This window comes from Lepidochelys kempii, chromosome 2 (assembly GCF_965140265.1).
Source record: "Lepidochelys kempii isolate rLepKem1 chromosome 2, rLepKem1.hap2, whole genome shotgun sequence".
Lineage (NCBI taxonomy): Eukaryota > Metazoa > Chordata > Testudines > Cheloniidae > Lepidochelys > Lepidochelys kempii.
This window is the reverse complement of record NC_133257.1, coordinates 51,871,001-51,932,600: the sequence shown is the minus strand read 5'-3', so window position 1 is coordinate 51,932,600 and position 61,600 is coordinate 51,871,001. Positions and strand designations below refer to the sequence as shown.

Genomic DNA, 61,600 nt, shown 5'->3' with positions numbered 1-61,600 from the left:
GCTATATGGATGTATGTGATCTGAGGATCTGGCCCACAGTTTGTGCTCTGTGGCCTACTATCAAGGCTGATTCCCTACTCTGGCACTTTGAGTGCAGAAGGTGGGGGCCCACAAGGATTTTAAAAATTAATACTGTGCACTCCAGGCTGGTATTAAACTCCCACACTTACAGGTTTTCTCTGACCTTGGTTTGGTAAACACTGCCACCACCCAAATGCAAAAAAACCCCTTGAACCCAGGAAGAAGTACTTGGGAATTCCTCCCTGTGGAGTACCCTCAAGCTCTTTCACCCCGCTCTGGGGAAGAGCTGAAAAAGAAAACAAAGGAAATTAGCTGTTGCTACCAGCTCAGTAAACAACATATGCACAAACCTTTTAGGGACACAAAAATTCAGTCCTGTTCTTAAAAAAGGTAAAATTTATTAAAAACAAAAAGAGAGGAAATACATTTGCAACTTAGGCATTTTGCTAATCTTAAAAGAAACAATTACAAAAATTAAGCATCAAGATAGCTCTCTTGAGGTTCAGCTTAAAGGTTACAAGCAAAACAAAAGCATCTGGGGTTAGCTCAGGGGAGTCCATTAGCCATAAGAAATAAACCTAATCACGTCTTTCTAAACATTTCTGATATACTTACACATTTGGAGTTTCAGATAAGTAGTGTTGAGGTATGATTTGATGTTTTTTCATACCTGATTTTAAAGCTACTTACAGCATTGCTGCTCTGTCTCTCTGCTCTTTCTTGGAGAACCACAACACACAGACAGAGGAAAGTTTTTTTCCCATTTTGAAAAGTTCTAGCCTTCCCATTGGCTCTTTTGGTCAGGTGCCCACTCCCTTCCTTTACTCGGGGAATGTTGTTAACCCTTCAAGCAAACAGAGAACAGCCACCAAGAGGGATTTTTATGGCTAACTGGCTGGCTGGGTTTCAATAAAAGGGAGCTACCCTCCCCCTCAATTCATTTATCACACCTACCAAACAGCACTAGGGCTTAGATCCTCAAAGGTATTTAGGCTCCTAATTCCCATTGATTTCAATGCAAGTACTGAGCCTAAATACCTTTGAGAACCTGGGCCTAGAAACCTTGGTCTGGAGTCTTTCCTGTGCCAAGATCTGCTTCACCGGTCCCATTGGAGCAGTAGGTGCAGGAGCCACCAGCTGAGAACTCCACAGTTCAGGGAAAAGAATCTGTCCCCTTAACTTTTGAACTATCCTAACTCTTCTGTGATTGATTTCACTGCAACGGGAGCCGGGGATGCTCATTTGAAAATCAGGCCACCGATTATGTGCTTAACTTCAGACACCCGGGTTTCAAAACATCAGCCTCCACCAAGACTTTGCTAAATAAAGGATTTAAATATTTCTGGCCTCTATGCAGAGAATGTTTATGCCTGGCAGCATCTAGGGGAATTCTTTGCATGTACAGACTCTTTCAAGTGTAAAATGTGATGTTAATTAATACCCAAGGACAAGCTCAAGTTTTCACTGCTTATATTCCTTCGTTGCACACAAATTTGTGGATTGATTTGGTCAGCCTTAACTGAACCTCAAGAGCTGCTTTTTACCTGTTTATTTCTTATTAGAATTAGGATCAGGTAAGCCAGATCAGACTTGCAGGCCCCCATAGAAAATGGAGCAGCAGCAGCAAGTCCATTATTATGTCAACTTCTCAGTTAAAACAGCATTTTGACTCCTTCCAAAATTTCTCCAAAATGACCCAAATTTCTCACTTCTGGCTCTTTGCCGTAAAAGTTGTTATTTTTTTTTTCTCTTTTCAACTATATTTGAAGAGAATTGGACAAGGCCAGGTCTACACTGGGACAATGAAGTGTATCCAAAACCATGTTAATACTTTAGCTGTTTGTGGCTAATCCTAAAAGTAACCTAGGTCACTGAGATGCTGCTTGTCTGTCTGTATGCATGCCTCCCGCCCATCCCAATCACTGTAATATCTGAGCTCAGCACCATCTTTAATGTATTTATCCTCACACCATCTCTACGAGGTAGGGCACTGCTGTTATTCCATTTTACAGACGAGGAACGGAAGCACTTAGGGTTTGCCTATGGGGGTGTCATAAATATAAATGAAAGGGTAACCACCTTCCTGTATACAGTGCTGTAAAATCCCTCCTGGCCAGAGGAAAAACCCTTTCACCTGTAAAGGGTTAAGAAGCTAAGATAACCTCGCTGGCACCTGACCAAAATGACCAATGAAGAGATAAGATACTTTCAAACCGGGGGCGGAGAGGAAAACAAAGGGTCTGTCTGTCTGTGTGATGCTTTTGCCAGGAACAGATCAGGAATGCAGCTCAGAACTCCTGTAAAAAGTTAGTAAGTAATCTAGCTAGAAATGCGTTAGATTTCCTTTTGTTTAAATGGCTGATAAAATAAGTTGTGCTGAATGGAATGTATATTCCTGTTTTTGTGTCTTTTTGTAACTTAAGGTTTTGCCTAGAGGGATTCTCTATGTTTTGAATCTGATTACCCTGTAAGGTATTTACCATCCTGATTTTACAGAGGTGATTCTTTTACCTTTTCTTTAATTAAAATTCTTCTTTTAAGAACCTGATTGTTTTTACATTGTTCTTAAGATCCAAGGGTTTGGGTCTGTGTTCACCTGTACAAATTGGTGAGGATTTTTATCAAGCCTTCCCCAGGAAAGGGGGTGTAGGGCTTGGGGGGGGATATTTTGGGGGAAGACGTCTACAAGTGGGCTCTTTCCCTGTTCTTTGTTTAACACGCTTGGTGATGGCAGCATAGGGTCCAAGGACAAGGCAAAGTTTGTACCTTGAGGAAGTTTTTAACCTAAGCTGATAAGAATAAGCTTAGGGAGTCTTTCATGCAGGTCCCCATATCTGTACTCTAGAGTTGAGAGTGGGGAAGGAACCTTGACAGGGGGATAAAAACTCCATGGCTGGCCCCGTCAACTGACTCAGGCTCACGGGGCTCAGGCTTCAGGGCTGAAAAGTTGCTTTGTAGACATTTGGGCTGGGGCTGGAGCCCAAGCTCTGAGATGAGCAACAATTGAGGGTACCAGAACTTGGGCTCCAGTTCAAGCCAGAACATCTGTACAGCAATTTTTAGCCCACAGCCTGAGCCCCGTGAGCCTGAGTCAACTGACCCCAGCCAGGGCAGGGCAGGGAATCTTCCTCATTATGTGTATGTACAACACCTGACGTAATAGAGCACCAGTGTTGGTGGGGCCCTGTAAGTACTCTTGTTCTATAAAAAGTAAGTAAACAAGAAGGAAAAGAAGAGAGCCCTTAAAATCATGAGTTGACTACCACAAAACCTGGCTGGGAGCCTCACTGAGCCTGTTTAGGATTACCTAGACACAAAGGCAGGGAAGGAGCCCTAAGATGTTTGAGTCCTGAAGCCCTGGAGGGCATTTGCCATCGCTCACAACTGTTTCTTAAACCATTTTCTAAAAGTTTTACATACGACAACAGTAATGCGATGTTAAAACGTCAAAACACCACCTGTTCCAATTACACACAAGCCAGATGAACAATGCTTGACAGCCTGTATAATTATAAATGGAGACGGAAATAATTAAAGGGTATTTGATCTATAGAGTCATTCTTAACATCACAGAAAAAAATATCTGTGGCCTCTCTTGTTAGTCTGTAGAATCATCACCAGATGGAAAGGAGAAGGCAAGGGCATTTTAGGTTTAATCTTCTTCTATAAGGTAAGAGAGTAATAAAATCCAGAACAAACCAATAATTTATGAGCAAGAACATTTAGACATTTAAAATTCAGTCAAGCTTTCCCAGGACAATTTTCCTGTACACAGACTACTGTCTCCTCACATCAGTGTGTCATCTAATTTTAACTGCTGTTCAGCCTACAGATTCAGCAGTAGCAGAGTGATGTGCTGTGACATTGGGTGACTCTCTTAATCTCTCTCTTCCTCAATTACCCCTTCTTCCAAGTGGGGAATAATATATTAAAGCACTTTGAGGTGCGAGGGTGGAACGCACAATACAAGTGCAGGCTATTATTATTAATAATAAACATTTAGATTATGGTAGCGCCCAAAGCTCCTAGGCACAATGAGACCTCATTGTACTGGGTGCTGTACAAACATAGATAAATCCTTACTCTGGAGGGCTTAAAATGGAAACGTGACACAGGCACATTCGGCATGGTGGTTAGTGCACTAACTTCCCCTTGTGCAGACAAGGTCAAGTGTCAGCCAGGGATGAATGCACTCCCTGCTGCCCCCACAGACCTGTCTGCTGGAGCATAAGGGTACAATTTGGCCAGAAGTATTCCTCACCCAGAGGAAGGTGGTCTAGGCACAGCTAATAGTGATGGGACTGGAAAAGACCGATTCAAATTTCCCTCTTGAGCAGAGCTTCTCTCATCACAGCACCTCAGTCTGGCTGGGCCTGAATATCTCCCTCACTTCTCATAGCTCTCCTTGGGCTTGGCTTTTTGCCTGGCTCATTCTTCCCAGTCTGATTATTTCTACATAGCCTCAAAGTGCACTAGAATCTTTGCAGTACAAATAACAATGGGACTGTCTATTGTTCTGTTTGCACAGTGTCTAGCCCAACAAATGGTGGGGAGGGGTTGGGGTAAGGGATAAGAAGGGTTTAAAAAAGCAAGCATGCTATTACCTGGTCTGTCATGCAATACATACATGGAGTTGCGGGTTTGGTATGAGTGCACCCACCCACACAAACAAAAGAGGGATGGGAGAAATGAGTCAGAATATTTTGTGCTTGAAAGGGAGGTAGAAGAAGAAACAGACGCCTTGCTGTGGATGGGGATTTAACTACACACCTCCCATACACACTTTGCAGTGCATGAATTTTAATTTTAGGGCCAGCTGTTGTTCTTGAGGACAAGCTAATTTTAAGCTAACGCTGCCATTAGATCTCAGAGTGACAATGGGAGCAAAATTTCTTCCCCTTATGCCCTTTAATTTACACTCAATGGGCGCTATTTAGCAGAGCTACCATGCAGGCATACACTGTGATCAACTCGCTCCTCCTCCCCAGCTGCCTGAGCCTCCCCTACCACCTTTAAATGACACTTTAAAACACTTCCTTTCAAAAACCTTTTCTGCTTCAAACACAGGCAGCCTGCACAAAACCCCATCTTGTTCCTGATTAAAAGGTGCTCCTTTGTTTGGCTGAGGAATCAAAGTATATGTTGACAGCGTAGATATGACTGTGGTTGCAGTGTTTGTGCCAACCAATGGAAAAAGCACTGCTTTATAAATAATGTGTCTTGGGGTATCATTACGCATTTCTCTGTATTAACTGTCTCACTTGGCATTGGGACTCAGGCCTGGTCTACACTGGGGGCAGGGGTGGGGCAAAAGCCAGCTAAGTCAGTCTAAGTTACACAACTTCAGCTATGAAAATAGTGTAGGTGAAGTCGACTTACTTAGAGCTACTTACCGCGGCGTCTTCACTGCGGTAGGTCGACTGCTGCCGCTCCCCCATCGACTCCGCCTACGCTTCTTGCTCTGGTGGCGTACCAGAGTCGACAGGAGAGCGCTCGGTGGTCGATTGATCACTAGATATGATAAATCGACCCCCGCTGGATCGATCGCTCTGGAGATAAGTGCCCTAAGAGATGGTTGATTTTAGAAGTGTTTTGAATGTGTTTTAGGAACAGTAGACAAATTTTAAAGAGACAAATTTTCTTCTCTCTAATCTATAACAAAATTATCCAAGATTGTTACACCAGCCTTAAATCCAATTAGAAACTAGTTTATAATCCAACAGGAGGAATTTGCTGCTCGTGGGACACACTATTTCCCATAAGTGCGATGGTTTGATCAACTGCAGACTCAAATGAGAAACTTTAAAGGGGGGAGGGATAGCTCAGTGGTTTGAGCATTGGCCTGCTAAACCCAGGGTTGTGAGTTCACTCTTTGAGGGGGCCATTTAGGGATCTGGGGCAAAAATTGGGGATTGGTCCTGCTTTGAGCAGGGGGTTAGACTAGATGACCTCCTGAGGTCCCTTCCAACCCTGGTATTCTATGAATTGATTTTACATAATTTAGAGTTTCTTCAGGGTGAGGATTTTGGTTATTAAACTGGAGCTGTCCATAAGTACTGGCCTTTTTCAAAAATACCACACAGCATTGCAGGGAAGCTCATGAAACTATATCACACTCACATAGATAAAAAGGGTAGGTCAAATTTTGGATTACAAATTCTAAAATATATTAAAAACCCTGGCTTGGGTTATTTTCCCTGAAAAAGATACAGGGAAAACGGCAAACATAGAACTGTGCCCAGCAAAACAAGGCTGTGACAAAGAAGTACATGATAAAAATAAATGCCCAGAGAGTTAGGGTCTAGAGAGTTAGAGTTAAGGCTTTATAGACAAAGAAACTCCAGGATTTCAGGTATAGGTTTCTGAATGACAAACTCTGACATACAGCAGAACCTAATCCCATTGGAATGTAAAAGGCTATATTTAATGGATAAAGGAAATACCATGGGAAAAGTTTATCATGATTGGCAATCATTTGATCAATCCTCACAGTCTCAGAGGGAAATTGAAGTAGAGCTGCAGAGAGCAGGGGCAGACAAAAACACTTTCTCCTTTGCTAGAAAGAGCAAACATTTGAATCCTGCTAATTTAAAAGGAAAGAAGATAAAAATCAATCACGCAGAACAGTAATTGTTATAGGATGTTACAGAATTTAATTGAACTTACCTGTCTCCATCTACTCTAGATGGTCAGATTATTTGGTGTCCAAGACTAAGTAACAGAAATGTGTATGTAATGATACAGGCCAGGATAACTAAGAACTTCTTAAAGGCCAATCTCAAGCTTTATAGTAAAGTACGTAACTATGAACATTATGTTCTACAGCACTGTTCAGAAATCTCAAGGAAATAGCTCCAGGATGGTGGAGGTGAACTAATGATATACGGAGAAAAAGGATTAAGGGGAAGGGGAAATAATTCAAAGCAGGGCTGGCATTAAAACAAAGGAAAAGCAAACACATTACTCCAACTGGAGATTAATGACTACATGGGAGGGTTAGGTGTAGGGTGACCAGATAGCAAGTGTGAAAAATCGGGATGGGGTGAGGGGTAATAGATCTCTATATAAGAAAAAGCCCTGAATATCAGGACTGTCCTCATAAAATTGGGACATCTGGTCACTGATGATTAGGTGATTTGGACTTCACACTGGACAGAGCCTGACAATCCCTAACAAAAACTCTGGTCACAGTTGCAGAGATTTCAAGGCGCTGGACTTATGCAGGGATTCCCAGAACTCGCCATGCACTGGTAAAAGACAGTTACCTTTTCCTTAACTGGTGTTCTTCAAGATGTGTTGCTCATGTGTATTCCACAATAGGTGTGCGTGCTCGCCATGTGCCCCGGTGCCAGAAGTTTTCCCCCTGGCAGTACCCGTGGGGGTGGGAGTGCCCCCCGCAACCTCTGGAATGGCGCCTGCCTGGTGCAGTATAAGGGGAGCTGCACGTCCCCCCAACCCTCAGTTCCTTCTTGCCGGACAACTCCAACAGAGGGGAAGGAGGGTGGGAAGTGGAATAGACATGAGCAACACATCTTGAGGACCACCATTTACCGAAAAGGTAACTGTCTTTTCGTCTTCGAGTGATTGCTCATGTGTATTCCACAATAGGTGATTCCAAGCTATATCTGTTGGAGGTGGGTAGGAGTTCACAAGTTCCCAGGAGGGAGGACAGCCCTGCCGAACCCAGCGTCATTTCTGGTTAGGGAGATGATCGCATAGTGCGAGGTGAACGTGTGAACCGAAGACCACGTGGTGGCCCTACAGATGTCCTGAATGGGGATGTGGGCCACGAAGGCAACCAACGAGGCCTATGCCCAAGTCAAGTGTGCCATCACAATGGGTGGCGGGGGGACACCCACCAGCTCATAACAGGTACGGATGCACGAAGTGATCCAATTGGAAAGCCGCTGAGTGGAAATCGGCTGGCCTCTCGCGCACTCAGCTGAGGCAACGAATAGTTGCAAGGACTTTCTGAACGGCTTGGTCCACTCGAGGTAGAAAGCCAGAGCCTGTAGCACATTGAGCGTGTGGAGACGGTGCTCCTCACTGGACACGTGGGGCTTGGGGCAGAGGACCAGTAGAAAAATGTCCTGACCCATGTCGTAAGCAGAGACCACCTTCGGGAGGAATGCAGGGTGTGGGCAGAGCAGGACCTTATCTTTATGAAAAACCGTGTATGGTTCAGGTTCCTACTGCGGGACCAGGGGTCTAGAATATGGGAAAAGATGGTCCAATCCCTTGAGGAACCGGCCAGTCATAGCATGGGAAAATACCATGTGCCCCTGCACTGGCGGATGGAAGGCTGATATGGTTGCCAGGTGCACCTTGACTGACGAAGGCGCCAGGTCCTGGGCTCTCAGGTGGAGCAGGTAGTCAAGAATAAGCTGGATTGGGGCAGTCACGGGAGAGACACCGTGGTCTTCTGCCCATCTAGAAAAATGGGACCACTTTGCCAAATAAGCACGGTGAGTGGAGGGCCGTCTACTTTCAAGGAGGATGCGCTGAACCTTTTCTGAGCACATCCTCTCCTCTCCACCTAGCCACTGAGCAGCCACGCCGTGAAGTGAAGAGCTGCTAGGTTGGGCTGGAGGAGGCGGCCCTGGTCCTGAGAGAGCAGGTCCAGGTGGGGCAGCAACGGCCATGGCGGAGCTACCCCCAAACCCGTGAGGGTCCCGTACCAATGTTGCCTGGGCCATACCAGGGCAATCAGGATGACCCGGGCCTTGTCTGGCTTTACCTTCTCCAGAACCCTGCTGATTAGAGGGAATGGGGGAAAGGCGTAGAGAAGCCGGCCTGACCAGGACAGGAGAAAGGCATAGGAGATAGCACACCTCCTCAGGTCCCCCTGGAGCAGAACCAGGGGCATTGCCGGTTCTGCCAAGTTGCGAATAGGTTCACCTGGGGAGTTTCCCACCTTCAGAAGAGCCGATGGGCCACTTCCAGGTGGAGGAACCACTCGTGAGGAAAAGTCCCTGCTCAAGAGATCCGCTCTCTCGTTCTGGGCGCCTGGTAGGTGGAAGGCCTTCAGGTGGATGTCGTGGGCTATACAGAAGTCCCACAGACTGAGGGCTTTGTGGCAGAGGGCAGAGGATTGGGCCCCACCTTGCCTGTTGATATAGAACATTGAGTCCATGTTGTTCATGAGGACCATGACTACCTTGCCCTCCAGGTGCGAGCAGAAGGCCATACATGCCTGAGTTCCTTGATGTTTATATTCAGGGTCAGGTCTTGGGCCGACCACAGGCCTTGGGTCTGAAAGTTCCCCACATGGGCCCTCCAACCAAGGTCTGACGCGTCGGACACCAGTTCCAATGATGAGGCCCTGTCTCTGAAAGGGACCCCTTGGAGCATGTCGTTTGGGGTGGACCACCACCATAGGGAGGTGATCACAGAGGCCGACATGGTGAGGACCTTGTCCATCCTGTCCGTGGCCTGGGAGAACTTCGAGGCCAACCAGAGCTGGAGGGGCCTCATCCTAAGTCTGGTATGATGGAGCACATACATGCACGCCAACATGTGACCCCCAGAGCTGCAGACAAATCCTGGCTGTTGTCACCGGGAACTTTGAGACTGAGTCTATGAGACCTTTCAGGGTCTTGAATCTCTCTGGCGGGAGAGAGGCTCTGGCCGATGCTGTGTCCAGGAGCGCCCCAATAAACTCTATGTGTTGGACCAGGACTCATGTGGATTTGGTGCTGTTTACCAACAGGCCCAAGGCAGTGCACGTGGACAGAAGGAGCGCCACGTGATCCCTCATCTGCGACCGGGAGATGCCTTGACCAGCCAATCGTCCAGATAGGGAAAAAACTGGACTCCGCCTGTCTGAGGTAGGCCGCTACCACCGTCATGCATTTTGTAAACACGCTGGGGGCAGTGGACAGACCAAATGGGAGGACTGTGAATTGGTAGAGATTCTGTCTCACCACGAAATGGAAGAAGTGCCTGTGCCCCTCAAATATGTGGATGTGGAAGTACGTGTCCTGCAGATTGAGGGCAGCACACCAGTCCCTGGGATCCACGGAGGGGACGATGGAGGCCAGGGAAACCATACGGAACTTGAGTTTCACCATGTACTGGTTCAGACCTCGCAGGTCCAGGATGGGTCTGAGCCCCACTTTGGCCTTCGGAATAAGGAAGTATCGGGAGTAATACCTCTTGCCCATGAACTCCTCAGGCACTGCTTCTACCGCTCCTAGTCCTAGGAGCTGCCCCACCTCCTGCTCGAGCAGAACCTCATGCGAGGGGGCCCCCAGTAGGGATAGGGGTTAGGGGGGTGGTTGGGCAGGGAGGAAGTAAACTGGAGGGTGTAACCCCGGGAGATGGTGTTGAGGACCCATCGGTCCGAGGTTAGCCGCGACTATTCCGGGAGGAAAGAACACAACTGGTTGGAGAAAGGGAGCTTTATTGAGGGTGGATCCCTGATGAGGTGCCCCTGAGCATCCCGTCAAAAGCGCCTTTTCCCTGCCTGCTTGCCCTTAGAGGAGCCAGGCTAGGGGGCCGGCCGAGACTGCCTCTGAGGGCGTCTCTTATTGTCCCGCTGTTTCTTGTGGGCAGCCTCATACTTCTTGTGGGTGACCTCATACGCACACCTATTGTGGAATACACATGAGCAATCACTCAAAGAACTACTAGGGCTGTTTGAAAAATGTTCATGAAAGAGGCAAAAACCCAGGAAAACATTTATCAAGTTTTGAATTGAAATCTTCATTTACTACCGTTCTGCTAGATACACAGCCAACTGCTGGCCATACCACTACTAGGCTCTGGTTTGAAGCTATGGACTAACTCCAATAAAGAGAAAGTAGAAGAAGCCAAACTGGGAATGGAATTTATTGCTGCTCTAAGCAGTGCTCTCATGTATATTCTCAGAATATTGTTTCAGAGAGCCTACCACCTAACATGGCTACATCTTATTATCCCCCAGTCCTATTCTAGGACTTTGCCACTCAAATGCTGTGGCGTTCCAAACAGATGAGTCAGAGGGAAGGTAGCAGGAGCTTGTAAGGAGGATCATGCTGCATAGGCTCCACTCACCTGTAAATTTCAGGCCTGGTTTCATTGTGCATTTGCTCCCCCCCCCTTGAGTAGACCCCAACAGAGCATTTTTGCTCATAGTAATTAATGGTTCATTGTCAAAGTGGGATAGGCACAACATGAAGTTCCACAGGGATCCATTCTTGGTTCACTACTGTTCAGTGTTTTCATTCATTCATTTTACAGGGCACATTAGAGTACACTAATCAAATGAGAGAGATGCAAAACTGGGACAGATTGCAAATACTTTAGAGGATAGAAATAAAAATCCAATTTGTTATTGATAAAGGTGAGAAATAGTCTGAAATAAAAGCAAGACTCACTAAATAAGCATGAGGTAGTTGGGGCAGGAAAGAGTAGTCAGGCACTAATGCAGAAAGGAAGAATATTAGCTCTGGGAGCAATATGGGCTAGGCAATGTTAACAGAAAACAACCTCCAGGTTGGAGTAGATGATACAATGCATCAACTCTGGCAGAACAGAGGCAAGGACATTATTGGGTTGTAATCCATCTATATAGTTGACTCTGCTCTGATTTCAATTTGCATGCTACACCCATTGACGACAGCACAAACAAAAAAATCCACAATTCAGTGCTTATGAATGGAACCACTGCCAGCTGGTTTTTGTTGTATTAGAATCAGAATGTTTGAAATAACGGTATAGAAGGGTATTTGAGCTTGAAAAGAACCATACAAAAAAGTGAATTTTAGAGAAACAAAGAGGTAAAAAATTAGCTACTGGTGATGTTCAAGATGACTTTGTGTTGCTGAACTCCAAAAGGAATTACTTTTGTATTTCTATCAGTGGTGTAACTACATTGAAGTCCCATATTGTATGCTATGTGGATTTACATAAGGTGATACTAAGTATTTGCTCCACAAAATTGCATTTTTTGTTTAGCTGCATCTGACTATTACAGGGAAACCTTAGTCAGTACATTTCAAATGCCTTGTATGAATAATTGATTTAAAAACCTACTGTGTCAATCCACATAAGTATCTGAGAGGTACCAACTGGAAGTGTGCTTAAAGGGAATAGAGGCTACACACAAGATACGGCAATTAAAGCCCAGTTTATAAGAACAGAGGCATACAGCAGAACCTCAGAGTTACAAACACCTTGGGAATGGAGGTTGTTCATAACTCTGAACAAAACGTTATGGTTGTTCTTTTAAAAGTTACAACCAAACATTGGCTTAATACATGTTTGAAACTTTCCTAGGCAGAAGAAAAATGCTGCTTTTAACCATCTTGATTTAAATGAAACAAGCACAGACAGTTTCTTTGCCTTGTCAAATCTTTTTTATAAACTTTCCCTTAATTTTTTTTGTAGTTTATGTTTAACACAGTACTGTACTGTATTTTCCCTTTCTTTTTGGTCTCTGCTGCTGCCTGAGTATTTCTGATTCCAGATGAGGTGTGTGCGGCTGACTGGTCAGTTCGTAACTCTGGTATTCTACTTTACTACAATCTTTACGGAGGGCAGGGCAAAACAAAATCACCCACAAATCTGGACCCTCCCATTTAACTGCTTTGTAAAATTTTTGTATTTAGGCTTATATTCATTAAACGAGTAAAGGCAGACAGAAAATTAACATAGGTGGAGAATTTTAAAACAGAGTTGTCTTAAAAATATCTTGAATTTCGCTGATCATTTAAAACATTTGTAATCCTAAAACCAATACTATTTTAGTCCATTTAGTTCAGACCTGTTTTTTAAACATGTAAGTGATTGCTGGGATTTGATGACAAGTTATCAAAAAAGATAAGTAATTTTAAATGTACCAGAAGTCAGTAATTGTATTGAATTCTCTGGATGCCTTAAAGGCTATCCCAGTAGGATATTCAAACTCTTTAATCACTTTTTATTTTACCTTCAGTAGAAGTACAGTAAGTTTCCCGATATGTTGTGCAGCATTCCTACATTTTCATGCAGACATTAAATTTTGGTACAAAGATGACTGAGTTTAGACTAGAAGTTGAACAACTGTATGACATAAATAAGACACTGCCGATCTGTCTTTCAGATAGATTTTTATACTTTTCTCTCACAAGGCACTGAAAATCTTTCTACCAAACAGATAAAGAAAGTTGATGTGATGTCTGTAGTTTTATTTCCCCAGAAGGGTTCATACAGTTCTACATAAAGATTATATATACAGCCTGAAATACAAAGTTAGCTTTGAAAACTCCAGCACACAGACACTGCATATTAACAGCATTAAACAAAGGAGTGAGTGAAATGGGGTGGTTGGGGGTGGGGAGAAGGGGGAGCATTCTTCCCACTAGAAAAGCAGAAGAAAACAAGGCACTTTCAGTAAATAAGTACAGAACAGAAACAAGCTGTATGAAAGATTTCATAAAGCTTACCCAGAGTACTACAGCTAACTTCCGTAGCAATGAACAAGTAAAATACAAAAAGGCATAACATAATCCTCTCCCTCCCTGCAACTCCCCTTTCTCAAAAGAAATTAGCCAATTGAACTTGGCACAAACGAGTTAATTATTATAAAGTGCATCACCTGGCTTAATACATTTTGAAAAATAGGCTATAGAATGTTTTGTAGCAATATTCCCATGTGTACAATATATCGAAACAAAAATACATTGAAACTAGATTCAACCTAATTATGAATGTGAAGAAAAAATATGGCTTTTTATTTATTTATTTATTTATTTTTACAAATCATTCAGTCATCTCCATATAATCTAGATTATGTTTAAAAAAACCCAAAGTATGTATGCATTAGCAAGAAGGTAAGAGGTAGTGTTCTGGATAAAAGGCAACATTGCTGATTTTATCATTAAGTGGGAGTGTGACAAAGGTGTAGGATTATAAAGATGCATTACTGAACTAAATCAATTATTACAACATGCTACAACGGGATGAACATACACCATGTGTTGGGTTTCCATGGCTCACTTCTTTCAGCAACTACTACAAGTTTGTTTTATTAAAATGTCCATTGATAATCTCATTTCATAAATCCTTTTCTTTTGTCACTGCAAGTCTTATTTTATTGCATTAAAACTCCAGAGAAATTTTCATTTAGAACTTTAAAAACATAGTAGCTCCTATAGTCTTATTAAACCCAACTTGTGTTCATCTTTATTTCAATGAGCATTAATTTATGGCTATATAAGAATGTGAAAAAACAAACAAACAGATGAACACATTAAATGTATCACATCTGTAGCAACATGCAATACGTAACACGTCACATGTGACTGGTGACTACATATACGTAGCTTTAGCTAGCAAATCATCATGATCTTCTGTGTTCAGTACTTAAGAATCTAGGCATAGCTGAATTTAGCCCTAATTAGATTGTATAATATATTAAATATATAAAGGCTGGATAAAAACTGAATCAAAGCAGCAATGAGTATATTTCCTATGTGAATAATTTGTAAGGATTTGTTTATGTAAACAATCAATGTGTGCCTTCTTGGTCTTTGCTGTAAATTCTTTACAGCTATGCATGCTTTTACCTATGAATAGTCTGTCCCAAGCATTATGAAACTTTTGAAGGTAATGACAGCTGCTGTTAATTTATTCCTCTTCATCAGCAGTATATGCTACTTCAGCAACTTCAATTTCTGGTACAGAGTTTTCAGCCAATAAGCCACTCCAGCATGTCTGATTATTCTCTTTATCAGAGCTGCAACAACAGATCAATAAGTCAGTCATACAGAAACCAGTTTGTTGCTCTGTATTAATTTCATGCCTCTCATCTGCAAAACATTTGCAAAACTAGGTAACTACTACTCACTGCAAGTCTACAACCTCCTCTTCTCCAAGGTCCATATCAAATACATTGTACAGCTGCTAATATTGTGCAGTAAACAGTTTTGTGCTACACAGATGAGTAGTATGTCTATACAGTCAAGTACTTAATGTATTTTAAGTTAAAAAATAAAGTTGCATTTACCAGCTGTCATCTCCCAAGGCACCCTGATCTGCTTCTATTGCAGAAGACTCCACCTCACCACTGCACTCACTTTCTTCTCCTGACATTCTGCGTGTTTTCCCATTTCCTAAAGACAAATCCCTACAGCAAATTCAAGAGAGACATTTATGTAGAATATAACCAATATATTTGACAAAACATTCAGTAGTGAATCAGCACTTGAAGAGCCACTAATGCTTCATTTTAAATGAGACATTTTGTTTAGAAACAACTATCATTCCCCCTACTTACCCCTCTTGTTTCTTTTTTTATTAGAAAGTTCCATAGTTTACGCAGGATCTTTGTTTTGGAGCAGCTCATCAGCTCCAGCTGCTTATTCCTCACCTGAAGCTAATCCTCTGTCCTTCATATCACAAAATGATTCTGATGCCCCAAACAGAGGACTGTGATTTCAGGTAAGAGATCAGCAGCGAATGCAGATGAATGTTAAACAATATTTCTTAAGGCTCTACTTCATTGGTTCCAAGGCCAGAAGGGATCATTGTGATCATCTAGTCTGACCTCCTGTACAACATAGGTCATAGAAAATTGCCAATGATAGAGAATAAGTGGTATTGGTGGATATAACAAACACACATTTTTTTTCACAAGTTTGCCTAAGTAGGATAGTGTTTCATTAACAATGAAACATAGAAAGGTAACAGGGTCTTTCCTGAAGCATGGTGGGACAAAAATTACTAGGTCAGTGGCAAGTTCCTGTACTACAGATCCTGGCTAAAAATGGGTATTTTGCCATGAGAATATGGATTGTCCCCAGAGCATATTACGTCCGTGAAATATATCTGGCACTTAATTGTAACATTAATGAAGTACAAAGCTGTTTGTTTTTTCATACTATTCATTAATTCCTTCTCATTCCTGCCTCCATCTCTTCTCTCCACCTCAGTCAAATTTATTCTTTTCCTGTCCAAACATACATCTCTGCCAATCCCTACTCCTACTACTTTTTTTAAAAAAGGTAAAGCTGCTTTCAAAGTAGAGTGTTCTGAAAAGAAGAAACTGTAGTTGGACGGGAAACATTTAAAATTTGTTTGAAAACAATCTTACGACAGTAGATCTTCAGATTGGTTGAAATTTAAGCTATAGAAAGCATAATATTTATAACTTTATTTATTGTGACTGGTGGCTTGTTTGTGAGTTTTCCTAATCTTTTTTGCAATAGCTGCAGTAACAGTTCCTCAAACTATTTTCTTATTGTGTTAATGACTAAATTCAAGTCATGCATCCAACACCATATTCATTGTTTTAGTGAACTTGTATATGCCATAGCACACATCCCTAGAGCTTTTCAAGCACCTAACATGGCTTTGAGGACTCATTCCTTTCCAAATAAAATTCCAGAATGATAGATTCAGCAGGTCTTGCAGAACTCTCAATATTTCAACATCATCTCCCCTGGGTCTGCTGCATACTTTAGCAGATATGCACAATAAAATTTTATTATGAAGCCTTGCCACTACTTTTTCTTTGATTTAAAGAGCTTTGAAACAGGACTACAAATTGTTTATCTGCTGCAGCATGCCAAGCACCTCAGAGCAACAAAGTTAAAACTACAAACACACATGAAATACAAGAGATGAAACCACAAGAACAGATCAAGCAATCATTTTGCCATGTCAAAGGCTTTCAGATATAGGGGAACTTTAAAACTTCTAAAGCGAGCCAAATAAACCACCATTCTCACTTCCAGGAAGGCATTCCACACACCAAGGACTGCAGAGGCAAAGTTCGGACTGTACTTAACCTTCTTACCTGTTTTCACTGATCTTAGAGGAGGTGGAACAGTATGATTGGCAAAATGATTTAAAAAACAAACACAGAACATTTCCTTAGCTAGCCCCTCAACATATGAGAAAGCATTATTTAAAACGCTGCCTTCTGCACAGCCACTTGACTGATGTATCTGGATAGCTACTAACATCAGTCTGTGAAATTTTGAAAATACTGAAGCCACAACATACCTAATTCTCTTCTCTACAGTATCTATATGAAGTTGTTTTTCACTTAATAATTTCTTCAATGATTCCACTTCCCTTTGTTTTTCAATAAGTTCTTTTTGGAGACGGTAATTAGTTTCCTCCAGAGTTTCACAAAAAGCCTAAAAGAAAATTTCAAGGTTATTTGCCAGTAACCCTAGTGGACTGAGTTTACGGCTTTTCTTTTAAAAATGTACAATAGTTACAGGGTTATAGTTGCTTTTCTTTGTATTGATCCCCTGAAGAGCTGTCTAATGAATTTTAAAAGTTGTAGTTTTGTCTTTAATAAAAAGATGTAACTGGCTTTGAACCATTTATTACACCATACCACAACTGAAATACTTTTGCCATGTCACACCACTGACATTTACGTAACCAACTGCAAAATAAATACAGGATTGACAAAGTAGGCCCTCATCCTGAAAGTAATCCTTGCATGTATACCCTACTGAATTTCACAGTGAACTCTCTCCAGTTTTAATGTGTAAGGCTAAAGTATACTGCTATATAGCCATTTAATGCAGGATATGGTACAAGTCTTGGCATCTAGCCTACTGTTCTATTACTGTTAGCAGTAAGTCTGCCACCAGTAATGAGCACTTCTGATTTAATAATGTGTGTGTCCTCCTCACTAAATAATGAAACCATCCAACTCAGAGGTGAACTTTTTGGTTTATATTACATGCAGTTAACCATTGATTCACTGGACTTATTAAATGTGAACATTTTAGACAGGGCTATGCCCTATTAAAGTCAAAAGTAATATGGTTCATATTAGTGAAGTTACCTGTATGCTACAGTTAAGATAGTGTCAGCAATTCTATTGTTTTTCAGAGGTCTAAAAGTCACCTGTAAAAATATGTTTTGGGAAGATACTGTATTTTGCTTCAACATACAAGTCCATCGCTGAATAACAATTAATGAAATTGGTGGTAATATTTACAATTATATAGATTTGAAACAAAACACAATGTATCCCCAATTCAAAGATATTTCTATACATTAAAAGATATCTGACTTTACATTACTTCATGGTTTAAAAGTTAATTCATCTTATTGACTATAGTATAGTAAATTCCTAGGCCATTAGAAACAAACTCCTATGGTATAGTAAATTTACCTAGGCCATTAGAAACAAATTGTCAGGTTAGCATGAGTTTTGTTCACACCTGTGCATAGCAGGAATAGTCTTCCAGAAAACACTTGACACCCAATTAAACCTTCACAATGAACATTTTCAGTGAACCCCTAACAATGACTCCAATTAAGCAGATGTTCCATTTCAGGAAGCCATTTATGTGGATTCTGTTGTATTTTGCAGAATGTCAGAGTATCCCGGGTTTAGAAATTGGTCATTATACATGTACAAGTAGTGTAAGAACATTTATACGAATTCCTTATAAAACTGTATGAACAGCTAGACTAATGCACCTAAATGTTTGTCACATAAATAGTCCACAAAGAAAGAAAAATGTACACACTGAATTAAGAGTCAACAAAGCAGCTGTTAATTGTGCTAAATGGGCACGTACTTTTTAAAAAAAATAACCCTGGAATATATGGTATATGCATACCTGCTGCCCAAAGAAATTATTGAAATCTGCATGGGACTAAACACCAGTAAGTGTACTATACAAGTTGTTAGGCTGGTAAGGAGATGGATTAGTGCTACTAGAATCTAAGCTTGAGATACCTATCAGGAAAATATGTGTATGATCATTATTGCTATGAACAGAATGCTTGTTTAATTAGCGTGAACTAGTCATTCAACTAGTTTGCATTACTATAAATGGTTTGTTTTTACCTCAGAGTTTATAATCAAATAGTTAACATGAAAACTGATTTCACCATCTTCGAAATGAAAGTGTATACTATACAAAATGATACACTGAATCCTTGAAGATGTACACAATAATGTACCCAGAGAGAGATTGTCAGAAGTTGGGTTCCAGGTTTCTTTGGGTGGTAAAAGTGGGTCTGGCTGAAGGAGCTGCATCTACATTTTAGCTTCCACCAGCATTAATATGCATTCATTTGAACCAGTGAGATTCTTTTAAAATTCCCCAATGCAGACATAGCTTTGGACAGCCATGCCTCAATTTGTTTATGGCTTTATAGGTCTAAACTTCAGACTGCATCCAGAAACAAATTGACAGTATAAATTACAATGCACCAAGATAATGTGCTCCCTGCAAAAAGCATTGCTGAAGTTTCCACTGAACTGAAATGCAAGCAAGGGAAGACTGCTGCCACAACAGACAGCTCAATCTGAATCAGAGTTATTTTATCTGCAAAGTAACTCAATGTGAGAAACATGCGATTCTTTTACTAAATGTAAATGGCGTGGATTAACCATCTGTTCACCACCTGAAATATTTCTGCTCATTGGGACTTTGCTGATGCTACTGTGAAGCCAGAAAACTAACTTGTACAACTATGACATACAATTGCAGTAACTTTATCCTGTAGTTTGTCATACTCTAAACTAGACCTTTGCCACTAACACTCTAGCTATCTTCTTACCCACTTCACCTGTGCCAACAACTAGTATACGGTAGTAACCCCTGAGGACAAAGCACATTTAGGGATCATTGTATCAATAGAAGAGGACAAAAGATTATTAATGGGCCCAGATCATTCAAAAATGGTTGGTCAGTTTTAAAATTAAGCACAAGCAGTTACTGCTTTCTGATTATGAATTAATGAAAGTCTACCCCAGCTATACAGGAAAAATGACAATATTCTGCCGATATTTTACAATATTCTAAAAACAAATATTATTATTGTTCTATATTCACTATTTGTTCTTGTCACATGATATTATATAGCACTTACCCTGCTCTCTTCTAGGCTATCAAATGGACCTGGTGGATCATCCAAACAAAGAAACTCTCTCACTGCAAGGCTTCACCAAAAAACAAAACAAAAAAATATATATATATATATATTGAGCTGAGGTGTAAAAGTAACATGCAACAATATCTAAAGATGAACACAACTGAAGGGTTTCTGCAAGTGACTAATGATTTTGTTAATGAAAGGAATCGATGCTTTCATATTATTCCCGCCAATATACTTAAGTGTTTATATACTATTCTTTTTATGTCAGCCATGCTTGTGTGTTTAGCCAGTAACAGTACTTAACAGAGACTATATGAATTTCTCATAAGCTTTTACATCCATGCTTAAGTTATGAATTTAAAATATATAGGGGAGTTTAGTTTAAAATGAGGATTTCTGAGCTTCTTGAGAGAAATTGATCATTTTGATGACAATTGACTAGCTATTTCCCAGGCACCTTAAATATTTAACAGTAAAATTCTCCTGGTTACTAAATATTAAAAGATGAACTAAAATCACTACAGTACTATTTAGTAAGGGCTAGAACCTTCTAGGGATCTGTTCTTCAATTACATCAGTGGGGCTCTGCACAGACACAAGGATACACAAAGATAGATCTATTTGCAGGATCTTGGTTTAAAATCCCAATCCATTAACCAATACACAGTAAAAAAAATTCCAGGTACCAAGTTTGGTGTTACCTGGATGAATTACATGTAAGTGGGACATGTTATGTCATTACTAAAACCTATATTTTATAGATGACATTTGTAACTAATACGAATTCATCTTTAGAAGCCAGACATTTCCTGTATCAGAAAACAGAACCTAGAAGTTCACACCAATAGATAATATAATGTCTGCATTCCTTTGTCTTAGTGTATGTAATTATTAATTTGAGTGCCGGGCATGCCCATTGCACTGCATAGCTTTTGTACATTTCTTGAAAAAATAAACATTTTAAAAAATATTAATATTAAATAAGTTAAATACTTTTTAAAAAAAACATTTCCTCAAATCTATCTCCTTCCTTGACTGGCCAAGACCTGACTTCTGGGGTTCTGGTTTACCCTGCTACAGATATCATCATCATCTTTAACTTGGATTAAAAACAATGTCAAGAAAGCAGACCCTTACACCCTTTAAGTGTCTAAAGCTAAAACTGGCACAGTAGAAACACAAGTCTAGGTCCCTAATTTCCTATTCCCCCCTTCACTCCCTACAGGTTGCATGCAGGGAATGCCATTTTCCCCTTCTCTCAACCACACCAAAATCTGAAACACAGGAACAGGTGTTCAGTGTTGTGGAAGAGCACATGTAAAACTTAATGGGAACAAGTTTTTTTCACCTACTTGTTTAATTAACCAACTTTAATTAAGACTGGCAACTAGAAATGCAGAAATACACTCTCCACCCTATGCTTAACCATTTATTTTGCTATTTTTTCTTCTTTCAGCTTTTCACTCTGCAGTCCACCAGTCTAGCGGAAAGAGACTGCTATACTCCATTTGATTGCTGGATTGTCGAGTATGTTCTTAAATGCTTTTTTCAACTCAGTTTTGAATGACCAGTTGATGGTGCTTCAACTTTCCTGTTCGAGAGACCTCTCCCTCTTTGGAATTATTTTTGCCAATATGAAGTTTAAATTCCCACTTGCCCTAATCGCCTCACTTTTTAATCACAGTAGGCAGCAGTACCCCTTACACCACCGTAAACAGTTCCTCTCTGGGAAATCAGTTGGCTGTTTTATAGATTAAGTGGAGGTTGGAGCCCATGTGAGAGACACAATATTGACTCTGAAGTTAAGACTGCATCCAGACTTTCATTACAGGCCTTAATTTTCAAGCCTCCATCCCATTCAAACTGTGACCAGTGTAAACTATTTGTCCAGAGTTTTCTGCAATTAAAATAGTTTTTCCTAAGAATTTTGAGTTTTAAATATTCACATAGTACTTGAAATCACTATGTAATCCTAACAATTGTGGCTGGATCTAATCCAACTGCTAATTTTAGATTTGCTCCAGCCATGACTGATTGGATTATAGAGTGATCTATTAATTTTCTAGAAAAAAAAAACAATCCAACACTTTTCACATGTAAAAATAGTTATTCAACCACAGAAAGTTGGGCCATATTGAAAAACAACCATATTAGAGCAATGTGTAAAATTTGTTTAGTTGACTGTTTAAACAGCTGACCCTCTTTTAATATGGTTCTATAGTCCATCTTTATCTGGTTGAACCATTCTTTTTATAAAATGTGAGCTGTGTTGAATGAGATTGCAATATGGCTAATGCGGAAGAATTATTACATAAAAGCACGGCAGCTCACCATTGTCCTTTAATATCTTCACCCTTGATTTCAGAAAGTTCAGTCCAAATGTATTTTAAAGTATCTAGTTTCACATTATTTTGTTAGAAATCCTATTACACTACAAAATGTGGGATTAGAATAATGTGACAAATACTGTAAAGCTCTTTAGTGTGGAAAGAGGATAACCAAAAAGCGTAACAATTACATCTAAGTATTCAGTCTGCTATATAAATACTTCTATTTACAATAGGTCATATCAATTCCTTGGTGTCTCTGTAGAACAGCTTGTGGGAAGTCCTGTGATTTTCTACTGTAAATTATTTGGCAAATTAGAGTCAAGTACAATAATATACATTATGCATTTTTGCATTAACAGAAATTAAGAAATTAAAAGTTATGGCTACTATTTACTGTAACTCCCTTGGGAATGCATTTTAATTTGTATTACTATGGTGTTTAACTTTAATTTCACTGCCCCATCCCCCTTCCAAACAGGAACTTTAGGGAGAAAAGAGGAAGAAATGAGAGTCTCTTCCCCTTTCCTTTATCCCTACCCTTTCAGACCATAATGGGGAAGGGAGTTTCTCCTCTCAGATTGTGAGATAGAATCTTAGGACTGGAAGGGATTGTGAGAGGTCATCTAGCCAATCCCCTGCACTCATGGCAGGACTAAGTATTATCTAGACCGGGGTTCTCAAAATTCATTGCACTGCGATCCCCTTCTGACAACAAAAATGACTACACATCCCCAGGATGGGGGACCGAAGCCTGAGCCTGTCCAAGCCCCACCACCCTGGGCCAGGGGAGGGGGCACAGCCCAAGGGCTTTAGCCCCAGGCAGGGGGCCTGTAACCTGAGCCCTGCTGGCCAGGGCTGAAGCCTTCTGGCTTCAGCCCCATGTGGTGGGGTTCAGGCTTCAGACCCGGGCCGCAGCAAGTCTAAGCCAGTCCTGGTGACCCCATTAAAACCAGGTCATGACCCACGTGGGGTCCTTACCCAGAGTTTGAGAACCACGGATCTAGACCATCTCTGACAAGTGTTTGGAGATTTTTAAGAGTCGGCTAGACAATGATGGAGAGTCCACAACCTCCCAAGGCAATTTATTTCACAGCTTAACTGAAATGTGGCACCCAGAACTGGACACAGTACTCCAGCTGAGGCCTAACCAGTGCGGAGTAGAGCGGAAGAATTACTTCTTGTGTCTTGCTTATTACACTCCTGCTGATACATCCCAGAATGATCTTTGAGTTTCAGATCATTGAAGATTTCCTAGTTAAGCCAGGGTGGTCTCTTGCCATACTTCCTATCTTTCCTACACAGTGTGATAGTTTGCTTGTGCCCTTAATAATGTCTCTTTGAAAAACTGCAACTCTCTTTAACTGTTTATCCCCTTAGACTTGCTTCCCATTGGATCTTACCTACCAACTCTCTGAGTTTGCTAAAGTCTACCTTCTTGACATCTATTATCTTTATTGTGCTGTTTTCCTTCCTACCATTCCTTAGAATCATGAACTCTACCATTTCATGATCACTTTCACCTAAGTTGCCTTCCACTTTCAAATTCTCAACCAGTTCCTCCCTATTTGTCAAAACCAAATCTAGAACAGCTCTCCTTTTGTAGTTTTCGCCACCTTCTTAATCCCCCTGCATGGCCCTCTGCTTCTCCTACCACCTGTTACTACATGATTCCCTCTTCCCTCAGTCCTATTGCCTATCTATAAGAAGGCAAGAAGACAGAAACAGGCAGCAGTGCCAAGTGAAAGACAGAGCTGCATTATGCTGCATCTGGTGGGCAGGGGAGGCAGAGGAAGCAAACACATGTGTAAAGCTATCCTACAAATCTCAACAGCAGGAAACTGAGTGCCTCCCTTTAAGACTCCCCCTAGGGTAGGGTGGAGGGACAAGAGAGATGTTGCTGCTTCTGAAGAACAAAGCACAGCCTACTCAGCAGGTTAGGCTTCTTTCTCCCTCCTGCCCCATTACATGAATTTGCAGGAGTATGTTAAGTTTTGTAGGTAGAGATCTGGCTCTCCAATGCACCAGGAAAATGATCAGACAAGATGCATAGCTACTAAGTTTTTTGCTGCTCTATGTGACCTTTTATTCAAATTCAGACATAATTTGCATATTTGCAAACAACTTGCATACTACCATACATTTCAGCTTTAAATTATTGTGTGAATTTAGTGCTAGCGAAAGGCACCTCACAGCCCTAGCAAAAGAAGTTCTTGATCAGCAGGCAAGCTTCCCACACATGCTGCTTTGCCAGCATGCCTCAACCCTAATATGGCAGGGAAGGGAAAACAAAGAAAAGACTTCCTCTCAAAAGAACAAAGGTAGTTCAGTCTCCATGACCCACGCAGTTCTTGGCCTCTCAGCAAATCAGCACAATATGTGGTGGTGTGATGACAAAGCTAGAACAGAGATCCACAGACTCCTCCAAACAGCCATTCAAAGGTGGTAATTTTTAATCCCTGCTGAGCCAGGAAGGATTCAGACTGGTGACCTACTGATGAAAGGTTCCATAGCTTATTAGTAAGGCTGCAAGTTTGTCATGGCAGTCACAGATTCCGTGACTTTCTGCGACCTCAGCGACTTCTGCAGTGGCCGGTGTGCCTCGTTCAGGGGCAGGTCAGGCAGCCCCTCGCCAGACGCACCAGCCACTGTTGGGGCAGTCTCGGGACACCGGGCAACCCCCTCCCCCAACACCCAGCAACAGTGTTTGGGTGTGGGAGACGGCAGGGATGTGGTGAGGCGGGGTCTGGGCAGTGCTTACCTGGAGGGCTTCTTGAAGCAGCAACATCCCCCTCTCTCAGCTGCGAGGTGGAGACGTAGCCAGGCAGCTCTGCATGCTGCCTCCTCCCAGAGCGCTGGATTCGCAGCTCCGATTGACTGGGAACCGCGGCCAATGGGAGCTGCAGGGATGGAGCCTGCAGATGGTGGGAAAAGCTGGCTGGCCATGCCTCTGCCTAGAAGCTGAGTGAGGGGGATGTCGCTGCTTCTGGGGAGCCCCCCCAGGTAAGCGCCGTCCAGCGCCTGCCTTACCCCGTCCAGTGCCCCAACCTCCTACCCCCTCCCACACCGAAACTCTGCTGCTGTGGGGGCAGGGAGGAAAGAAGTGTGGAGCCAGGTAAGGAGCCTGACGGCCCCGCCAACCACCCCGGCCAGCACCAGAGTGGGTCCCGGGTTCCATGCCGCCGGCCACTCTCCCAGCACCTGGGCTGCCTTCCCCCAGCCCCACATTCAAGTTTCAGTCAGGGGTATATCATAAAAGTCATGGATAGCTCACGGGCTGTGAATTTTTGTTTACTGCCCGTGACCTGTCAGACTTTTACTAAAAATATCCGTGACTAAAATGTAGCCTTACTTATTAGTAATGACATGAGGCAACAAGTCCCCCAATCAGTGTGAATGTTACACCTTCAAGAATAAGGCTTACTTTCTAGAAAAATAAGGTTATTAAATCAAATTCTAAACTTTTTGGAGCTTACAGGGGCAGGGTCTTCCAGGTTTTGGAGGCACAGGCAAGTTTTCTGACATTGACACACTCACTTCTTCAAACACACTCTAAAAGTACCACAACGCCACCCCTTCTTCAAAGGAAAGCTCCCATTAACCAAAATATGAACACTAATATGATAAAACATTAGCAAAATATTCAAATTCACTTCTAAATACGTTTTACAATACAAAACCATTCCAACTGTTACTCCTGGGAATGGCATTAACTTAGGAAGGGGTCATAATACACATTTTCTCCAACATGGGTCATCAGCAGGGTGTAAGCCCATGACCTTCAGATCCACAGTACAAATTTCTTCCATTTCAGCTATAGACAAACCTCTAGAAGAAGACATGTCACATGTGTAACTACTGGAAAACTCACTCTCGGACAATACTAGAATGTTAGGTATCAGGATTCCAGGTGTTGGGAGTAGAGTCATACCTCATTATTTGGCATATTCCTTCTGAAAGTCAGCATGGAAAAGTGGATCTGTCATATTTGAGACTGGATTTCTATTCCTGCTCTGCCTGATGTGATCTTGTGCAATTTCTCAGGTATCTTACATGTAATATGTGTGAATAATAATTACCACCCCTTTGATAGGGCATGAGATCTTGGTTAATGCTGGTCGTGAAGTGTGCTGAAACATTAACAGCAGTTGGTGCAAGAGCTGAGAAAACAACTCATGATCTCCTGGCTTGGGATACATTCCACTAGGCTACAGGATATTCTGTAGTGGAACATGTCTCTCTCTAAGATGCATGACAGGCCTATTAAATATGAGAGTCACTGTGAGATGTGAGGCCCTTGATAGAACTACAGATGCATGGCAGCAGAGTAAGGGCTTATCTACACTAGAAAGTTGTACCCATAACTATACGGGTATAGTTTAAGCAGTACAACACCCATAGTGTGGGCTGTTATATCAATATACAGGTGCTTTATACAGGTGTAGCTATTCCTTTACACTAGTATAACTGCAGGCACACTAGAGCTTTCCCTGGTGTAATTATTCTGTTTTTGTTTTTTAAAGCTACACTCTTAATTAAAATAGTTACCTCAATACAACTCTTAAGTGTGGATCAGACCTAAGAGACTCTTGAACAGCATAATAACCAGTGCTGCAGTTTTGTGGGACTAAACCAGTTAGAGGCAAGCAAAACTGTAAGGGCAATTCTAAAACAAACACACACTGAATTTAAAGACCGGGATGTACAACTTGACCAAGTAACAGTTGTCAGAGCCATAACTACATTTCCTGATTTTACTTCATATAAAAACACTTTTAGTAAAGGGTTTTGTATTCAATTTCTTCGTGATGGTGGGGTGGAAAAAAAGAACTTGACTGTTTAATTGTGCATTCATACATTCTCAAACAAGTCTCAGAGCATTTTTATGAACATGCACATTCTAAACGTAAGCTCTAACAGTCAATTCAAATACCATGAATTCTGAACTATTGTATCCCAGAATGCACAGCATACTACAGAGTGCACAAAATTTGACTGCAGACTGAGGTGACCAGCAGGACAGCTATTTTATTCAGATTCTGTGATACAGCCATCATGATGGCCAATTTAAGTACACTTTAAGTACCAATTTGGTACCCACTGCCTTACAATCTGAATACCACCCAACTATTTAAAAACAGAAACAAGTCTTACTTCCCAGCTTGATGAATAGCTTGATTAGTTTAACACTTCCTCCTCATCAGGGTCTATGTAGGAAGAACTTACTGAGAAAAACTAAGGTTCTGCATTTAGTTCTGCAAGTGGTGAGGGCCATGAGTATTCTCTTGTGGGAGCAAGTTCCATAGCTAGATCCAGCTTCTGTGAAAATTCTGTCTCCTAAACTAACAAGCCTTCTCCTGTTGGTCAACAGTTCCATTTTTCTGGTGGAACGTAGCTATCATGCAAATGGTCATGTAGTTAGGACCAATCCCAAAAAAAATTTTGGAACAAGATGCCTTCCAGTCAAACATACAATAGAAATTTTTGCACTCTGAAAAAAAAGACATTTATGATAAGGAGACAAACTTGGTCTACGTTAGAAAATTAAGTTGGCTTACCTACATTGGTCAGGGAGGGATATAAAAAATCCACACCCCTGAGAGATGTAGTTAAGCCAACCTAACTCCCAGTGTAGACAGAGGTAGGTCAATGGAAGAATTCTTCTGTCATCCTCGCTACCACCTCTCAGCGAGGTGGATTACCTACACCAACATAACTGGTCACTTCAGTCTGCAATCAAATTTTGCGCACTCTGTAGTATGCTGTGCACTCTGGGATACAGTGGTCCAGAATTCATGGTACTTGAATTGACTGTTACAGCTTATGTTTAGAATGTGCATGTTTATAAAAATGCTCTAAGACTTGTTTGAGAATGTATGAGTGCACAATTAAACAGCTCTCCCATTTGCACAGGTAGTGTTTACTACACTGAAGGGCTGCAGCTTCCTGCTGCTGTAGCTTTTCAAGTGTAGACAAGACTTAAGGGCTTGTCTTCAAAGCTAAAAAAGCTGCTTTTTTCACCTCAGGGTAATTAACATGCCTTACCTATCCCAAGATAAAAAACACTGAAGAAAAAGCACTTCAGTTTTAGCATGAGGTAAACTGCCATGGTAAACTGCCATGGCTGGCAGGGGCATAGGGCTGTTTACCTCATGGTAAAACTGAAGTGCCTAGTCTTCAGTTTTTATCTCAAGATAGCTAAGGCATGTTAATTAACCTGAGATAAAAAGGCAGCTTTTTTAGCTATGAAGGGCTGAGGGGAAGAGCACATGGTCGCATTCATACAGTTTAAGGAAGCAACTTGGTGGCTCCTTTCTAAGTGCAAGCCCTGAGAGGGTGAAAGAGATGGACACTATTTACCTTTCTTTTAGAGATTCCCCTTGTTTCAGTGTAGGCTACCATGCAGAGGCTCTCTAATCTATACCTCTCCCTCCCAGCACCCACTTCAACCTCTTCTCCTTCCCCAATTACTCCCCCAAGAAATCTTAAAATTGTATTTGTTACTCTTGCTTCACAAGAAGAGGGTATAATTATCCTCAATTCAAAAGTCTCATATCAGTGGGACTCTAGAAAATTTTTATTGTATTATGGAAAACCAGAATTAATATAGAAATACTCTTGTTGCCATACCACTAATAAAACTACCTTGCATGGTAATACTATGTTACATAACTTTAAACACCTCAAATTTATGCACATTGTTGCAAGTGATTTTGGTGTAGTACTGTAGGCCCTTAAAACTGTGAAAACCTATCATCTCATTCCAACATAAATTAAAAGCCATTTATTAATTCTGTATTCAACACAGAGAAATAATCCCAGAGTAAACATGCCTTGTGATTTGTCTTGCATTTAATTTTTTTTAAATGTGCAATATTTAATTAACCATCTAAAATAGAATATATCACCATTTCCTCTTTATGGAGATTAAAAAGATGCAGTAAAATCTATATAATGGTTGATTGCACAGCACAAGCCAAACTGCCAACAAAATTCTGTACCTTATTGCTCAAATAGATGGGCTAGTCTGTTGGAGCCTAGAGAGGCCAACTCCAGGTGTTACAGTACATGAGGGGAAAAAAAAAAAAAAAACAGTCACATACCAGTTAGCAATGTCTTTGTGAGCCACTAAATTCTGCAGGAATGCTTGTAGTCCCAACTGTCGATCTTCCAGGAAGTCAGGGTTATAATTATCCTTGAACCAGCGCTTTGGTGGAAGTGCCAATCGAAAGCCTGGAAACATATCTTTTAACTGAAATAGAAACCAAAGACAAATGAAGGAAGACTACAAATAAAGTACCTACTGAAATACTCAGATAAGCCACTAAACAGCTTTTACCTTGAGAATCAAATTCCCTTCCACCCTCATTAACTCAAGCACAATGAGTATTTGGCATACATAAAATGACTAATCTACACTATAAATTTCTAATCACAGCATTGCCATTCATTGTTTGGCCCTGGGCAGTCAACTGACCTCTCCATTTTTCCATCTGAAAAATGGGAGGAGTTACCCACCTCACTTTTGTGTTTTGATGCTTTAATTTTTTATACTGTTATGAGTTATAAAGCACTGTGCAAATCCTAAGTATTACAGAATCAAACATTTCATCGGTGTTGCACATAGTTTGTAAAGTATAGAGATAGATTATATCTATATAGATATATAGATATAAAAATATAAAAGCCATTACAAATCCAGAGGAATGCAAGTCATCCTTTTTTGGGCCAGCCAATCAAAATCAGTTTTGACACATAAATGAAGCACTTCTGGTATAGAGCATTAACATTTCAAGATACACAGATCCAGCAAAAATCCCACTGCTAAATATTTTGTGGCATATTCACACAGCAATGAAATGTTTTTGAAGTGTCAGAAATAACTAACTTTTACACTATTTTACCAAAATATACAAATGAAATATGAAAATGAACTATTACTTATTCAATCATGCATTATAGTCTTGAACTGAAAATAAATTTGAGATATCATAAGGGGTCATTTGTTGCTAGGGTTGCCAACTTTCTGATTGCAGAAAACCGCACACCATTGCCCCACCCCATCAATGAGGCTCCGCCCCTGCTTACTCCATCTCCCCTTCCTCCATTGCTTGCTCTCCCACATCCTCACTCACTCATTTTCACTGGGCTGGGGAGGGTTGGAATGCAGGAGGAGGTGTGGGCTCAGGGGTGCAGGAGGCGGCTCCAGGCTGGGGGGTGGGGCAAGTGGTTGGTGTGTGGGAGGGCTCTCGCTTAATATGAGTCACCTATGCACTACTGCAGATAGATGTGTCTGTTTTTACAATCATACATATCAATTACTCAGGGCAGTAAACATTTAAAAGCTATTCCATGATAAAAGCAAAAAATATTGCCCAATGGTCTACTTCTATGATAAATATCACCTGTATTTCAACTAGAAACCTTAGTTGTAATTTCCCTGAAATTAAAAATGATCTCATGAATCTCAGTACTAACCTAAGTTGGAGGTTTTAAGTGTAATGTTCTCTTCATCTTGCTAGAAAACTGAAGGCTACATACACCTGTAACTATATCTGGGTTCTGCCATCATCCCAATCCACAGCCTAAGCTGATTTGTGTATTGCATCATGTCTTTTGAACCCTGTTTCATGTATGGCCTTTTAGCTCAGCTATCGATAGACCACAGTATTAGTATTAACATACATGTTGAGTAAACAACTATAATTATTAGTGCACAGACTTTTCTCTCTCTGCTTCTTTTAAGTCTTGTCTATCCTTAGAGTACCAATTTAACTTACTGTAAAGCACTTTAAGCCTAAAACTTTGAGAGGATTCACCTATTAAAATGATAAAGAAAAATTCCGAATTAAGCCAAAAATTTTTTTGAAAGTACTCTGCAAGAGGAATGAGACAAAAAATCCACTAAAATAGTTTTCCCTTTAAAACAAACAAAATGTCTTTATTATGTTATGATGCTGATAAAAAACTAGGAAATTCAAAGTAAAGGCTTTATATTAATGGCCTTCACTCACTCTCCTCCAAACAAAACTCCCTTGACAATATCATGTGAAAGTTTAGTCTTAGTTTCCAACTTTGACAACCTATATCCTAAGTAATGTTTTTTTGTAATGCATCCAGAAAATGCCTTCAGTCCCCCATCTACAAAACAAGATTAAGCTTTCTCCACCAAAACAAATCAGTTTTGACCTGTAGAGAAAGAGTGTCGCGTTAAATCTCTGTGTTTATCAATTCTTGGCCTTTGTCTTGACATGACGAACAAAATTTAATTGTTAGATGACGACTAGGCTACTAGCAATTGAACTGATACCACCAACACTACAGCCAAGGAAAGAGAAAATGTGAAGGAAGAGGGTATGATCATGCTTTAACTAGTGCGAAAGCGGTACATAGAATGAGGAAGATGGAGATCAGGCTCTGAAATTTGTCCAGGAGGACAAACTAATTTACATTCAGTGGTCTTCTAGTTTAAACATTCTATTATATTTTGACACCTGTCATTATACAGGTGGCCTAGAGCAGAGGTGGGCAAACTACAGCCTGCGGGCCACATGCGGCCCACGGGACCGTCCTGCCCGGCCTTTGAGCTCCCCGCTGGGGAGGCTAGCCCCTGGCTCCTCCCCCACTGTCCCCTCTTCACCGCAGCCACGCCGCCGTGCGGGCAGTGCTCTGGGCGGTGGGGCTGCGCGCTCCTGCAGGGCGGCGCAGCAGCATGTCTGGCTCTGGCCAGGAGGTGCAGCTGCCAGACATGCTGCTCTGAGCCGGCATGGTAAGGGGGCCAGGGCCAGCGGCGTTTGGATAGGCATGGGAGTCCCGGGGGGCCTGTCGGGGGCGTGGATAGGGGTTGGGGCAATCAGGGGACAGGGGGGTTGAATGGGTGGGGGTTTCTGAGGGGGGCAGTCAGGGGGCAGGAAGTGGGAGGGGGCGGGAGGCCAGGCTGTTTGGGGAGGCACAGCCGTCCCTACCCAGCCCTCCATACAGTTTTGCAACCCCAATGTGGTCCTCGGGCCAAAGTTTGCCCACCCCTGGCCTAAAGGATAATTAACAACAGGCACAAGGACTCCATGGAAACACTGTATATGCGCAATGTGCAAGTTGTTACTTAAATTGCAAGACAATAACCAAGACATTGGTTATAACCATTATTGCACCCATGCTTCTTTGGGTCCATGTGCCTAAATCTCTTGATGTTAGATCAGGAGAAAAGGAACAAAAAGAAAAAGAACAGAACAAAAATTTAACAAGGATGAAAAGACAAATTACAATGTGTTTAAAAACATAAAAATGAAACATCAATGAACATACTGAAGAGGAAACAGAAATGTCAAATAGTAAAAGGCAAAATGTGAAGGACTTATTCTTGAGAATAAAGAGAAAATATCATTTCTCGTTGTAGACTCCCATACTCCTAAATTTTCACGTATCCCACCATTTGTATTCTATAAACACTGAACAAACTTGTCCAGCAGAAATATCAGAAGTTCACTGTAAAAGGATATTATTTCTGTAAAGTTAAAAGTTAAGTTGCTGGCATATACAAGCTCTCTCCTGTGTTAGCCTTTACTTTATATCAGCTTCTTGTAATTAAAAAAATCAATACTTATGGAATCTATTAACTCACAAATCTCTGAAGACAAACACAGAAGACTAGCATTTCCCATAAACATATGTAATACTTTTGGTGCTCATATAAATCAGGAGCATCAGATCATACTGTTGATCAATACAATTCTACTGCATTGGAGACACTATGAAGATGAGGAGGTTAGATAAATACTCTATCATTCTTATAAGAGAAACTGGATAGTCTTACCCCACTTCTATCCAAGTGTTTAATTATTATGAGTTAAATACCCTGCACTCAGGTACATACACAGTGTATTATGAAGCATTAAAAGTTTCACTTGAAAAAAAATCATGAATTTTTTTCTAAAAGTGATAAATCCCAGTGTTTTCCAGTCATTAGTATAAACAAACAAGTCCCTTATATGTGCAAAGGAAGCAAAAGCAGAAGCAGAAGAAAGGTTAACGTAAGATAAGCAAAGTTAGAAATAAAGGAAACAAAAACAATAGAAAGATCACACAAAATCATTTGAGAACTTGCCAGTTTAAACTTGTTACTCACCTTGTCATTAAGCCTAGAGAAGTCAGTGTACCTTCTGAAAACCACCCAACTCTCCTCTGGACTTCTTTTTACCAGTATTTTGTAAACCTATTATGTAAAAATCAATAGCATAGCTTCAAAAAAGGGTACAAGCAGGGCATCTTCCTATTATAGTTCTATGATTGGAAGGCTGAAATAACTCTCCTGTTCGAGAAAGTGGAAGGATGATATAAATGAAAAAAGTTTAACCAAACATACTAGCTAAAGATATTCTACAGATTAAAAAGCCCTAAATTTAAAAGTTCTCTTAACATTTAAATGGAAATTAACATGCACTGATCATGAAGGGGAAACTAAGGACTGACTTGGAAAGGGAAGGGCAAAAAAGGAAAACTCCTTTCTCTCGAAGAACAAAGGGTGAAATCCTGGCTCCAATGAAGTCAATGGTAAACTCCGATTGGGGGAAATCCTGGCTCCATTGAAGTCAAAGTATTTTCCACCTAAGTTGAAACCTTTGGTACCAAAGATACATCAACAAAACATGCTATAACTAATTAGGTCTGTTGGAATTAGCCTGTATTACAGCTTTACTTTTTACTGATCCATGACACCAATCTCGCTCTTAAACATAACATTGATGCTACCAAGCAGGCTCTGGGGCAGTATTAATTTTGAACTCTGTATCATCTAAAAGATCCAGATCTGCACTGGATAACGGTTTGAAAATTTGGTTGCACACACTCACACGTTCAGGTACTGCAGGACAACTCTGCTCCCTCCCCCCCTCCCAAAAAGACAATCACTGTTTTGGCTTCCATTTTTATTGAGCCTGGTAGTTTTTGTCCTCCCAAGTGACTGAACATGACAAACCAGCCAATAATGTACACATTAGTTCAGAGTGACCGAGCTGACAGTATCAAAATTGTAGTCATTGATCACTTGACTCAGATGTGGTGTCATTACACCACAACAACCCCACTTGATCAGGACATGCATTCAAATGAACAGGCACAAGGGATGGATTTTAAGCAGCAAGCCAAATTTTAACACTAATGTGCCCTTTCCCCATCTCACATACAACAGGTATTTAAGTGGGTCCAGTTTGGTGTTCACGACTTACAACATACAACCAATAACTTGGGGTAGACCCAGCTAGGCCCAACCTTGAGACTCAACTCACTTCTGAACGTCTCTACCTACTTCTGCATGGGAGGTAACAGTTATCAAGGGAGGACCTTAGTCTGAAGATTTCAGGTTTCCCATTTTTCCCCATAGCAAAAAGACCACCAGTGAAATCCTGAGTCTCACCTACCTTTGGAATCTGGTCCCTTTTAGCCTTATCCACGATGGAGGAAGAGGCTTTTGAAAAGCCCAGGGAAGTTTAAATAGGAGAAGGGGCTTCCAGGAGAACCAGCTGACTAGCCTGTTCGCCCATCCCAAACCAATGGCAAGCCAGCAGACCTGAGGGGTGGAAGCCCCTTTACCACACATGCATGAACTTTCATGTTCTCCCCATGCACTGCGTACTCCTCCTTCAGGCTGCTCAAGATTATTCCCCTGTGGACTACAGGGAAGGGGCACTTTCCCACCTTTCATTATGAATGGGAGACTCAACCTTTTTGGATATGGGGGAGAGGAAAGAGGCATGGAAAAAAGTGACAGAGGCAGAGATAAAGGTATAGAAAAATGCATTAATACCATGGAGCTAAAGAGGTACTGTTACACAGAAAATATTAACATTGTCCAAAAGAAAATAAGCTGAGTATCAGTGATCTACAATATATAATATTTAAGTACATGAAGATCTGCAGTGAATCAAGAACTCATGACTTTATTAGTAAAAACAATGTGAAGATACTTCCAGTACTCCAAGATTACAACCTTGACTTCCAAGTGTAAGAAAAATAATTAAAAGTTTAGTTAATATTGGGGTTTTTTTGCACTGTATAGGCTGATACAGCTCCTTGATTAAATTGACAAGAAGCAAGAAATTTCTGGCAATTTAATTGTAAACAATTCTTCCCCCAGAGATATCCTATATATACTCTGCTTCTTCATACATTTTTCTTAACCACCTTTTTCCACTTGTATAATAAATTTTACAGTACTTCAAGTTTTTCATAGCAGATTCTTCATTTACTGGTCAAATACAAATTCTGCTATAGTCTCAGTAGCTGATAACTCTCAATTCTGGGAAATCTATGTGAATCCTCCTCAGAGAGTTAGACTACTTTTTGCTTATTTGGTCCTTCATAAAGGTAAAATTGTAGACAGTTGTACTATGGTTTAAAAATACACAGAATGATATGAAAAAGAAAATACAAATACACACATATATGAATAGGTCTTTAAGAATATGTCTACACAGTAAAGAGAAACCTGTGGCTAGCCCATGCTTGCTGGCTTGGGCTGTGCGGCGGTTTCACTGTTATGTAGACTTTCCCTTCTTATACATTAAAAACACTTTTTATATATTTAACACCATTATAAATGCTGGAGGCAAAGTGGAGTTTGGGATGGAGGCTGACAGCTCGTGACCCCCCCATGTAAGAACTTTGTGACCCCCTGAGGGGTCCCAACTCCCAGCTTGAGAACCCCTGATCCAATGGCTAGAAGTTGAAGCTAGACATATTCAAACTGGAAAAAAAGGTGTAAAGTTTTAACAGTAATTTAATTAACCATTGGAATAATTTACCAAGGCTCGTGGTGAATTCTCCATCCCTGACAATTTTTAAATCAATATTGGATGTTTTTATAAAAGATATGCTCTAAGCATTATTTTTGCTAAGTTCAATGGGCCTGTGTTATACAGGAGGTCAAACTGGATGATCACAATGGTTTGTTCTGACCTTGGAATCTATGAATCTATAAGGCAAAGAACTGGGTTCTAATGCAGAGTGTCTGTGATTTTGGGAAAGAAAACCTACGTGCCTCAGTTTCCCCATCTGTACAATGGGGAAACTACTCTCACACCTCACAGCAGTATTTAGAAGCTAAATTAATATTTGTAATGCACTCCGAGATCCTTGAACTGAAGGTTTAATTATTTAAATGAAAAGCATTATGAAATCAAATTCATGATCCTATTATCTTTACAGGAGGAATTGCACTTCTCTGAAACAAACTTACAGTGAATTTTGCCCTTTCTTCCATCACCTCATAACCCAGTATAGTAGGTGTAGAAGGTCGATCTTCCCAGCTCCCAGAGTCTGTATTTTGCTCAATATCTTCCATAGGCTGAGTACAGTATTCAATAGATGTGTCCACAGCTGTAAATTTAGTCCTAACAAGTGGACTACTGCATATAGATGACATGGAGCCAATCTGTTCAGGCACACTCATCTTTTTAAAACTACCAATGGTAGAGTCCTCCAGCTGCCCTTTTGAAGAATTTGAGCTTGTTGAGATGCTCCCAAAGGAAGAACTTCTTTGGTTTCTGTGCGTTGTAAAGTTGGAAGAGGAATTTCCTATAGGAATAGGAACAGGAACATAGGGGGTTGCCATTCTTCATTAGAAAACTTCAGCAAATCTATACTTTGTGGTCCAAGAGTTTAAGGTTCATTCTCTTCTTTTCAAGAATACAATATCTGGAAACAAAGAAAACTTTGAAATGACTATCTTTCTTCATATTTCTACAATGAATGTAATGTTAAAATACTGTATTTGGAGGAGTCCACAATTACATTAAGATAACAGTTAAAACACCATTACATGGAATGTGCTATCATTTTAAGTGTCCCCTCAAAAGTTAATCTTTAATTTTTAAAAGGTGCATTGTCAGAGAAGTGCCTCTACCTCTCAGAGCCTCAAAACCTGAATGGATAGTTAAGGTATGACTTGCATCCCATTACATAACCCCCCGCAAAAAGATTTAAATACTGTTGCATCATGGGTGACGCGTAGTGGAGGCTAAGCCTCCCCGAACTTCACACTGCTGGAAAGGAGGGGCTGTGGTGGATTTGGGACGCTCAGAAAAATCTCCCCCCACCATGGTCCTGGGGCTGGAGGCGCTCTCACTCCCTGCCATGGCCTCGGGGCCCTGGCGGGGGCACAGAGCTTTTCCTGTCTCAGGGCTGCAGCAGGGGTGGGGGAGGGGGAAGAAGCAGGGCCTTAGACGGAAGAGGTGAAGTGGGGGTCGAGCTGCAAAGGAAGAGGTGGAACAGGATGGGGGCTTGGGCAAACGGAAGAGGCAAAAGAGCGGAGAGGCTCCGGGCTCCAGCTAGGGTTGAGAGCTCTGCCGGTCCAGGCCAAGAGCTCGACCCCGGCTGAGTTCTCAGGTCCCCCATCCACTCGTGGCCCTGACCCAACTCTCAGCAGGGTGTGGGTGGGGCCTGAGAGCAGCAAGTGGGACATGGCCTTGGCCGAAAGAGGCGAGGCAGGGCAGGGGACTAGCCTTCCCAAGGGGAAGCGTCCCTCGCTGCCCATGTGTTGCATCACTAGTCTGCTGGAAAAATTATAACTTTAGGTTAAATATATAGATACTTAAAACAAACTGCAACTTTTAAAAATTTTGTAATTACTAATATTTAGCATAAACAAATTGAAGCTTCCCTCCTGAAGTGTTACCAATTATACATTTTTGAAAGGCTTCAGAAGCACACAGTACAAACCAAATCCTTATGAATAATAATAATAATAATGATTTACATATTATGAATCAACGGAAACACATAGTAACCTACAGGTGTGGGTGGAATGGAAGATACATTTGCGTACATATAATATGTACTAAAATATGACAAGTATCCTTGGAAAGGAAATTATGAGTATGAAAAAAATGCTTAAGTGTAGAGCATATAATATTGCAGGCATTTATAGGGCATTCATAACCATGTTATCTGGGCACACTTTACATGGTTTGAGCTGGAAGCAATTAAGTATTAGAAGCATTTGCAGAACGAGTGGAGATTAGAGATTAAAAAGCTCAATAATAATAATGGGGGATTTCAACTATCCCCATATTGACTGGGTACATGTCACCTCGGGACGGGATGCAGAGGTAAAGCTTTGTGACACCTTAAATGACTGCTTCTTGGAGCAGCTAGTCCTGGAACCCACAAGAGGAGAGGCAATTTTGATTTAGTCCAACGAGAAGCGCAGGATCTAGTCCAAGAGGTGAATATAGCTGGACCGCTTGGTAATAGTGACCATAATATAATTAAATTTAACATCTCTGTGGCGGGGGAAACACCACAGAAGCCCAACCACAGTAGCACTTAATTTCAGAAAGGGGAACTACACAAAAATGAGGAAGTTAAACAGATATTAAAAAGGTACATTGCCAAAAGTGAAATTCCTGCAAGCTACATGGAAACTTTAAATACACCATAATAGAGGTTCAACTTAAATGTATACCCCAAATCAAAAAACATAGTAAGAGAACCAAAAAAGTGTGACCGTGGCTAAACAAAGTAAAAGAAGCAGTGAGAGGCAAAAAGGCATTCTTTAAAAAGTAGAAGTTAAATCCTATTGAGGAAAATAGAAAGGAGCATAAACTCTGGCAAGTGAAGTATAAAATATAATTAGGAAGGCCAAAAAAGAATATGAAGAACAGCTAGCCAAAGACTCAAAGTAATAGCAAAAAAATTAAGTACATCAGAAGCAGGAAGCCTGCTAAACAACCAGTGAGGCCACTGGATGATCAAGATGCTAAAGGAGCACTCAAAAACGATATGGCCATCATGGAGAAATTAAATGAATTCTTTGCATCACTCTTCACAGCTGAGGATGTGAGGGAGATCCTTAGATTTGTCACCTAAGAAGAATGGCTCAAATTTGGGAAACTGTCTCAGACTGAGGTGTCATTAGAGGAGGTTTTGGAACAAATTGATAAATTAAACAGTAATAAGTCACCAGGACCAGATGGCATTCACCCAAGAGTTCTGAAGGAACTCAAATATGAAATTGCAGAACTACTAACTGTGGTGTGTAACCTATCATTTAAATCTGCTTCTGTACCAAATGACTGGAGGATAGCTAATGTGACGCCCATTTTTAAAAAGGTCTGCACAGGTGATCCCGGCAATTATAGTCCAAGAAGCCTGATTTCAGTACCAGGCAAACTTGCTGAAACTATATTAAAGAACAAAATTGTCAGACATATAGATGAACATAATTTGTTGGGGAAGAGTCAACATGTTTTTTGTAAAGAAAAATCATGCCTCACCAATCTACTAGAATTATTTGAGGGGGTCAACAAGCATGTGGACAGGGGGATCCAGTGGATATAGTATAGTACTTAGATTTTCAGAAAGCCTTTGACAAGATCCCTCACCCAAAGGATCTTAAGCAAAGTAAGCTGCCATGGGATAAGAGGGAAGGTCATCTCATGGATTGATAACTGCTTAAAAGATAGGAAACAAAGGGTAGGAATAAATGGTCAGTTTTTCAGAACGGAGAGAAGTAAATAGTGGTGTCCCTCAGGGGTCTGTACTGCAACCAGTACTATTCAACATATTCAGAAATCATCTGGAAAAAGGAATAAACAGTGAGGTGGCAAAATTTGCAGATGATACAAAACTACTCAAGATAGTTAAGTCTAAAGCAAACTGTGAAGAGCTACAAAGGGATCTCACAAAACTGGGTGACTGGGCAACAAAATGGCAGATGAAACTCAATGCTGATAAATGCAAATAATGCACATTAAAAACATAATACCAATTATACATATAAAATGATGGGATCTAAATTAGTTGTTACCACTCAAGAGAGATCTTGGAATCACTGTGGATAGTTGTTCTCTGAAAACATCCACTCAATGTGCAGCAGCAGTCAAAAAAGCAAATAGAACATTGGAAATCATTAAGAAAGGGACAGTTAATAAGACAGAAAATATCATATTGCCTCCATATAAATCCATGGTACGCCCACATCTTGAATACTGAGTGCAGATGTGGTCGCCCCATCTCAAAAAAGATATCCTGGAATTGGAAATGGTTCAGAAAAGGGCGACAAATGACTAGGAGTATGGAACAGCTTACGTATGAGGAGAGATTAATAAGATTGGGACTTTCAGCTTGAAAAAGAGACGATTAAGGGGGGGATATGATAGAGGTCTATAAAATCATGACTGGTGTGGAGAAAAAACAAGAAAGTATAATTTACTACTTCTCATAACACAAGAACTAGGGGTCACTAAATGAAATCCATAGGCAGCAGGTTTAAAACAAACAAAAGGAAGTATTTCTTCAGACAATGCACAGTTAACCTGTGGAACTCTTTGCCACAGGATGTTGTGAAGCCCAAGACTATAACAGCGTTCAAAAAAGAACTAGATACCATTCATGGAGAATAGATCCATCAATGGCTATTAGCTAGGATGCGCAGGGATGGTGTCCCTAGCCTGTTTGCCAGAAACTGGGAATGGGTGACAGGGAATGGATCACTTGAGGATTACCTGTTCTGTTCATTCCCTCTGGGGCACCTGGCATTAGCCACTGTCAGAAGACAGGATACTGGGCTAGATGGACCTTTGTTCTGACCCAGTATGGCCGTTCTTTTGTTCTTAACTGCTTCAGGCACCCTGACTTTAAAGACATATATAATGTGCAAGAACACACTACTTCATACTTGGAGATCATTTTATACAGTTTTAAATTCTCAAACAAACAAACAAACAAACATTTTGACCTATTATTTGCTAATGGTGGAGCTCAAAAATACAAAAAAACCCTAGAATCTTTGTATGGAACCAAATCATCAGAAAAAGAAAATGATGCAAATGTGACAGCCCAAAATCTCAACTGAACTTGAAGTAATTGCTCCTACGCATTTACTTGGATTGACACAATACATGAAAAGGAAGAAGAAAAAACAGACAAAAAATTGTTTTGCTACTTGCCTAAAAGTGTTTTGACAGATAAGAGGCTCACATTGATGCAGTGAAGATGACCGGTTAAGGATCATTTTAAATGAGCTACCCATTTAATGCATTAAAGTTTAATACTACTCTCACATTTAATTACAATAAAGCAGTGGAATCATTTATACCTTAGCTACTTCATGGATACATACAGCAAAACATTCAGCACACTCTTTCTAGTGCTACAACAAAGTAAACAACTTTTCTCCATCTTATCCAGACAGACCTTGATTTTCCCTGTTCTTCGGAAGAGATTTGTTCCTCTCCCAAAACTCTGTTTGGGATAGTTCACCCCAACAGCAAGCAAAGATTACACAGAAAGAAAAGAGCAGTCACCCTTGAAATTGTTGTCTGAAAATGATTAACTACTAAACACACACCATCAAAGAACCGGATTCCAGAATTTCTGCATCATCGCATGCTACAAAACAAAGATGTTAATTTCTCCTGCCTCCATGTTTGCAACACCCAACTCTTCTCTCCTTGAAGTGAAGCATCTAAACTCAACACACCATAAAGAAAGAATCTGTCTGTATTTAAATGTATTGGATACTGCTAACGGTTTAAAAATCAGCATGTTTTTCACTAAAGCCACACCAAAAAAAGAGTTAAAAATGACAAAACTTAAAATCATACATTGTAAACAAAATTTTATTTAGAATTTATGATGATGTTTTTTAAAAAACAACAACAACAATTTACTTGTCAGTATTTATGGCCTGTTTAATTTGAGTGCTTCTCTACTTGGACAATGAAGTCAGTATTGTTTTAGTCAATTTCACTTCTAGTGTTCTGGTTTCAAACACTTGACTTTTGTTAAAATTTAGGAACATCTCTATTGGTCTTAGGTTCTATAAAACTTTGTTTTTACAAAAAATAAATTTGGGGCTAAATTTACATGGATACTGTCCATTTAGCCATTTATTAGTTTACTGAGATATTGCTCAGAGACTCAGTGAAGCTCAGGCCATTGTGCAAAATGTTGTAAAAAAAAAAAACACAACATACAGGAGCTTATTAATCAACAAGACAAAGGTGGCAGCAATAAAAAAGTGTGCTTACATAGGCTAGCTATGTCCATATGGTTCTGAATAATTTACATTTTTAAAACTAAATAAGAATCTCCACTAGCTCTTTACCCAGACATCAGCTGACATCTGCTCAGTAGTTTGTATTACTTCAAAACTGTTAGAACACATTCCAAAAATGTGGCAAATATCAAGCAAATGAACATTTGGTACTGTGATACAGCCCCAATCCTATTACACTATTCGAGTGCAAACTGCTTTCTTAACATTAAATTTTCCAAATCTATCAGATAAATAGGCACATCAATGCATCTAATTATACAGCACAAGAGGACACATAGAAAACTCCCCCCCACCCCCCACACACTATTGAGTGCTCCACTATCTGGAACCTGGTAATTTGAACATTTTCTTCTTACATAATTTATACCATGTAGGCCAGTTCTTTTCAACCTTTTTTCATTTGCGGGCCCCTAAACAAAGACTCCTGGGGGTCTACAAACCACAGGCTGAAAACCACGAATATAGGCAATTTGAGTATTTTTTTATAATGCATATAACTTTTAGGAATAAGAAGCACTATCTTGCATTTACAGAATCTGCACTTTCTTCTTCATATTTAGGCCTTCATACCTGGTGTATGTTGTCCGAACAGTCTTTTCTAGCTCATTAAGTCAATGGCAAAACTTCAGCGGGAGCAGAATCAGGCTCCAGTGGCAGGCCCCTTGAACCAGACCGCAGCTTCTTTACCTACTATACAGGTCCACAAGCGATTCCCACTTTTAAGACATCGAAAAACGTGAACACCTGCCCGCTACAAGGCAGGACGATATACCAGCCCAGACGCAAAATACATTCACCCACCTGACGATGAAACAGGATTTATTTTATTCCCCAGTGAGTTTCATTCGCCCAGGCAGCCAGCGCCGGGGCGGAGACCGGCCAGGCAGCGTGGGCAGCGCAGCAGCCCAGCGCGGCTGGGGAAGGGGCGCGCTGCCGAGGCCCCCGGGACGGCCCGGCCACGGCTGCGGCGGGGGCTACCCGCGACCAGGGTCTCAGTGACTAGCCGGCCCGGCAGGGGGCAGCGGGTCACGGTACCCCGCACCGCCCGCCTCAGCGCGCGGGGGGCCGCCCCTGCTCCCCCGCCCGCCAATACCCCGCCTCTCGGCGGGGCTCGGCTCCCTCCCTGCGCAGAGACTCCGCCCCCCACCCGAGTGCCCCAAGGGGAGCGGGGACCCCGACACCTCCTCACCTGCTCCCCGCCGCGCTCAGCCGCCGCCGCACCAGCTGCCCCGCCCCCATCTCGCGCGCAGGGAGGCGGGGCTAGGCCCAGGTTCGCGAGGGAAGGGGCGGGGTAACGGTGCCAGTACCTGTGGGGTTCGGCCCTGCAACGGGCACTGGGACGGACGGGCCTAGGCCCGCCCCCCCACGCCGCTGGGCAGTGCCGAGTGCCCCTCCCTGCTGACTGTCGGCCGTGAGCTTGAAAAGCATTAAGACTACAAGTCCCAGCAGGCATTGGGGCCACAAATAGACGGCCACACCCGGCAGACACCGCGGCAAAAACTGCGGCGCATGCTAGGACCTGCAGGCTCTACTCACGGTATTGCGTGTTAGGTCACGCACGCCCCATGCGTCGCATTGTATGCTGGGAGTTGTAGTCTTATGGGTTGGCTAGTCCTGCTGGTTGCTATGCAGACTATATTGCTGATACTTGTGCTATCTTGAAGCAGAATCTGACTTTCCCCCTCCCTTCTGTTTGTACTAGCACAGCCAGTAGCAGCAGGTTGTGCAGTAAATAGACACTTTGCCACAGGGAAAGGATTTTAAACTTTTGCAGTCCTCAGCCATGTCAAATGACTGGAGCCAAGAAATAACAAAAGTCAAGCTCCCATCTGTTCTTCTGTGTGTCACTTCTTTCTTGCATAGTCCTGGAGAAATAACCCCTACCCCAGTATACAGCAGTAGTTGCATATAGACAAGGGATTTGGGTTTGTAGGTTGGGGAAACTGAAAATAACTGAAAACTAAAATTTTGGTTTTTGAAAATCAGACATTTTTCAGTTTTCAAAAACAAACGAATGTTGGGGTTTCCTTTTTGGGGGAAACCCTGCTCCCTGCCTTCCCTGAAAAATCTTGATGAAAATATTAGCTTAAAAATATCCTTTAAAAATGTTTTTGTGGAAAATATTTACTATTTTGTAAGTATCATTAGTCCCATTTTACAGATGAATAAACTGAGCCATAGAGCAGTGAAATGACTTGTCCAAGGTCATGCAGCAGGCCGGTGGTAGAACCCAGCCCTCCAGAGACCCAGTCCATTGTTCTGTTGACTAGGCCATACAGCATCCTTTACTAGTCTCCAAACTGCAATAGTTGAGAACCAGTGGCTAAGGCAGAGGCAACCCATGCCTGCTGATAGTGTGGGGGGGAAGAGTGAGGGCAGCCAGCTTCAGCAGTGTAACTGAGCATGCACAGTACAAACCAAGCAGCAATTCCGGGGGCGTCACCGCCACCCTCATGTGTCATCTCTGGACTAAAGAAATCAAGGACCCTTTCTGGATGAACTAAGGTTGCCAACTTTCTGATTGCAGAAAACCGAACACCCTTGCCCCAGTCCCTGCGCTGCCCCTCCCCCTCTCCCACCTCCACCGCTCCCCGAGGCCCCTGCCCCACCCCTTCTCCGAGGCCTTGACCCCACTCACTCCATTTCCCCTCCCTCTATTGCTCACTCTCCCCCACCGTTGCTCACTCGCTCATTTTCACCGGGCTGCAGCAGGAGGTTGGGGCACCGGAGGGAATGAGGGCTCTGGCTAGGGGTGTGGGGGAGAGACAGGGATGATGGGTTTGGGGTCCAGGAGGGGGCTCCAGGATGGGGTATGTGGTCAAGGGCTTCGGAGTGTGGGAGGGGACTCTGGGCTGGGGCAGAGGTGCAGGTTCTGGGAAGGAGTTTGGGTGCAGGAGGGGGTTCTGACCTGGAGCAGGAGGTTGGAGTGCAGGAGCGGGTTCAGGGTGCAGGCTCTGGGCAGCACTTACCCCAGCTGGCTCCCAGAAGCAACCAGCATGTCTGGCTCCTGGGCAGAGGTGCTGCAAGGTGGCTCTGCGCACTGTTCCCCCACCTGCAGGCACTGCCCCTGCAGCTCTCATTGGCTGCTGTTCCCAGGCAATGGGAGCTGCAGAGCCAGCACTTGGGGCGGGGGCAAAACACAGCGCCTCCCTGGCCGCTTCTGTGTCCCGGGGCTGGAGGGACATGCTGGCCACTTCTGGGAGCCATGCAGAGCCAGAGCGGGCCGGACTTTTAAGGTCAGTGGTACTGACTGGAGCAGCCAGGGTCCCTTTTCAACCGGGCATTCCTATGAACTCCTAGTGCAGAACTTAGTAAGAAGTTTATAGGTGGAGGGCCGCCCACAGAACAAAAAGGACGAAAGAAAACAGTTTATAAAGCAAACAGAAAATGAATCAATGAATCAATCTATTAACACATTCCACATCCCTGGCCATTTCCCATGTCCCTGACCCATGTTTAACTAAGAGTTCTGAGAGTTCTCCTTTTCTTTGGGCCCAGTGCTGGCAGAGGGGTATGACTGCAAGGTGCAGTTAATAGATGAGTAACAGTCTTAGGGTATGTCTACACTATGGAATAAGGTCGAATTTATAGAAGTCGGTTTTTTAGAAATCGGTTTTATATATTCGAGTGTGTGTGTCCCCACAGAAAATGCTCTAAGTGCATTAAGTGCATTAACTTGGCGGAGTGCTTCCACAGTACCGAGGCTAGAGTTGACTTCCGGAGCGTTGCACTGTGGGTAGCTATCCCACAGTTCCCACAGTCTCCGCTGCCCATTGGAATTCTGGGTTGAGATCCCAATGCCTGATGGGGCTAAAACATTGTCGCATGTGGTTCTGGGTACATATCGTCAGGCCCCCGTTCCCTCCCTCCCTCCGTGAAAGCAAGGGCAGACAATCGTTTCACGCCTTTTTTCCTGAGTTACCTGTGCAGACGCCATACTACGGCAAGCATGGAGCCCGCTCAGGTAACCGTCACCGTATGTCTCCTGGGTGCTTGCAGACGCGGTATGGCATTGCTACACAGTAGCAGCAACCCATTGCCTTGTGGCAGCAGACGGTGCAATAGGACTGGTAGCCGTCATCGTCATGTCCGAGGTACTCCTGGCCATGTCGGCTGGGAGCGCCTGGGCAGACATGGGCACAGGGACTAAATTTGGAGTGACTTGACCAGGTCATTCTCTTTAGTCCTGCAGTCAGTCCTATTGAACTGTCTTATGGTGAGCAGGCAGGCGATACGGATTGCTAGCTGTCGTACTGTACCATCTTCTGCCGGGCAGGCAAGAGATGAGGATGGCTAGCAGTCGTACTGTACCATCTTCTGCCGAGCAGCCATGAGATGTGGATAGCTAGCAGTCCTTCTGCACTGTCTGCTGCCAGCCAAAGATGTAAAAGATAGATGGAGTGGATCAAAACAAGAAATAGACCAGATTTGTTTTGTACTCATTTGCCTCCTCCCCCATTTAGGGGACTCATTCCTCTAGGTCATACTGCAGTCACTCACAGGGAAGGTGCAGCGAGGTAAATCTAGCCACGTATCAATCAGAGGCCAGACTAACCTCCTTGTTCCAATAAGAACAATAACTTAGGTGCACCATTTCTTATTGGAACCCTCCGTGCAGTCCTGCCTGAAATACTCCTTGATGTACAGGCACCCCCTTTGTTGATTTTAGCTCCCTGAAGCCAACCCTGTAAGCCGTGTCGTCAGTCACCCCTCCCTCCGTCAGAGCAACGGCAGACAATCGTTCCGCGCCTTTTTTCTGTGCAGACGCCATACCAAGGCAAGCATGGAGGCCGCTCAGCTCACTTTGGCAATTAGGAGCACATTAAACACCACACGCATTATCCAGCAGTAGATGCAGCACCAGAACCTGCCAAAGTGATACTGGGTGAGGAGGCGACGTCAGCATGGTCATGTGAGTGATCAGGACATGGACACAGATTTCTCTGAAAGCATGGGCCCTGCCAATGCATGCATCATGGTGCTAATGGGGCAGGTTCATGCTGTGGAACGCCGATTCTGGGCTCGGGAAACAAGCACAGACTGGTGGGACCGCATAGTGTTGCAGGTCTGGGACGATTCCCAGTGGCTGCGAAACTTTCGCATGCGTAAGGGCACTTTCATGGAACTTTGTGACTTGCTTTCTCCTGCCCTGAAGCGCATGAATACAAAGATGAGAGCAGCTCTCACAGTTGAGAAGCGAGTGGCGATAGCCCTGTGGAAGCTTGCAACGCCAGACAGCTACCGGTCAGTTGGGAATCAATTTGGAGTGGGCAAATCTACTTTTCGGGCTGCTGTAATGCAAGTAGCCCACGCAATCAAAGATCTGCTGATATCAAGGGTAGTGACCCTGGGAAATGTGCAGGTCATAGTGGATGGCTTTGCTGCAATGGGATTCCCTAACTGTGGTGGGGCCATAGACGGAACCCATATCCCTATCTTGGCACCGGAGCACCAAGCCGGCGAGTACATAAACCGCAAGGGGTACTTTTCAATAGTGCTGCAAGCTCTGGTGGATCACAAGGGACGTTTCACCAACATCAACGTGGGATGGCCGGGAAAGGTACATGACACTCGCATCTTCAGGAACTCTGGTCTGTTTCAAAAGCTGCAGGAAGGGACTTTCTTCCCAGACCAGAAAATAACTGTTGGGGATGTTGAAATGCCTATATGTATCCTTGGGGACCCAGCCTACCCCTTAATGCCATGGCTCATGAAGCCGTACACAGGCAGCCTGGACAGTAGTCAGGAGCTGTTCAACTACAGGCTGAGCAAGTGCAGAATGGTGGTAGAATATGCATTTGGACGTTTAAAGGCGCGCTGGCGCAGTTTACTGACTCGCTTAGACCTCAGCGAAACCAATATCCCCACTGTTATTACTGCTTGCTGTGTGCTCCACAATATCTGTGAGAGTAAGGGGGAGACGTTTATGGTGGGGTGGGAGGTTGAGGCAAATCGCCTGGCTGCTGGTTACGCGCAGCCAGACACCAGGGTGGTTAGAAGAGCACAGGAGGGCGTGGTATGCATCAGAGAAGCTTTGAAAACCAGTTTCATGACTGGCCAGGCTACGGTGTGAAAGTTCTGTTTGTTTCTCCTTGATGAAACCCCCCGCCCCTTGGTTCACTCTACTTCCCTGTAAGCTAACCACCCTCTCCTCCTCCCTTCGATCACCGCTTGCAGAGGCAATAAAGTCATTGTTGCTTCACATTCATGCATTCTTTATTCATTCATCACACAAATAGGGGGATGACTACCAAGGTAGCCCAGGAGGGGTGGTGGAGGAGGGAAGGAAAATGCCACACAGCACTTTAAACGTTTACAACTTTAAAATTTATTGAATGCCAGCCTTCTTTTTTTTGGGCAATCCTCTGTGGCGGAGTGGCTGGTTGGCCGGTAGCCCCCCCACTGCGTTCTTGGGCGTCTGGGTGAGGAGGCTATGGAACTTGGGGAGGAGGGCGGTTGGTTACACAGGGGCTGTAGTGGCAGTCTGTGCTCCAGCTGCCTTTGCTGCAGCTCAACCATACACTGGAGCATACTGGTTTGGTCCTCCAGCAGCCTCAGCATTAAATCCTGCCTCCTCTCATCACGCTGCTGCCACATTTGAGCTTCAGCCCTGTCTTCAGCCCACCACTTACTCTCTTCAGCCCGCCACTTACTCTCTTCAGCCCGCCACCTCTCCTCCCGGTTATTTTGTGCTTTCCTGCACTCTGACATTATTTGCCTCCACGCATTCGTCTGTGCTCTGTCAGTGCGGGAGGACAGCATGAGCTCGGAGAACATTTTGTCTCGAGTGCATTTTTTTTTCTTTCTAATCTTCACTAGCCTCTGGGAAGGAGAAGATCCTGTGATCATTGAAACACATGCAGCTGGTGGAGAAAAAAAAAGGGACAACGGTATTTAAAAAGACACATTTTATAAAACAGTCGCTACACTCTTTCAGGATAAACCTTGCTGTTAACATTACATACATAGCACATGTGCTTTTGTTACAAGGTCGCATTTTGCCTCCCCCCAACGCGTGGCTACCCCCTCAACCTTTCTCCCTCCCCGTGGCTAACAGCGGGGAACATTTCTGTTTAGCCACAGGCAAACAGCTCAGCAGGAACGGGCTCCTCTGAGTGTCCCCTGAAGAAAAGCACTCTATTTCAACTAGGTGACCATGAATTATATCTCAGTCTCCTGAGGATAACACAGAGAGATAAAGAACGGATGTTGTTTGAACGCCAGCAAACATACACTGCAATGCTTTGTTGTACAATGATTCCCGAGTATGTGTTACTGGCCTGGAGTTGTAAAGTGTCCTACCATGAAGGACGCAATAAGGCTGCCCTCCCCAGAAACCTTTTGCAAAGGCTTTGGGAGTACATCCAGGAGAGCCGCGAATGCCAGGGCAAAGTAATCCTTTCACATGCTTGCTTTTAAACCATGTATAGTATTTTAAAATGTACACTCACCGGAGGTCCCTTCTCCGCCTGCCGGGTCCAGGAAGCAGCCTTGGGTGGGTTCGGGGGGTACTGGCTCCAGGTCCAGGGTGAGAAACAGTTCCTGGCTGTCGGGAAAACCGGTTTCTCCGCTTGCTTGCTGTGAGCTATCTACAACCTCCTCCTCCTCCTCCTCATCATCTTCTTCGTCCCCAAAACCTGCTTCTGTGTTGCCTCCATCTCCATTGAAGGAGTCAAACAACACGGCTGGGGTAGTGGTGGCTGAACTCCCTAAAATGGCATTCAGCTCATCATAGAAGCGGCATGTTTGGGGCTCTGACCCGGAGCGGCCGTTCGCCTCTCTGGTTTTCTGGTAGGCTTGCCTCAGCTCCTTAAGTTTCACACGGCACTGCTTCGGGTCCCTGTTATGGCCTCTGTCCTTCATGCCCTGGGAGATTTTCACAAAGGTTTTGGCATTTCGAAAACTGGAACGGAGTTCTGATAGCACGGATTCCTCTCCCCAAACAGCGATCAGATCCCGTACCCCCCGTTCAGTCCATGCTGGAGCTCTTTTGCGATTCTGGGACTCCATCATGGTCACCTCTGCTGATGAGCTCTGCATGGTCACCTGCAGCTTGCCACGCTGGCCAAACAGGAAATGAGATTCAAAAGTTCGCAGTTCTTTTCCTGTCTACCTGGCCAGTGCATCTGTGTTGAGAGTGCTGTCCAGAGTGGTCACAATGGAGCACTCTGGGATAGCTCCCGGAGGCCAATACCGTCAAATTGTGTCCACAGTACCCAAATTTGACCCGGCAAGGCCGATTTAAGCGCTAATCCACTTGTCAGGGGTGGAGTAAGGAAATCGATTTTAAGAGCCCTTTAAGTCGAAATAAAGGGCTTCATCGTGCGGACGGGTGCAGGTTTACATCGATTTAACGCTGCTAAATTTGACCTAAAGTCGTAGTGTAGACCAGGGCTTAAAGAAATACAAGAATTCAAAATAAGCAGGGATTCAGGCCACTGCATTTACCCCATTTTTGTCAAAGATTAAATTTTCTTCTGGTACCATGTAATGAAAGTGTGACTCACAGTATTGCTGGCAAGACACTGGTCTTTATTTCCTGGGCCATCATATAGGACATGTGTACAAAAAATTATTTGCATGACAGGGGTCAGAGCTGCATGCCATCCTTGTCAGAGACCTCACCACCACCACCCTGAAGTGTCCTGTGGATACTTTGGAGGCGCCCAAGTCACAGGCCTGTACCATTAACAGCAAGGAGGAGGAGGTGGACAAGCAAGAGGAGGAGGAGTATGGGGGACAGGCAATAAGGGGAGCAAGCTGACAGCGATCCAGGACCATTTTTTGAATCCAGCGTAGTCCAGCCAGTGAAGCACAGGTGAGCCTGATGCAGGGGAAAGAACCTCTGGTAAGTGTGCAGTTTGCTTTGAAATCATAGAGATGGAACCTGGAAAGTAGCAGGACACATTGTTGATTTACTCTTTTTTACAGCTGGTAGAAAAGGTAGTGGAACAACCAAGAGAAATAGAGTTGCTGTCTGCTTTTCTTTTCCCTTTAGAGTTAGGCAGAGGGGGCCAAGTGGAGCAGTTTATTCATCTGTACCAGGACATCCTGTGAATCTTCCATAGAGATCTCAATGAAACTTTCATGGAAGTACTCTGCAATCCTCTGCTGAAGGTTTCTGGGGAGGTGTCAGGATTCCCTCCCCACTCTGAACTCTAGGGTACAGATGTGGGGACCCGCATGAAAGACCCCCTCAGCTTATTTCTACCAGCTTAGGTTAACACTTCCCCAAGGCACAAAGTCTTTGCCCTTGGATGGTACGCTGCCACCACCAAGTGATTTAACAAAGAATCAGGGAAAGGACCACTTGGCATTCCTATTCCCCCAATATATCCCTCCAAACCCTAATATCCCCTTTCCTGGGGAGACTTGAGAATAATATCCTAACCAATTGGTTACAAAGTGATCACAGACCCAAACCCCTGGGTATTAGGACAATAGAGAAATCAGTCAGGTTCTTAAAAGAAGAATTTTATTTAAAAAAAAGGTAAAAATCACCTCTGTAAAATCAGGATGGAAAATAAGTTTACAGGGTAACAAAAGATTCAAACACAGCAGAACTTCCTCTAGGCTTAGTTTCAAAGTTACAAAAAACAGGAACAAACTTCCCTCCAGCAAAGGAAAAATTCACAAGCAGAACAAAAGATAATCGAACACGCCTTGCCTGGCTTTTACTTACAATTTTTGTAATATGAGACACTTTTAGGTTTATAGGAGAAGGAGTTTTCTGACCTGATGCTTCTCTGCTTCCCAAGAGAACACACCAAACAAAGCCTTCCCTCCGCCCAAGATTTGAAAGTATCTTCTTTCCCTATTGGTCCTTTTGGTCAGGTGCCAACCAGGTTATTTGAGCTTCTTAACCCCTTACAGGTAAGGAGGAATTTTAGGCTACCCTTAGCTGTACGGTTATGACAGGAGGGCTGTTTTATTTCTTCCATCGCGTTAGGACACTTTCTAATACTGCTCAGGCAGAAAAGAGAGATGCTGGGGACTCTGGTAGACCTGCAGGTCCAAGAATCCTGTGGTCGCTTCCCTCTGCAGCCCTGTCATGGTTTGCAACACTCACCACTGGACTGGTGCCATCTCCTGGTTTCTATGGGGATTAACTCAAGGATGACGCCCTCCTGTCCACCGTTTGCACCCCGTCACTGTCTCTGCTTCTGATGGCAGTCTCTCCAGGAGCTGCTGCGTCTTCTTCATGACTCGGTCCTCCAGCTGTGTCACCATCTGTGTTTCCCCCTTCTGGGGGTCAGTACCTCGCAGTCCATTTGTCCAGCCACTTTCCTCAGTGGCGAATGGGGGGGGACCCGGGCCTGCTCACTACTCCAGTCCTTACCCAGGAACCTTGTAGTTGGCAGCCACGTGCTGCGTCCCTTCCAACTGTTCAGTACATTTACCTGGGTCACGTCCCTGCAACCCCAGCTCCTTCTTCACCCTTACTTCAGGGCTTCTGCTAGTCAGTCCCAGCAGCCAACTAGGAGCGCCCTCTCTCTCCCCTGGTCTGTGCTAGCAACAGCCCTGTCCATGGTGCTAGTGCCTCTTTTACCTGCTAGGAATACAGTCCTTACTCCTGGAGCCCCAGGCTATGACTACCTGACTCTAGCCCTGTATCTCCTTTTATATGAGTCCTGGTGAGTACAGTTTAGTTGCTCCCTACAACCCCCCTCTGATTGGTTCCATCCGCAGTCGCTCTAAGACACTCTGGTATTTCCCTCCTAGGAGTAACCCCTTCCAGCCGGTGTGGGGTAGATATTCCATCACAAGCCCATAGACAACTCAATGTCAGGACCTCCCCATAACATTCCACGTGCCATCAGGAGCCACTTCACTACCCTTACCACTCCGCACTATGGGACATTAAAGACAATCACAGCTGCACGTACACTGACCTGTGAAAGACATAGTTGGTGTATGTGTAACTGAAATGGAAATAACTGTTCTTTCCCCTTCATAAGTTGTGTTCTCTTAATTTATTAAGTTCCTAAAGTTCTAAGCTTTTTTTATTTGGTTCATGTTACAGAATAAAACTCTATTTTTTGGAACGTAATTCATCTTTATTAGTTCACAACATATGCTGGCTGGTGCTGAGCAGGTCTGACACCCACTAATTTCCTATTACTTCGTTTTGTCACAGAACCCATAACATCATTCTCAGACAGTATTAATAGGTGCATTGGCAATGTTATATTCCTACACACACAGCACTCACTGCGAGATTCATACTGTGCTACAAAAGAACAAGGCTAGGTAGAGCACACTACAGAAAAACACATATTTTGGCTCACTATTAAACACATACTTTGGTCTTTCAAAGCCTCCCATAGCTATATAGCTCTGCATTGAGCTTTTCTCATAGCCCTTATAACTGGCTGTGCAAATTCAGCAGACAGCCGCTCCACCTCCATCCTCCAACCCAGAGGAAACTTTTCTCCCTTTGCTTCACAGACATTATGCAGTACACTACAGGCAGCTATAACCATTGGGATATTTTTTTCACTGAGGTCCAATCTTGTAAGTGAGGGGTAGTCAATTATTTTTTGTCAAGGTCCAAATTTCTTGGTCGAGGTATAGTCAAGGTCCAGACTCCAGAGAAAATAATTTTACAAAATGATAATAATAAGTAAATAAAAAGATTTCGGGGTCCGTTCAAAAGTGTCTGGATGTCCAAATTTGGCCTGTGGTCCACCTATTGACTACCCCTGTTGTAAGTAGATAATGACAGCGACCCTTCAAATGACCAAAGGCTCATTCAACTGTCATTCTGCACCTGCTGAACCTGTAGTTGAAGCACTCCTTGGTGCTGTCAAGGTGGCCAGTGTATGGCTTCATGAGCCGTGGGAGCAAGGGGTGTGCTGTGTCTCTTAGGGTATGTCTACACTACGAAATTAGGTTGAATTTATAGAAGTCGGTTTTTTTGAAATCGGTTTTATATATTCGAGTGTGTGTGTCCCCACAGAAAATGCTCTAAGTGCATTAAGTGCATTAACTCGGCGGAGCGCTTCCACAGTACCGAGGCAAGCGTCGACTTCTGGAGCGTTGCACTGTGGGTAGCTATCCCACAGTTCCCGCAGTCTCCACTGCCCATTGGAATTCTGGGTTGATATCCCAATGCCTGATGGGGCTAAAACATTGTCGCGGGTGGTTCTGGGTACATATCGTCAGGACCCCGTTCCCACCCTCCCTCCCCCCGTGAAAGCAAGGGCAGACAATCATTTCGCGCCTTTTTTGTCTGCTGCCAGCCAAAGATGTAAAGGATCGATGGAGTGGGTCAGAACAAGAAATAGACCAGATTTGTTTTGGACTCATTTTCCTCCTCCCCTGTCTAGATCACACTGCAGTCAGTCACAGAGAAGGCACAGCGAGGTTAATCTAGCCATGTATCAATCAGAGGCCAGGCTAACCTCCTTGTTCCAATAACAACGATAACTTTGGTGCACCATTTCTTATTGGAACCCTCCGTGCAGTCCTGCCTGAAATACTCCTTGATGTACAGGCACACCCTTTGTTGATTTTAGCTCCCTGAAGCCAACCCTGTCAGCCGTGTCGTCAGTCGCCCCTCCCTCCGTCAGAGCAACAGCAGACAATCGTTCCGCGCCTTCTTTCTGTGCGGACGCCATACCAAGGCAAGCATGGAGGCCGCTGAGCTCATTTTGGCAATTAGGAGCACATCAACCACCACACGCATTATCCAGCAGTATATGCAGCACCAGAACATGGCAACGCGATACCGGGCGAGGAGGCGACGTCAGCGCGGTCCCGTGAGTGATCAGGACATGGACACAGATTTCTCTGAAAGCATGGGCCCTGCCAATGCATGCATCATGGTGCTAATGGGGCAGGTTCATGCTGTGGAACGCCGATTCTGGGCTCGGGAAACAAGCACAGACTGGTGGGACCGCATAGTGTTGCAGGTCTGGGACGATTCCCAGTGGCTGCGAAACTTTCGCATGCGTAAGGGCACTTTCATGGAACTTTGTGACTTGCTTTCCCCTGCCCTGAAGCGCATGAATACCAGGATGAGAGCAGCCCTCACAGTTGAGAAGCGAGTGGCGATAGCCCTGTGGAAGCTTGCAATGCCAGACAGCTACCGGTCAGTTGGGAATCAATTTGGAGTGGGCAAATCTACTGTGGGGGCTGCTGTGATGCAAGTAGCTCACACAATCAAAGATCTGCTGATATCAAGGGTAGTGACCCTGGGAAATGTGCAGGTCATAGTGGATGGCTTTGCTGCAATGGGATTCCCTAACTGTGGTGGGGCTATAGACGGAACCCATATCCCTATCTTGGCACCAGAGCACCAAGCCGGCGAGTACATAAACCGCAAGGGGTACTTTTCGATAGTGCTGCAAGCTCTGGTGGATCACAAGGGACGTTTCACCAACATCAATGTGGGATGGCCGGGAAAGGTGCATGACGCTCGCATCTTCAGGAACTCTGGTCTGTTTCAAAAGCTGCAGGAAGGGACTTTCTTCCCAGACCAGAAAATAACTGTTGGGGATGTTGAAATGCCTATATGTATCCTTGGGGACCCAGCCTACCCCTTAATGCCATGGCTCATGAAGCCGTACACAGGCAGCCTGGACAGTAGTCAGGAGCTGTTCAACTACAGGCTGAGCAAGTGCAGAATGGTGGTAGAATGTGCATTTGGACGTTTAAAGGCGCGCTGGCGCAGTTTACTGACTCGCTTAGACCTCAGCGAAACCAATATTCCCACTGTTATTACTGCTTGCTGTGTGCTCCACAATATCTGTGAGAGTAAGGGGGAGACGTTTATGGCGGGGTGGGAGATTGAGGCAAATCGCCTGGCTGCTGGTTACGCGCAGCCAGACACCAGGGCGGTTAGAAGAGCTCAGGAGGGCGCGGTATGCATCAGAGAAGCTTTGAAAACCAGTTTCATGACTGGCCAGGCTACAGTGTGAAAGTTCTGTTTGTTTCTCCTTGATGAAACCCCCCGCCCCTTGGTTCACTCTACTTCCCTGTAAGCTAACCACCCTCCCCTCCTCCCTTTAATCACCGCTTGCAGAGGCAATAAAGTCATTGCTGCTTCACATTCATGCATTCGTTATTCATTCATCACACAAATAGGGGGATGACTACCAAGGTATCCCAGGAGGGGTGGTGGAGGAGGGAAGGAAAATGCCACACAGCACTTTAAGCACAGCACTTTAAAAGTTTACAACTTTAAAATTTATTGAATGACAGCCTTCTTTTTTTTGGGCAATCCTCTGTTGTGGAGTGGCTGGTTGGCCGGAGGCCCCCTCACCGCGTTCTTGGGCGTCTGGGTGTGGAGGCTATGGAACTTGGGGAGGAGGGCGGTTGGTTACAGAGGGGCAGCAGTGGCAGTCTGTGCTCCAGCTGCCTTTGCTGCAGCTCAACCATACACTGGAGCATTCTGGTTTGGTCCTGCAGCAGCCTCAGCATTGAATCCTGCCTCCTCTCATCACGCTGCCGCCACATTTGAGCTTCAGCCCTGTCTTCAGCCCGCCACTTACTCTCTTCAGCCCTCCACCTCTCCTCCCGGTCATTTTGTGCTTTCCTGCACTCTGACATTATTTGCCTCCACGCATTCGTCTGTGCTCTGTCAGTGTGGGAGGACAGCATTAGCTCGGAGAACATTTCATCTCGAGTGCGTTTTTTTTTCTTTCTAAGCTTCACTAGACTCTGGGAAGGAGAAGATCCTGTGATCATTGAAACACATCCAGCTGGTGGAGAAAAAAAAAGGGACAGCGGTATTTAAAAAGACACATTTTATAAAACAGTGGCTACACTCTTTCAGGGTAAACCTTGCTGTTAACATTACATACATAGCACATGTGCTTTCGTTACAAGGTCGCATTTTGCCTCCTCCCACCGCGTGACTACCCCCTCAGCCCTCCCCCCTCCCCGTGGCTAACAGCGGGGAACATTTCTGTTCAGCCACAGGCAAACAGCCCAGCAGGAATGGGCTATACTGAGTGTCCCTGAAGAAAAGCACCCTATTTCAACCAGGTGACCATGAATTATATCTCACTCTCCTGAGGATAACACAGAGAGAGAAAGAACGGATTTTGGTTGAATGCCAGCAAACATACACTGCAATGCTTTGTTCTACAGTGATTCCCGAGTATGTGTTACTGGCCTGGAGTGATAAAAGTGTCCTACCATGAAGGACGAAATAAGGCTGCCCTCCCCAGAAACCTTTTGCAAAGGCTTTAGGACTACATCTAGGAGAACTGCAAATGCCAGGGCAAAGTAATCCTTTCACATGCTTGCTTTTAAACCATGTATAGCATTTTAAAAGGTACACTCACCAGAGGTCCCTTCTCCGCCTGCTGGGTCCAGGAGGCAGCCTTGGGTGGGTTCGGGGGGTACTGGCTCCAGGTCTAGGGTGAGAAACAGTTCCTGGCTGTCGGGAAAACCGGTTTCTCCGCTTGCTTGCTGTGAGCTATCTACAACCTCCTCCTCATCATCATCTTCTTCGTCCCCAAAACCTGCTTCCGTATTGCCTCCATCTCCATTGAATGAGTCAAACAACACGGCTGGGGTAGTGGTGGCTGAACCCCCTAAAATGGCATGCAGCTCATCATAGAAGCGGCATGTTTGGGGCTCTGACCCAGAGCGGCTGTTCGCCTCTCTGGTTTTCTGGTAGGCTTGCCTCAGCTCCTTCAGTTTCACGCGGCACTGCTTCGGGTCCCTGTTATGGCCTCTGTCCTTCATGCCCTGGGAGATTTTCACAAAGGTTTTGGCATTTCGAAAACTGGAACGGAGTTCTGATAGCATGGATTCCTCTCCCCAAACAGCGATCAGATCCCGTACCTCCCGTTCGGTCCATGCTGGAGCTCTTTTGCGATTCTGGGACTCCATCATGGTCAGCTGTGCTGATGAGCTCTGCATGGTCACCTGCAGCTTGCCACGCTGGCCAAACAGGAAATGAGATTCAAAAGTTCGCGGTTCTTTTCCTGTCTACCTGGCCAGTGCATCTGAGTTGAGAGTGCTGTCCAGAGCGGTCACAATGGAGCACTCTGGGATAGCTCCCGGAGGCCAATACCATCGAATTGTGTCCACAGTACCCCAAATTCGAGCTGGGAACGTCGATTTAAGCGCTAATCCACTTGTCAGGGGTGGAGTAAGGAAATCGATTTTAAGAGCCCTTTAAGTCGAAATAAAGGGCTTCACTGTGTGGACGGGTGCAGGTTTAAATCGATTTAACGTTGCTAAATTCGACCTAAAGTCCTAGTGTAGACCAGGGCTTAGGATCACTATTCCCAGTGGTAATTCGCCGGTTGGGAAAGAAAGTCCCTGCTTGCAGTTTTATGAACAGTCCTGTGGTCTTAATGATGTACATGTCGTGCACCTTCCCTGACCAGCTCACACTGATGTTGGTAAAGCATCCTCGGTGATCCACCAATGCTTGCATTACCATAGAAAAGTAGCCCTTTCTGCTGATGTACTCTGGCAAGGTGGTCAGTGCTAAAATAGGGATATGTGTGCCATCTATCACTCCTCCCCACCCTAGTTTGGGAACCTCATTACTACAAAACCATCCATTATGTCCTGTACATTGCCCAGTCCTGTGATAGTCCTCTGTAGCAGGAGGTGATTAATGGCCCTGCATACTTGTTTGACAAGGGCCCCTGTGGTGGATTTCCGACACCAAATTGATTCCTGACTGACTGGTAGTAATCTGGCATTTCAAGTTTCCACAGTGCAATAGCCACTCTCCTCTCCACTCTCAGTGCAGCTCCCATTTTGGTGTCCCTGCACTGTAGGGCTCAGGTGAGTTCTGCACACAAATCCAGGAATGTGGTCTTGCTCATCCGAAAGTTCTGCAGCCACTGCTTGTCATCCCAAACCTGCATGACAATGCGATCCCACCAGTCAGTGCTTGTTTCTCAGGCCCAGAACCAGCGCTCTGGCTGTCTCCAGCTGCTCAGTGAATGCCGCCAACAACCTTGAATTGTTTCTTTCTATGTCCCACAGAAATCTAGCCTCCAAGGAATTGTCATGTTCCCTGTGGCTCTTCTTGCGGCAATATGATTTGAAAACAGATGACAGTTTTCACCTCTTGAGACATTTGATGGTGCATATCTAAGTGAAGTCATTTTCAGCCTAGTATTTTGCATAACATTAATGTTGCATAACATTCAGCCTAATATTTTGCATAACATTAATTAATTAAAGCCTAATATGATATAGATTTTTGTCTAGTCATCTATAAAGCAGCACTTAAAAAACTTTAGTGTACCAAAGAACTCTGATTTAGGTCAGAGTTTGTGAACAGCAGTAGTAAGGAAGATATCCCCAAGAGGCCTGATCCAAAGTCCACTGAAATTAGTTGAGGCCTTTCCATAAACTCAAATAGGCATTAAAGCAGCCTCAGGAGCTTGATTCTGAATTCCTTTTACATTCAAAAATTCCACAGGAGTCAGTGGTATTTTTGGCTGCTAAGGAATGCAGGATCAGGGCTGGTGTCATAGGGCTCTCTTGTGCACCCACTGAAGTCAATGGGAATTTTGTCTTTGACTCCCTTAGACTTAGAATCAGGCCTATAGTGCAGGGCTTTGGAGAATCAGGCCTCAGGTGTGTTCCTGTCCTGGTTTTCACTTACAGTGAGTGTTCTCTGTAAAGCAGATTCAGCCTGCAAAACCATCACTGTAGTCTTTGAAACTATTTTGTTTCAAGCTGTTTATGAAAAACAGAAGGAACACAATGTGTTTCAGTGGGAGGCTAGACTGAGCCATCTTGTGGCAATAAAATGCATTTCAGTTACTGAATGAGTTATGAATGACAAAACCAATTATTAAACTTACAAGTGATTGTTTGGAAGATATTTGTCCAAGGGACATTGGACTACTCTTGAATGTTTTGTTGTCCACTTGGGTACCAGATCCCACCCATGTTAGGCCTCATCCCATCAGAAATGTTGGAACTACAAAAAATGGTATCTTTTATGTAACCCTTTTGCCAGTTGGCATCAGTAGCAACAAGGTCCAGGTTCAATATCTAGGGGGTTCTTTTCAACAATGCAACACAGAACCGGCTCAAGCCTCCACCCTGTAACCTGGGACAAATGCACACCACCCCTTGGGCAAGCACATAATTTGAGTGTAGAAAAGAAAATTTTAATAAAAAGGGGAAAAGTAACCTGGCATTAACTTGGGAAAACGCTGCAAGCAGGATTCATAAACATAAAACCATGAGCAAAACCCACACCCCAAAGCATTTTGAGCTGTGTCCTTTTACCTCAGGTTCTTAAGTCCAAAGACCAGAAGTTTCTTTAACGTGCCCCTCCCTTCTCTCTCCACTGCACCCAACTCACAGTTGTTGTCCTTGGTCAGTGAAGACCCAGAATTCAGAGGTGCATCTGCGTGAGTTCCCCTCCCACCCAGATTACGGTGCGGGGAGTAGGGGAAAGGCATCTCGTTTGTTCTGTTGTCCAGGTGCTCGCTCTGGCGTCAGCCGCTCCGCTGGCTGCCATTCCACCGGCTGCTCTGCCCTCCAGCTGCTAGCCACACCACTCCGTTCCCTCTGGGATGTCATGAGCGCTCAGTGATTTCAGCTCTATGATTTGAGTTGTTCATGAGGAATCCTCATTGCAAAGGGCGTCGGAGCCTTCCCAAAAGTGGGAGGGGGTGGGGGGCCCCACTCTGCCCCTCGAGGCCGCACCCTGCCCCTTGAGGCCCCACCCCACCCCTCCTCTTTCCTGGAGGCACAACCCCTGGCCAAGTCGGAAGCTGGAGTGGGGCTGTGGAGCCTTCCCCCTTCCCCCCCCCCCCGGGGTGGGGTTGGGCTGAAAGCAGCCCCTGCCTGTGTCCCTGCCCCTTGTGCCCCCCGCCCAGGGCAGGTGGAGGGACCCAGGATCCCCACAGCTGCCTGCGCGGCTCTCCCTGACATGGCTCCGGCTGAGGTGAGTGTGGGGGGAGGCTTTGGAGCCGCAGTCTGGCCATGATAAGAGCCATGCAGGAAGCTGTGGGGAGCTGCGGCAGACCCTCCACAGCTTGCAGTGCGGGGAGGCCCATCAAGAGCAGCCCATGGCCTGTGTCCCTGCTCCCCAGGCACCATGCCCAGGGCAGGTGGAGGGTCCACAACTCCCCACAGCTGTCTGTGCAGCTCTTATCATGGCCGGACTGCGAGCTGGAGCTGGGTCAGGGAGAGCTGCATGGGCAGCTGCAGGGAGCCAGCGCAAGGGTCACGGACCTTCCACCTCCACCTGCTCTGGGCTGGGCAGGGAGCTTGGGGTGGGGGGCACAAGCCAGGTGCTGCTTTTAGTCCCTCCTGCACCACAGGCAGGTGAAGGGTCCGCATAGCTCCCACAACTGCTCGGGCTCCACGCTGGCCTGGCCGAGGGGTGGGGCCTTGGGGGTGAGATGAGGGGAAGGGTCCACCCTGG

The 61,600-nt window shown here is 43.8% G+C and overlaps 2 protein-coding genes across 8 annotated transcripts; both read right to left on the bottom strand.

Moving 5' to 3' along the window:
* Window positions 1-13,154: 13,154 nt before the first annotated feature.
* On the bottom strand, window positions 13,155-43,645 carry SNX16 (sorting nexin 16). 7 transcript variants are annotated; one of them, XM_073330709.1, is made up of 9 exons: window positions 43,418-43,526; window positions 42,799-43,029; window positions 36,406-36,863; window positions 33,298-33,384; window positions 29,276-29,424; window positions 19,840-19,909; window positions 16,990-17,126; window positions 14,990-15,109; window positions 13,155-14,719 (listed from the first exon to the last, which is right to left on the bottom strand). In XM_073330709.1, exons 3-9 carry the CDS (start codon window positions 36,778-36,780, stop codon window positions 14,611-14,613), a joined length of 1,047 nt encoding a protein of 348 aa, XP_073186810.1. In that variant the 5' UTR covers window positions 36,781-36,863; window positions 42,799-43,029; window positions 43,418-43,526; the 3' UTR covers window positions 13,155-14,610. The 7 variants fall into 7 exon arrangements, with proteins under 7 accessions (XP_073186810.1, XP_073186811.1, XP_073186812.1 ...); XM_073330710.1 differs by having other exon boundaries at window positions 42,799-42,944; XM_073330711.1 differs by having other exon boundaries at window positions 42,799-42,918.
* A 12,793-nt stretch (window positions 43,646-56,438) lies between these two features.
* On the bottom strand, window positions 56,439-58,104 carry LOC140906100 (uncharacterized). The gene is made up of 2 exons (XM_073329609.1): window positions 57,522-58,104; window positions 56,439-56,933 (listed from the first exon to the last, which is right to left on the bottom strand). The coding sequence occupies exons 1-2, from the start codon at window positions 58,102-58,104 to the stop codon at window positions 56,491-56,493; spliced, it is 1,026 nt and encodes a 341-aa protein (XP_073185710.1). The 3' UTR covers window positions 56,439-56,490.
* Between the last annotated feature and the right edge of the window lie 3,496 nt (window positions 58,105-61,600).

What these genes read in the sequence shown, in the direction of transcription:
- SNX16 (XM_073330714.1), bottom strand. Translation starts at nt 36,780, where the DNA reads ATGGCAACCCCCTATGTTCCTGTTCCTATTCCTATAGGAAATTCCTCT. An exon ending in AAGAAAGGGCAAAATTCACT is followed by an intron (nt 33,385 to 36,405) that starts GTAAGTTTGTTT and finishes TTTACATAATAG; the next exon opens with GTTTACAAAATACTGGTAAA. An exon ending in CACAAAGACATTGCTAACTG is followed by an intron (nt 19,910 to 29,275) that starts GTATGTGACTGT and finishes TTTTTGGTGAAG; the next exon opens with CCTTGCAGTGAGAGAGTTTC.
- LOC140906100 (XM_073329609.1), bottom strand. Translation starts at nt 58,104, where the DNA reads ATGCAGAGCTCATCAGCACAGCTGACCATGATGGAGTCCCAGAATCGC. An exon ending in AGGCGGAGAAGGGACCTCTG is followed by an intron (nt 56,934 to 57,521) that starts GTGAGTGTACCT and finishes TTTCTCCACCAG; the next exon opens with CTGGATGTGTTTCAATGATC.